At 48.0% G+C, this 72,089-nt stretch overlaps 2 protein-coding genes across 6 annotated transcripts; one reads left to right on the top strand and one right to left on the bottom strand.

The window, feature by feature from the left end:
- Window positions 1–38,096: 38,096 nt before the first annotated feature.
- Window positions 38,097–40,524, top strand: LOC123165043 (cytochrome P450 72A14). The gene is made up of 5 exons (XM_044582668.1): window positions 38,097–38,517; window positions 38,622–38,845; window positions 38,933–39,177; window positions 39,429–39,813; window positions 39,904–40,524. Exons 1-5 carry the CDS (start codon window positions 38,226–38,228, stop codon window positions 40,327–40,329), a joined length of 1,572 nt encoding a protein of 523 aa, XP_044438603.1. The 5' UTR covers window positions 38,097–38,225; the 3' UTR covers window positions 40,330–40,524.
- An 8,753-nt stretch (window positions 40,525–49,277) lies between these two features.
- LOC123166132 (folylpolyglutamate synthase) lies at window positions 49,278–52,836 on the bottom strand. 5 transcript variants are annotated; one of them, XR_006483368.1, is made up of 6 exons: window positions 52,557–52,836; window positions 52,309–52,433; window positions 52,102–52,219; window positions 50,601–50,679; window positions 49,863–49,963; window positions 49,278–49,375 (listed from the first exon to the last, which is right to left on the bottom strand). XR_006483368.1 is itself a non-coding variant. In XM_044583902.1 (4 exons), the coding sequence occupies exons 1-4, from the start codon at window positions 52,600–52,602 to the stop codon at window positions 50,666–50,668; spliced, it is 303 nt and encodes a 100-aa protein (XP_044439837.1). In that variant the 5' UTR covers window positions 52,603–52,836; the 3' UTR covers window positions 49,457–50,665. The 5 variants fall into 5 exon arrangements, 3 of the variants coding, with proteins under 3 accessions (XP_044439837.1, XP_044439836.1, XP_044439835.1); XR_006483367.1 differs by lacking the exon at window positions 50,601–50,679 and having other exon boundaries at window positions 49,308–49,375; XM_044583902.1 differs by lacking the exon at window positions 49,278–49,375 and having other exon boundaries at window positions 49,457–50,679.
- Between the last annotated feature and the right edge of the window lie 19,253 nt (window positions 52,837–72,089).

The raw sequence follows: 72,089 nt of genomic DNA, 5'->3' as shown, positions 1-72,089 counted from the left end.
AATGGGCCTTCTACGGGCCGTATCATCAATGGGCCTTATACGGGCCGTATGATCGATTGGCCAAACATGGGCCAATAACAGGCCGCATTATGGCCGTAAACGGGCTAGAGTTGGAATCGTCCGTTCATGGGCCGACCATAACGGGCCATCGTTAATAGGCCGTATTTGATGACGCTATGAAAACGGCCCAACGTATTAACGGACCACAAACGGGCCGACTGTAACCACGGGCTGAATTTGGCCCACAAGCAGAAAATGACAGTAACGGGCCGTAAGTAAACGAATGCTGGAAATGAGCCCAAGAATAAATGGGCTCTGAGAAGGCCGAAAGATAACATGGGCTGGAAACGGCCCAACGGAATAACGGGCCGTTAATGGGTATAAAGTGATACACTGTTCATTACGGGCCAGTTTCACCACGGGCCGTTAATGGGTGTAAAGTGATACACTGTTCATTACGGGCCAGTTTCACCACGGGCCGTTAATAGGCCAAGAGTTACATAGGGCCTCATATGGGCCGAAAGACGTCATGGGCCATACATGGGCCAGAAGTGAAAACGGGCTGGAATCATATTGGATGGCCCAGATGACGCTACTGGGCCTAATTCGGATAGGGCGTAACGGGCCTTGGGTTAGCGGGCTGTAAATGGGCTATATGCGAACAGGCCGTTAACAGGCTTTCCATGGGCCGGCCCGCCACCTTTTGACCAAGTCAAACGGGCCGGCCTTTTCACAGGAATGGGCCTCTGTTGGGCCGTGCCACGTGTCGACGTATCATAGGCGCCTTCTGTCCAATGAGTGGATGACATCTGTCCCAACGATGAGCCGACACGTGTTTCCTCCAGCCAATGATGATTTTACACGTGGAAAATCCCCATTGGTCGGGGCTGTTAACGGGTTATCGGATCCAAAACCCGACCCGATAGCTTAACCGCGTTCCGTTACGGTGGATGCCACGTGTCACCCTTGACGAAAGCACTTCTGTGACGCGCGATTTATCGTCATGGAAGTGGACACTTCCGTGATGATAATTTTGGTAATGTCATGGAACACTTCTACGACAGCACAGGTATGACTATCTTGATTCTGTCATAAATTTGTCATGGATGTACATGCATGACAAAAAACGCGACCTACTGTGACAAACACGTATCATCACGGAAGTGTATTTTTTTGTAGTGAGGGGAGAGGTAGAGCTCGGCGGCTAGGGCCGGTGTGGCCAGAGGCGAGGGAGGCCACCGGCTTATATAGCCGCGCCCGTGTGTACGCGTGCGCGGGAGGGGAGGCGTCGGCGCGCCGCCCCACGACGCGCCGCCCGTGAGGAATCAATGGCAAGGCTGACCGGTGGCGGCAGCGCGGCAGCCTTGGCATTGATTCCTGCGGGAACCAAGGCGATGAGGGCGACGAAGCGCCCGTCTCGCTGACTCGGCGGGCCCGCGGCTGCTTCACGCCAAAACAACTCGCCCCGGCGCCCCCGGACGTCCCCCAGCGCGCCGGGTTCGGCCTGGGTCCACCGGCGCTGATTTAGGCCCAGACCGACGAAAATCGGGCTCCTGGGGGCGCGACTCGACCTTTTTTCGGCGCCGGCGCGAAAAAATCGTCTGGAAAGGCCTTTCTGAGGGCGCGGCTGGAGATGCTCTAACTATACTTATGCAGTGGTTGCACAACTAGAACAGATCAAGATGGCTCGAGGTGGACAGACAGGCTAGCAAATCTCTGCTGCACCATCAGTGCTAATCATGAATTAGTCTGCAAGAATCAGTGTGTAAGTTACTACACTGTTTTAGTGAGTGTCATGAGCTTACCACATGTCACACCATGTGTGGATGAGGCAAAAATGACAAATCTGACATGTGGACGAAAGTATTTCACAAACTGAACCGTGTTTGAATTTTTTTTACGCAGCTCACCCTTTTGTCTAGCGTCCGACAGACAGGCGCCACAAACTGTGCAGCGCCTGACTCTCAGGCGCTACACATCTGGCCAGCGTGGAACAACTAGGCCAGGCCTGGGCCCACACCAAGCCGTGCAGCGCCTAACAGCTAGGCGTCACGCCTAGCAGTTAGGCGCTGCGCATTCTGTTAAGAGGGCCCGAGCTGCCCCCCTTCCCCAACCCCCACCACATCTCTCTCACCTGCGATTTCCCCTCTCTCCCACTCTCAAATCCTTCCCCAAATCTTGCAGATCTGAAGATTTTCTCCGTGGATTTCAAACCCAATCCCTCCCTCTAGGTAATCTCCTCCAATCCCCTCGTTTTCATCCAAAAAATGCTCACATTTACTCATTTCTTGCTAGTTTGGCCAAACCCTAGTTTTTCATGGATTTTGAAATTTGTATTGAAATGTGAGATGTTTGTTTGCCAGTTTGCTAGGGTTATGCTTCTTGTTATGTTAGGGTTGGGGTTATGGGTGTTGTTATGTTGGGGTTAGGGTTAGGGTTGTTAGTATGCTAGGGTTATGCTTATGGTTATTGTTAAGTGGGGTTAGGGTTATTGTTTCATATCTATGTTAGGGCTTTGTATTTTGTATTAATCTTCGGATGAGTACTTATGGAATATATGTTACGTTGTGTTGTTTTAATTCTTCTAGAGATGGGAAGAACATGTGTTTATGTTCATCATGTGGACAAAGACGCCTTTTTAAAAGGGAATATTGAACCGGACCCGGATAAGCTCGACATGGTGTTTGAGAGTAGTCCTAGCCATGCCGAGGTCTTAAAACAAGTGCGAAAAGATTTAAATTCGATGGACCCAAGTGATATCGTTGAGTTGGAGGGAAGTCATAATGTAGGTTTCTTATGCCATACATGCTAGAAAATATATGTCTTCCCATGACACCTAGGTCGTTGGATCTCCAATCCAATAGTCATTGTCGAAGTCCCTGATTCTGCGCCACATACTGGACTCCTGGGGGGTTTGGCAAATCTGCTGGCCTTCGACCATCACTATCGGATCTCCGATCCAATGGCTCAGGTACCACGGAAGGACGGGGGCATGCGACTCTCGGACGCACCTAATATGCACACCCGTACTCATGATACCCTTGAAATCTTTTTTTTTTCGGGTAATGATACCCTTGAAATCGAATATGCTAATTCATATTTCGTCTCTTCAAATAGCCAAGTACCAACTCCAAGACATATTATATTATTAGACCTAAAGAAGCTTACATTTTCGTACTTGTGTTTTGAGTCATATTTTGCACAGATAGCAAAATTATAGCGGTTTGCACATAGCTGGTCGACTCGGCCACGGTTTAATTAAGCCTGATGCATACATGTTAAGACGAAATAAGGTTTCCCCCGCTTTGTATTACAAAGCAACCATCACCAATACAACCAACGATAGGTGATGGGGCGGAAGCAACACAGGCACGCCCAGAAGAAACGAAGAGAAAAACAAAAGAAACAAATGTAGACAACGGCGGATCAACAAAAACGAAGAAATTTCGTGACCGCCAAGCCCACCGGGGAACCTCCACCAAGCTCCTATACCCCGAAGCGCCGGTACCAATCAACACATCCAGGAAGGGATGCGAAGATGATGATGCTGCTGCCAAGGGTTTCCCCGGTACTCGGGGAGGAGAGAGGAAGGGTAGCCCCCGACGCCCTCCAGGAAGGTCTAGCGGCACCCTCAGGCACCACCGCGTCGGAGTCGGCTCGGCCGACAGGGATTTTTCCCGATCCCAACCTTCACCTCGGGCGCTCCGGAGCACGCCACCAAACAAACCACTACCCTGCGCCAACACGATCTTGAAGTTTTCGCGCCGTCTCACCACGGCACCGCGAAAGGGGCCTGCTCAACGAAGAAGAGGAGCCAGGACTAGGGACAGCAACACCGTCGGCATGCGGGAGGGCCCAACCTCCACCGTCAACGATGGTAACCGACCGGACGCGACACCAGGAGCATACCACGCCCGTGGGCCCATAGGCCAGGCCGGGACATCAGATGCCCGTAAAGCTCCCGCCGTCACGCTTCAGAAGGCACACCGTTAGCGCCACACCTCCAGTCCGAGTTGTTCCTCCTCCGCGCCACACAGAAGACGTCGAAGCCGCGCCAATGGCCGGCCCGCTAGGAATCAGATGGGGCCCGCATGGGCCAGATCTGGGCCGGGGGCGTGCCGCCGGCCACCTCACGCCACCATGCCGCCCCGCCGCCAAGTGGCAGCACCGCCACCTCGCCCGCCGCCGGGTCGCCGGGCCACTGCCCAGCTGAGCAGCACCGCCGCCGTCCCCTGCCCCAAGAAGGGGACGCACGCGAGGGGACAGGAGATCCCGCCGACGACGGCAGCACCCAGGCCAGCGCCGGGGGCACCCGCTGACGACGGCAGGGAAGATCCAGCGGATGGGACGGCCGAGAGGGAGGGGAGGGAGTGCCCCGCCCACCTCCCAGGGAGGCGGCACAGGGGCGGAATCAGGAGGGGCGAAGAGGGGGCTGGACGGGCCAGGGCGCGCGCGGCGGCGGGGGTAACCGTAGCGGGAGGGTGCGGGTCGGGATCTCACAAACTCTACGTAACCTATATGATGCGTACATGTTATACAACTTTTGTTTATGATTGATTCCTTATAGTAGAACTAATACCTCAGTAACCAAATTATAGATGGGGGATTGGATGGACGAGCATATATAGGCCATGGCTAGAGAAGGGGAATGTCTGGTCGCTTTCTACTATGCATGTGCATTGAGGACAGGTCCACCTTTCATGTGGCTCCCCCATTGTATCGAACCACCCAACTGTATCACGTCTAAGTACAAGATTGACATACCAATTCAACTGAACGCATAGAAAGACGTAGGAAAATCCCAATAATAACACAGTAAAAAATGCATGCAACTCCCACTGTTTTTATTTACTCTGGATATTAGTTTTGTCCTATGTCAAACAATATAAACATTTACAATGACAAATATATATGGTGTGAACATATATTCGATAATGAATCCAACAGTATTGATTTGGTATTGTAGACTTCAATACATTTTTCTGTAAATTTGATCACTGTTTCTAAAGTTTGACTTCAGTCAAAAGTAAACAAAAACGGAGTGACTAAAAGAACCGCAAATAAAACGACTGCCCTGGAGCAGTCCCCCTGCAGGTCGATCAAGGTCAGAATTAAACACTGGTGGTTGGTAAAATAAGCATTGGGGCCCTTGAACATAAATGGATCATCCATGCAGCTAGTGTGCATCCTTCTCGCGTACAGTAGTCGGCAAGTGCAGAGCCCCGTTCCGGGTCCCTCGCCGATCATGAGGATACTAACACGTACGTCGTCTCATTACTATGCACTGTGCAGACACAGAGCAAAGCTAAGAGCATCTGCCCCTCGGGGGGCTTGAAAAATCGCCGCCGGCCGCCGCCCCTCCAGGCTTTTTAATTTTTTTGGAAAAGACATTCGGCTATATTTCGGCAAACGGGCATAAACTTCCGCGACTTAAACAATTTTTACATAGCAAACTTAAAATTTACTAAAAAAAACAAAGGCCGCGACTACAGGAAGAACTCGCTGAACTCGGCGAAGTCGCCGCCGCCGTCGTCGTCCTTCTCCTCCTTCACGCGGCCACCCCTGCTGGACCCCTACCCAGAGTCGCCCTGGCGGACCGGTGGCGGCGCGTCGTCATCGCTGTCGTAGAGAACGACGACGCCTCCCTCGTCGCAGCCACGGCGACGAGCGGCGATCTCCTCTAGGGCGCGGCGCTGGCGCTCCGGCCCCAGCCGCGCCCACTTCATGGCCGCCGCGTCGTCGAACCGCGCCTCCGTCTTCACGCCGGTGAGCCCTGGCTCCATCTTGACGGCGGCGAGCCCTGGCTCCGTCTAGACGGCGGCGAGCCCCGGCTCCCTCTTCGGCTGGACGAGACGGGGAGGAGCCGAGGAGGAGGCGCGCCCGCCCTTGTTGATGATGATGTCGGCGCTGCGGGTGCGCCGGCCGAGCGGCTTCTCCGCGGGCTCGGCCTTGACGCTATAGAGCGTCGGTGAGCCGGAGGAGTGGGAGGAGGAGTGAGAGGAGGAGGAAGAGGAGCCGGTCCTCCTCGCCATCCATTGGCCACCGCTCCGGCGCGAGGTCGGGGCGGCAGGATACGTGAATGGCGGCTCGTTGCCGCCCTCGAGGTGCTCGAGGATGGCGTGGAGCGTGCGGCCGGGCGCGCCCTACCACAGGTGGCGGCCGTCGCTGTTCTTAGTCCCCCGCATCACCGGTGCGTTGTTGGTGGAGGCCAGCCGCTCCGCCTGCCGGCGTTCGAAGTAGGCCGCCCATGCATGGTGGTTGCCGGCAGCGTACTCTGGGCGGGCCCGCTGCTCCTCCGTCAGCGACGCCCGCGCGCGCTCGACCTCGGTGTTGAAGTAGTCGGGGCGCATGACGTCGGGCAGCGGGGGCACGGGGACGCCCCCGGCGCTGAGCCTCCACCGCCCTGGCGCGCGCATGTCGGGAGGCGCCGGGATGTTCGCCTCGTGGAGGAGGTAGGCTTCCCACTCGTGCAGCGAGCGGCGGCCGAAGCCATTGGCCGTCTCGTCGCCGGGGAACCTCTCGCCCATCGTCTGCGGCGGCGAAAAGGGTTCGACGACGGCGGCTGTGCACGGGGGAGAGAGGGGGCCTGCGGGCGGGTGCGTCTCCGGCGAGGGAGGCGCTGCTTTATATAGCGGTCAGGGGGACGACGTTGTGTGTACGCGTAGCGGGAGGGGGCGCGTCGCCGCACCGCTCCGCCCGTGAGGAATCGATGGAAGGCTGACCGGCGGCAGCCTTGGCATTGATTCCTCGCAGGAAACGAGGTGTTGTGAGGACGACAAGGCGTGGGTCGCTGACTCGGCAGGCCCGCCGTTCGTTCGCGCCAAAACCGATTGCCCCGGTGCCCCCCAGCGCGCCGGGTTCGGCCTGGGTCCGCCGGCGCCAGTTTCGGCCAAAACGGCAAAAAAATAGACTCTTGAGGACGCGACTGGGCCGGTTTTTGAGCATCGGCGTCAAAAAAGTTCTTTGGGAGCGTGATTGGGGGCTCGGTTGGAGATGCTCTAATCCAGTAAGGTAGTCCCTCCGGCGAATGTGAAACGGAACGGGGTTGGAGAACGAATCTTGATGCATGCATGCATGCAGCCATGCAGCTTTTTGCCATTGCCGTCACGTCGACCCTCCTCTTGTCTTTGTACAGATGTGTGCGAGTGCGTGTAATCATGCCATGGCCCAGGGTGTAACATGCATCGTGTGTACGCTCGCTGTGTGTGTGTGTGTGAAGGCGGTACCATCGTTGGTGGTAGCTAGTGCGTGTCGTTGTTCTTGGCTACGAAAATGGTGCTAGTACGCTAGGTGTACATGTACTCCCTCCATCCTTAAACGTAAGTCTTTTTAAAGGTTTTAAATAGACTACAACATATAGATGTATATAGACATATTTTAGAATGTGGATTCACTCAATTTGCTCCGTATGTAGTCCCTTGTTAAATCTTTAAAAAGACTTACATTTAAGAACGGAGGGAGTACATGATTAAGACCCTGTTCGGCAACCCTCCACTCCCCCACTGCGGAGCGCCGTTCTTGCCACTCCCCAGATTATAGTTGCATGCCGCTCCGCTTCGGAGCGGAGTTGCAGAGGGGAGAGGGTCCGAACGGGCCCTAAGTTTGTTCGAGCCAGCCGAAGTTTGTTGCTTGTTCATATCGTCGTGCACCGCAGCCGACCGACAACGTACGTTAGGTCGTCCTCCAACAGCGTACGTATGTCCAGGACGCGAGGGTTGGCTAAGATGCCACGTAGGTCATGCCGTAATTTCGGCTGTCTGCGTGTAGACGATCAGTCAGCGTCACGATCGGTCGGGCAGAGTATCTATCCTGCATGCTAGGGGGACATGCAACCATCGGTACCTTTGTTAACAACCAAACAAGTAATTAAACACGTGGTGACTAGAGCATTACATGTGAAAATATGGCCACGTACAAACAAGCAAATTACATATGAGTCATACATATAGAGAACGAAGAAAAAACACACACACGCGTATCGGTTGGTCTACAAGGCATTGAGATTACACATATGAATGACAGTTACACGGTACCAGCTGATCGAGCTTACATGCGTTGGCATGTCAAGCTCGATCACCGCCTTTAATCGGTTGGCCTGGCCTGGCCCGGCCCGGCCGGCCTCGATCGGTCATGGTACAACAATACATGTCGTGGCTGCTTGTATATATGGCAGTTGCATCTGATGTATACAACTTTATTGCGACGACCGCGTGGCTGTGGGGTCCACTTGGCCGGGGATCTCATGTGCTATATGATGCGACACTGACAGTGGCTGATGCTTGCATCTGGCAGGCAGCTAAAAGGTTTAGTTTAGTGAGATAAAAGAGGTGGATTCCCTGTCCTTTGTGGGTGCGTTCAACGGATTCGGTGGGCTTGGAACATCTATCTAGCTAGGTAGGCAGGTGGTTATATTCATCTGGCCTGCCCTGGCTTTGGGATGTTTTGCTCCTGCTCAATTGTTAATTGTGTAGACAAGTGACCCTGTCACAAGGGGTAAAGATTCTTTGGTTGGACTGATTAGAGGCTAAAGTCCACCTTCTTTTTACAGTGGGATAGCATGAGTTGTTCTGTATAAATTTTCAGTTATGAGTAAGATATACTGAGGGTGAAGAACTAGAATATATAATTATTATGCGATGGGCAGATGGCTTGCGTTGCAAATATTTACATTTTATGTCTTGGTTATAGAGTGGATTACACATTTTTGATAGTGACCTTCTTTTGAGTTTGTTTAACAATCACTCAGTTCACTATTACAAGATGTTCTAAGTTTTTCTTAATCGGATGTATATATTTGCATTTTAGTGTGCTCATTCATTCATTTTAGTCGTGTGTAGACTATACTAAAATATTCAAAAATATCTTATATTCGTGAACGTTGCAGGTACTAAAATGCTCTTACGTCATATGACGTACACAATAAAATTAACCCACCTTCATGCATGTTTAGTCAGAGATCTCTGAGCAAAACACCATTAAATTACAACTGCAGAGACATGCATACGTAGATGCTACTCCCTCCATTCCAAAATACTCCCTCCGTTCCTAAATATAAGTCTTTGGAGAGATTTCATTACGGACTACATACGAAACAAAATGAATGAATCATACTCTAAAATGCATCTATATGCATCCATATGTGGTCTATGGTGGAATCTCTACAAAGACTTACATTTAGTAAACGGAGGGAGTACTTGACTTTCATTTGTTCAAAAATGGATATACCTATATACTAAAACATGTCTAGATACATCTATATTTTGACAAATGGAAGAGATGTATTATGGAACGGAGGGAGTACATGCCCCGTGGAAGAAAACAAGCAGTAGATGTAACTATATAAGCGTATGACGCAGGGTTACGTGGGCGGTAAATCTTCACATGCATGCATGAGCTGCTCGACCGATCTGCTGCTATCCGTACGCACGCAAAAGCCTAAGCTGGCTGGCCATGTTAATTTTACCTTTGGCTCCATGCGTACATGGTCGGTCGACTCACGTGACATCCATTTTTATCTCTTCTTCATAGGGAAACACTTGCCGTGTAATCAGGCAAGGGAATCGACAAACAAATTAAAGACGCCTTGCATGCATATGCAATTATGGGGGTGTTTGGTTCGGAAGTCTTAGGACTTTTTCTAGTCTCTGTAAAAAAGTCCCTCCCGTTTGGTTCCTAGAAATTTTTTAGGGACTTTTTCTAGTCTCTGGTACTATAAAATTCCTGAACCAAACACCCCCTGTATTAGCCCGTTGCATTTCCTGCCACGCACTCACTCACACTACCGGCCGACACTCAGGCGGTGCTTACGTACGTACGGCCATCAGTTGTCACCAGTAATTGAATTTGTTGTGTTCTACACATATTCATCTGATGGTTGATCATGTGAGCAAACCCAACCGGTCATGTGAAACTCTTATGGATCTAGCTGCGCCTTCTACTACTGGCCAGATGCATAGATGGACGGACTCTCCGCCGCATCTTGTGGATTTCACCGTGATCCCTCCCTGCAGGAAAATCCTTCTCGGCCATCATCACTACTAGGAAAAGGCCTGCTAATGACGTACCTGTTTTGCCTACTAATGGCGCACTAGAGGTGCGCCACTAGCATCACGCCATTAGATTTTATTATTAATGGCTAATGGCGCACCATGTAGTGCGTCATTAGTATACCATACGGTGCGTCATTAGAATGCCTCCCAGAGGGCCATATTTAACCATGTGCTCTGGCTTACTAATGGCGCACTTGTTGATGATGCGCCACTAGTGTGCATTTTGCAGTGCGCCACTAAAGTTCTGGGTGGTGCGCCACTAGTATGAATATTAGGGATTTTTTTCTTTTCTGATATTTGCACAGGTTACAAAACATATTACTGCACGGAATATAGACATCACAACATATAAACAGCAGAGTTATCGAATACAATAGAAGATTAGTCTTCGAATACAATTCATCATATTAGTCTCCGAATTCAAAAGACCGAACAAAGTTAGAACATTACAAGTCTCGAAACCGCGAGTAGCGAGTTTGTCTTCACATTACAAGTCGATATCGATCATCTAAACTACCATCACATAGAAGAGAGCTGCGGTCATCACGATTAGCATCATCGCGATGAAACTGGTCTTCATCCGGTTCCTCCTCCGCTCCCTCCTCTCTCCCGCTAGATAGCGCGCGTATCTAGCTTCCGCCTCCGCCCTAGTGGTGTACCTTTTGTAACTGTTACCGCTGAAACGGTGAACCTGTCTCCGACACTCCTCCCAGTCGTCGTAGACTCCGGGAACCTTACCCTTGTACACGACATATGATGGCATCTCTATGCACTAGCCAAACAAAACGTTCGTAGCAATTCACAGACAATACATAAGCAATATATAAGTATGCAACAAAAGGATCGGAAGAGAAAAGCAACACATTAATAGCACGATCATGGTCCTACTAATAAATAGCATCGATTACATATAAGTTGAACGACTGTCCAAACCAAAGAGACATACAACTTCATTAAAGTTTAATATTACAACTTGAGCCAATCGACATTTCAGAACTACATAGCATCACTACTTTCGACTCGACTCAGGGACCGGAGCGTGGATGAAGCCGCCGTCTTTCGTGATGGTCATGAAATCGCGGGCGTTGTCAGTCTGCATTTGTAGCGTTGTTTCTATCTCACTGTTGGACGGTTGATGTCTGAGATAGAACTGCCCCGAGGTACGAAGGACATCTTGATGGATGATTTCCGCAAACTCCGACTGGATGTGAAAGAATTCTTGTCTGATGTCCGCGTCCTGGATTGCCGACAAGCGTGCGGCCCAATCTTTGTGATTATTTTTGTAGCAGAAGGTGATTATGGTCCCGTACGATCGCCCGCATGTGATGGAGGGCGTAGTAGGCATCCTTCTGACCGCCAGGCGGCTGCTTGACGCAGGGGAACGTCGTATTGTGGCTGAAGATGTGCTTGCCGTACCTACGAACTGGCCTGCTGAAGGTGCCTCCAGATCTGGCGTAGCCGGGGAGAACATCATCAAGAACTTTCTTGATATTTGTGTAGTATTTCTTCGACTGACGGTCCGGGTCAAAATACGTGGCCATGGAATATTTCGGGCTTAAGAGGATGAGTGTGCAATGTGTGTCACTGCACAAAACACGGAATGTTAGAAAAAAAAGAACGATCGAAATCTAAGAAATCATATGTTACGGGGCGGTGAGGGGATGACTTACTCGGGAAAGTAAGGCACGAGGAAGTTATCCTTATCTAGGTTTGGCAGAATGACGCCTTCGAGGTATGAACTCGCGACTTGCCGGTCCCCAGCGCTGCCCAAGATCTTGGCACGCATGTAGAAGGGGTCGACTATCACGATGTCCGGGGTCTTGTCTCTAATGATCCGCATGTCCATACTCAGCGAAAATAGCCGAACGAAGGTGTAGTGCAGCGGATGAAGGTTAAACATAGCGAAGATGTCATCAAACCGCAGGACGATCGTACCCCCGATGGCGCTATCCACAAAGCCCTTGCCCTATAGCACCTTGGCCACGAAAACCGGGTATGCGACATCATTCTCGGAGAGACGCCGCTTCTCCAAAGAAAGAACACTGTCATGCAGACTCCGCATAGCACCGGTTGCAGCATTGAGCAGATTAGTCGGTAGCATCGGCCTACCCGCCACATGCACCCTCCTCGAGATATCCTTAGGTGAAGGTGGCCCATCCTGAGCACGGATCGTACTCGGTGCCGGCTGGCTCGCACCGCCCTTGTTATTCTTTCGTTTCCGTCCCTTCTTCCTCATCTCCTGTAATGGGATCGAGTTCTGCTCAGAGACCGCCTTCTTGAGTGTGTTGGGGCTGATAATATTCCGCACCTCGGCTATCTGAGGCTCGGTGAAGGCGGCAGCTGGAGGCGTCTCCTGAGAACTAAACGCCAGACGACGCCTGTTGCAATTGGGTTTCTCCGCGGTACCAGCTAGATCGCGGTCGTCTTTTTCAGGGTTGGGTTCTTGAGAAGGAGGCCCGAAGAATTCGTCACTGTACCCATGTTCGGCAAAGTACTTATCGACGTTGGTAAATGTACCGTCGTCGTTGTCGTCGTCGTCCGGATCCTGTGCCATATGCATGTCCGGATCCTGTGCCATAGGGATGTCTGGCATGTCCGGTAGCGTTGCGGCGGTCTTGCCATGGCTTGGCGCCGGCACGACTGGCGGTGTTGTCTGTGGGGTGGTGTCCCCCGCCCCCAAACGAATCTGGCTCTTCGGCCAAAGCAGGGGCCAGCTTACGCATGCGCTGAGGGTCATCACATCATCTTCGTCGGCCCCAGCGGGTCGAATCAGAGGTAACAACTCGTCGCAGCCTGGCAGCACCCGAACCAGTTCAACCCTATAGATGGTGGGTGGCATCGGATTACTGTGGAACACGGGGTTGTCCGGTTGAACGATTCTGCCCTTGGCGACATCGAAGTTGCAGGAAGCAGTCTCAGCTTAAACAAGATAACTCAAGGAACAAGAGTACAAGAGCTTGACAATTTCATGACCATATCTTGCCTTGATTACTGAAAGTTCAGTGTGATAAGCCCACACAAATGCTGGGTAACCAACTTACAGCTGACGCTTCACAAGACACAACAGCTAAGGCTATGATATCAAACATAGGATATGACTAGGTATGAGAACCTACTAGTGTCACTAACTAATTAGCTAACTTTGCTGTTTCCCTACTTTGATAGCATATAAAACGAACACATTCATCTCCTTCTCTTCTCCTTGTGTGAAGTACTGTACCATGCCTCTGAGGTAACTTTACTGATGCAGAAACAGACAACTTTTAACTCTATTCACTCTGTGGTTAGTACAACACAACATAATTTTTTTAATAGATGAAGATATCTTTATGTGTATAGAAGTAAATTAATCGCCTAGACACGCCAATCGTTCAGTGGACACTAGGTTATTTTGACTCTGGTAGGCGATGGAATCAACTCCGTCACTGGTTTTAAGGCCGAAACTGAACAGTAGGCTAGAGGGCTCGAATCGACCTCTTGCTAGAACGAACGAGCTGCATAATGCGTTACCTGGTGGAGGCGGCTCGCCGCAGCAGGGGCCTTGCGCCGGGGAGGGCCGGGCGGCCGGGCGGGGTGAGCCGGCACCTGCACGAATCAGCTCTGTCAAGTTCAGAAAGTTGAGATCAGATAGCTGGGGGCCGCACCGGCGAGGGTCGCTGGAAGAAGACTGGGGCTCGAAGGAGTAAGCGAGGGCCTCACCTCGAACGAGACGGAGATGGTGGGGGCGGAAGGGCTCGTCACCGCCGGTGAAGACTGAAGACTACGAAGCGCGAGGGTCGGAGCGGGGGAGGCGGCGGGGGCGCGGGGGCGGCGGCGGCGCAGTACGGGTCGGGGCAGTGGGCGGGTCGGGGCAGCTGTGGGCGGGTGAGAGAGATGGGGAAGATAGAAAGGACTGGGGGATTTTAGTGGGGGGGGAGGGTTAGCAATGGCGCACCCCCGAGCGGTGCGCCATTAGATTCTTTTTTGATAGTAATGGCGCATCCACACGCGGTGCGCCATTAGAAATCTTTTTTTTGTATAGCAACGGCGCATCCCAGAGAGGTGCGCCATTAGTAATCTTTTTTTCGAATAGCAATGGCGCACCCCAGAGAGGTGCGCCATTAGTAATCTTTTTTTGTATAGCAATGGCGCTCGGGGGGGGGAGGGGGAACCGAGCGAGGAGACATGGGAGGGTGCGGGGGGTCGTCGGCGGCGGTGGAGCGGGGAGGGTGCGGGGGGTCGGCGGCGGCGGTGGAGCGGGGAGGGTGCGGGGGGTCGGCAGCGGCGGTGGAGCGGGGGAGGGTGCGGTGGGTGCTCGGCGGCGGTGGAGCGGGGAAGGGTGCGGGGGGTCGGCGGCGGCGGTGGAGCGGGGAGGGTGGGGGGTGCTCGGCGGCGAGGGGGGTCTGGCGAGGGGGGATAGCGATCGAGATGGAGGGGGATCGAGATAAGCTTGTCCTCATGAATATTGAATATTTTTTCATATTGAATATGAAAAAATATCATCAAATTTGAAAAAATATTCATGAATTCAAATAGTGCCCATGAAATTTATAAATATTCATGAGTTCAAAAAATATTAACAAATTCAATACTTTTTGTGAGTTAGAAATTCAATACCATAATAAATATAAATAAATATTCATGAGGACACTAGAACAGAAGAAATATCATTTCAATATGTCGAAATACAATCGAGAAATGAAGGCTACAATCTAAATACAATCGATCTTAGCTAGCTATCTGTTCACAATCTTCTTGCCCATATTTTTCGTAAATGGAGTTCTTCTATTGAACGGACGTCCTTTAGGTAGGGTGGTCCTGCTTCTTCTTGTGGTGTATGCTGGTACTTCATCGTCGTCGTCATGTTCCATCTTCGGGTCACCGTACTTGTCGAAGTCTTGCTCATTGGCGACTCCGTCCATTCCGATGGTCTTCCTTTTGCCTCTCCTCACGACAACACGACTGGGCTTTGACGGGTCGGTAATGAAGAAGCATTGGTCCACTTGGGAAGCCAGTACCCATGGCACATTTTTCGCGGTGACGTTTGCGCCCGCGGTCTTGGATTTGGCTTTGGGTATAACCATGGTGGTGAAATGCCGGTCTTCTTTTAGGACGCTCTTGGCCCATCTGACACGGAACATCGGGACCTTCTCTCCAGCGTAGCTCAGCTCCCAGATCTCCTCGATCCTTCCGTAGTATCTGTCCTTGTCGTTACCGGTGTAGGATTCCATCGTTACCCCGGAGTTCTGATAACCATCGCTCTTCATGTCCTTTCCCTCAGTGTAGAATGTGTAGCCGTTGATATCGTACGCTTCATACGTCATCAGGTTGTGCTCGAGGCCCTGTGACAAGGCGAATATGAGTTGTTCTTCCACGGAAGAATCCTCATGTAAAGGGTACGACAAAAGCTTCTGCTTGAACCAACGCGTGAAACATGAGTTGTGCTCTTTGATTATATCTCCATCTGTCCTCTGTTGGCCTCGGTCATTGTACGTCTTCTCAATAAAGGTTTTGTGCTCTACCACCCAAGGATCGACCACGTCTATGTGTTGTAGCGCGACTAGGTTTGCTCTTTCAAAGTCGGCGAGTCGACCCTCGAAGTCGACATGCATTTTGCGGCGACCCTCACGGTGACCCCATCCAGCGAGCCTGCCGAGGTGCCTGTTGACGGGCAGATCAACGGGGTTCTCGATGCCTAGATAATTCGTGCAGTAGGAGATGCACTCTTCGGTCAGAAAGCCCCTGGCTATGCTTCCCTCTGGACGTGACATGTTGCGAACGTATCCTTTGATGACACCATTCATCCTTTCGAACGGCATCATGCTGTGCAGGAACGTCGGCCCGAGTTGGATGATGTCCTCCACGATATGGACCAGCAGATGCACCATAACGTCGAAGAATGCGGGCGGGAAGTACATCTCAAGCTCGCATAGTATCACCACGATCTCTTCCTGTAGCCTTCTGAGTTGCCTCACGCCAACCGACTTCCGAGAGATGACGTCGAAAAAGTTGCATAGGCCAAATAGCGTTTCACGGACGTGCGCGTCCATGATCCCACGGATTGCAACTGGAAGTATCTGCGTCATCAGCACGTGACAGTCGTGAGACTTCATCCCGCTGAACTTCTGCTTCGCTGAGTCTAGGTATCTGCTTATCTTCCCCGCGTAACCGTAAGGAAGTTTTACTCCTACGAGGCAGGTGAAAAACTGCTCGATCTCCTCCTGACTTAGAGTGAAGCACGCGGGAGGGAAGTCATTTCTGGTCTTCTTGGCCTTTTTGCCTTTGCGACGACTTTCCGTGTCCTGCTTCGCCTCATCATCATCATCATTAGCGTGAAGCTCCTCCCTGATGCCCATTGATTTCAAGTCTGCCCTTGCTTTCGGCCCATCTTTGGTCCTCTCTGGCATGTTGAACAGGGTACCAAGCAGACTCTCGCACACGTTCTTCGTGATATGCATGACATCAAGGCTGTGAGGCACACGGTAGATCTTCCAGTACGGCAAGTCCCAGAAAACAGACCTCGTTTTTCATACCTTCAGCAGCGGCTCTTGCTCCTTTCGCTTCTTTCCCGGCTCTCGCGCCTTTTGCTTCTTTCCCGGCAGTGGGCAATCTTTCCAATTTTTCAACAGCTCGTCTATTTCCTCGCCGCTCCTCGTACGCGGGCGTCTTCGGGTTTCGGTTTCACCATCGAACAGATCCTTGCGTTTCCTCCATGAGTCATCGTCGCGAAGCCACCTTCGATGTCCCATGAACACGGTTTTCGAAGACCCGGGATCTCTATCTAGCTGGCGATACGTTGTGTCATCCATGCACCTGACGCATCCAGAAAATCCGTGGACCACCTGCCCCGCGACATATCCGTAACCGAGATAGTCGTGCACCGTCGTGAGCAGTGCGGCTCTCATAGGGAAATATTATTTCTCTGCGGCGTCCCACGTATTGGCTGGCGTTTTCCACAGCGTGTCTAGCTCCTCTTTCAGCAGCCCCAGATACAGATTGATGTCGTTCCCTGATTGTTTCGGCCCTTCAATTAGCATACTCATGTGAATGTACTTCCTCTTCATGCACAACCAGGGGGGAAGGTTGTACATCCACACAAACACAGGCCAGGTGCTATGTGTGCTTCTCTGGCTGCCAAACGGATGGACTCCATCGGTGCTCACGCCCAGCACGATGTTCCTTGGATCGTTCCAAATTCTGGGTGTTCGAAGTTCAACGCTTGCCACTAGCTCCCATACTTAGGGTGACTCAGCATCTTGTCTTTTTTATTTATCTCCGGATCATTTGCGTCATCTTCTCGCTTCTTCTCCTCCCTATCCGCGTGCCAACGCAAGAGCTTTGCTACCTTAGGGTCCGCGAAATACCGCTGCAGACGAGGAGTGATCGGAAAGTACCACATCACTTTTCGAGGAGCTTTCTTCCTCTTCTTGTATCGAGTGACGCCGCACACCGGACATATGGTACACTCCGCGTGCTCGTACCGATGAATGATGCAATTGTTCATGCACACATGGTATTTCACGTGCGGTAAATCCAGAGGACACACGATTTTATTCGCCTCCTCGAAACTGGTCGGGCACTTGTTCCCCTTGGGAAGACGTTCGTGCCAGAATGACATGTTCTCGTCGAAGCATGCGTCGGTCATTTTGTGTTTTACCTTCATCTCCAGAGCCATGAGCGTTACTTTCAGGCGGGTATCCTCGGGCCTGCATCCTTCATACAATGGAGTAACCGCGTCTATCTCCAGTTGATCCAGCTTGGCTTTCTCTCGGGCGGCAGCTCTTGCGTTATCCGTCTGCTTGAGAAGCAGCTCTTGAATATGAGGGTCCTGGACCCAGCCCATCGATGGTCCATCGTCGTCTGCTCCGGCATCTTCATCTTTATGATCATGCCCTTCGTGTGCTCCGGCATCTTCCTCATCATCATGTCCGGCATCTTCTACATGATGACTGTGTACTGCATCTACTTCGTGATCATGTCCTGGAGATTCTTCGTCTTCTCGCCCGCCCTCGCCGCGGTTGTCTTGCTGCCCTTCCTCATTTCTTGCCGGCCGGCCCCCATGGATGACTTCATAATCATCTTCATCACCTTGCCACCGATAGCCATCCATGAAACCACGCAAGAGCAGGTGGTCCCGCACCTGTACGGAATCCGGGTCCATAAGGCTCCTCAGCTTGCATCTTCGACACGGACATCTTATCTCCGTCTCGTTCTTTTGAAGCATCTCGGCCTTCGCGGAGCTCAAAAACCTATTCATGATGCCTTCGGTCATCGTGCGGACCATGGTCGCCTGCGGGGTAGAGCAAGACGATATTTTAGAACCAAGAAAAAATTTGGCATGCCTTTGCCTAAAAATAGGACAAAAAAGAATGCATAGTGCCAAAATTCTCGCCAAAACGGAAATGAATCAACATTCCGGCAAAATATTGGCAACTATCGCATTTCAAATACCGGTACCTGCAAACACAAACATATATGCAACACCACAAACATATGCAACACCACAAACTTACATAGATCTAGCTAGGCCATAAAAAGTGCTTGTGCACGTTGTTGGAGGGAGAAAAAAGTAGATCTATAACATAAAAAAAACTTTCCCCTTACTTACCTATCAAAAAAAGATAATTTAACCACTTAATCTGGATGAATCTATGGTGCAAATGAGGTGAGGAGGAGGAGGCAGCCGAGACAAGTTTGGAGGAGGAGGTGGAGAGAATGAAGTGGGGAAAGTGAGTGTGTAGGAGGCTGTCCAAAATATCTAGGTGGTCCCAGGTTAGTAATGGCGCACCATCCACAAATGCGCCATTAGTAACCCTGGTTACTAATGGCGCACTAGCTGGCGGTGCGCCATTAGTAGTTTTGAAGAAAAAAAATTATAGTAGTGACGCACGGGGTGACTGGTGCGCCATTAGTATTTTTGAAAAAAAAGGTTAGTAGTGGCGCACGGGGTGACTGGTGCGCCATTACTTGTTAAAACTAGTAATGGCGCACTGTGCCCTGGTGCGCCATTAGTAGTTTTGGAAAAAAGAAAGAAAATTTGTTAGTAGCGGCACACCATGACTGCGGTGCACTAATGGCGCACCAACACACGGTGCGCCAATGCTATATAGTAGTGGCGCACCGCATGTCTGGTGCGCCATTAGTGTTCATATTATTTATAGCCTTTTTCCTAGTAGTGCATGGTGGAGTGCACCATGTGCATGCGCGTGGTCCTCCTGGTTTGGGTTTGGCAAGGATCGGAGGATTTGTGGGCGCGTGGACTCCATCCTGTACTCATCTGCCAGGCCATGCCATGCCAATTGCCATGCACCATGAATTCGTACATGGCGTAGTAGGTGGAGCAGTGGCCTCCAGCTCCCCTGCAGCGCAACGGGTGTCAGTCCTTCTGGGCACCATCCGGTACGACTCCGGTCTGAACACATTTAGTTTCGTGTACCACGGCAGATAAAATCATAAATGTGCCCATGCACGTACGTTTGTGTGCAGTAGATATCCATGGACCCAAACTAAATGCATGTATATAAAACCTGATCGGGGTCAAATGTAAAATTTAGTGTGATGTTTTTCCCCGGCGACTGCGGTGGCCCTCCTAGTCGATGAACTCATGGCGGCGGCAACAGGATTGCCAAAAAGAATCTCACGGCTGCGCCAGCTAGATGTGTCGATTCTAGCGCCGGTGGCGCTGGCGAATGAATCGATGTGGGGGTGGGAGGTGGGCGGGGGGCTGGAGGGTGCTGGTGGTGTGCGTGGCGGCTGCCGGAGGCAAGGAGGGAAGCGCTGGCATGGAGGCGGCCGAGCGGGGGAGAGAGTCGGCCACGTGAAGGGGAAGGCATCTTTTGTTGAGAACTCATTTCGATTGCTTATTTGAGAGGCGGCTGGCGCTTCTCCTAAAAATTTGAGCGGCTAAACCTTTTGAATGTTCGACTAGGTGAGGTTTAACTTCTCAAGGCAATCTTTTGACAAGTTAAGCTCTGGTGATGCTTCGGTAAGAGAAGGCCATCCCTCTACCCCCCCCCCCCCCCCCCCCCCCCCCCCCCTCTCCCCAACCTTCGGTTCTTGGTCGCTGGTAGGCCCCCTCAGCTTCACCACGCGCATCCAAACCGTCAAACTCCCTTCATCGCCTCCGCCTGGGACGCCATAGTTTTCCGCCACTTACAACGCCTTTCCCATCTCCAATGAGGTCATGTCTCAGCCTTGCCAGGGTCGACGCTCGTCCCCATCTTCGGCCTCGGTGGAATTGACTGACACGCGCGAAATATTCAAGCACATGATATTTAGCAAGCACATAGAAAAAGATATAACAAAATGTCTGTACTTGAACAGTCCCCCAGCAGCCCGAAACTTTGGTACCGGAAGTAAAATATGAATAGGGCCCCGAGGAATAAATGGATCATCATCCAGTACATGCAATTACTGGCAGTTCTTTCTTCTCGCGTCAATGATAGAGCTCGAGCCGGCAAGTGCAGAGGCCCCGGCCGGCCCCTCGCCGCTAAGAAGAGGAGGGACACGTTGGTCACATTACCGTGCGAACACACAGCTAGCAGACCTAGTAGGGTATATGTGAAAGAGGACCAGAGAAAGTACTTGCTGGCTAGAGAACGGATCCTGATCACCCAAGTTTGCCATTGCTATCCATTTCGATGAGCAGTGATGTGAAGTGAACGCACGTCCTGTTGTACGCATGTGTGTGAGTTAATCATGCACCGGCCCAGGGTGTAACATGGTGTGTACGCTTGATATTGGGCGGCTACGTGTGTATGTGTTGAGCCAGTAGTGTGGCAACTAGCAACTAGTGCGTCTTGTTTTCAGCTAGCTAGCTAGCTAGGGATACAGTACATATGATTAAGTTTGTTCAAGCCAGCCCAAGTTTGTTGCTTATTCAACGTCATGGAGTGGAGAGTGGATCGACAACGTACGTTAGGTCGTCCGTGCATGATTGATCCATTTTGAAGTACCTACGTACGTCGACCACGTATGCTAGGAGTACGGTGCTAACTGTATACGTCACAATCATGTCGTTGGATGTCTGCTTGTCAACAATTAGTCAAGATCGTTATCAAGCATAGTATCCTACTGGTGTGGTGTGGGACATGTCGCCGTTGGTTTTCAGAACAGCCAAACAACTTACTTATTAAATACGTGTGTGTACTTGGTATCCACTGCTAGTACGTATATATACATGTGGCCACTTTGCCAAGTCGTTTCTTTTCTTGTAAGAGTTGTCATGCAAGCTGGAGTGGAATACATATATGTGAGGTTACCCGCCAAAAAAGGCACTTTATATAGTATCGATTGCAGCCCTTCTTTTCTCAGAATAAACAGATGCAGCATCCTATTTAGTGCGAAAAATGGTTAAAATAAAATACATCCAGAAAGTTGCTACAAAATAAAATTAAAACGCACAAACTAACTAAAGCTAGGAGATCACAACGTATGCATAATTAAGATAGGGGGCAGTTTGCCGTTGGCAAGGCGGAGACGTACGTTGGCATGTCAAGCTCGATCGATCGATCATGAATGGCCGGTACGTGCTGAGTCGCTGACCCAGCTTACATTTGGCAGTTGCATGTGATGTATCCAACTTTATCGTGACGACCACGTGGCTCCCAAGCCCAGATGCATGGAGATCTCATGTCATGACCCAAGATGCGATGGTAGCATGCGCTGATGTTAGCATCTGTCAGTTCGAGGTTAGTGGTAAGATAAAAGAAGCGGATTCTCGTATATCAAGTAGCACTGTCCTTTGTGACTCTATTCAACGGATTAGGTAGATTTGGAACATCAAGCTAGGCATAGGCGGGGGTTTAGGCATCTCAAAGGCGGGCATCCATTCCGGCCCCAAGTGTCTGCTCTGTCCGGCCCCAGCATTTTTAGGGCAGCTCCAACAGAGATTATCAAATCGATCATAAATGTTTGGATCGAATTGCCGAACTTTTTCATCCAATTTCGGTCATCAAATTTGTTTGATCGCACACCCCTCGATGAGTACCAGAATTGGAATCCAAAAATACACTCCATTGCGTGGGATATCAAGCATGTCTACGTGCAGATTCTATGCCAGAAGGATTGAGAGACCTCCTCCTCGCAGCTCATTCAGGCCATCACGTGCTGCAGATCAGACGATGACGGCTCGTACGGCTGTGCGGATGGCGAGGAGGTGCTTGTAGCCTCGGAGACCACCCCTACGTCCAACTAGTTAGGATTAGTTTAAATTTTGGTTGAACTTATTTAATTTTGTCTGTTTGATTGCAATATATCGAAGTTTATTTAAAATTTGATCGCTTGTTCGGGTGGTCTGTTTCAAATGGCCCAGAAAATTGCTGCCTACGCTTGGATGGTCGGCGCTCCGCCCACTGTCCGTGGACATGTACAGCCGTGTCTGCACATATTTGATGTTGTCTGTTTGGTGATGCAGGCACCCATTTTTGGGCGGATAGTCCAAAATCCTCAAGTCTCGTCCCAAATCAAGGGCGGAGTAGTGGATTTTGAACTGTCCATCACGATCTACTAAACAACTGCGTCGACGCCCATGAATTAAGAGTCTGGCTACTGCAGAACCATGGTGGTTGCCGAGAAGCCGCCACATGACTGTGATGCAACGTCCCAAGACAGATGCTACGACGGCTGGGGCGGCACCAGCAGCTAGAGTGACAACGACAGTGATCATCGCAACAGCCTCGGGGGACATGCGTTCGAGATCATCGTCTGATTTGTCTAGTAGATTTAGGTTTGGTTTAAATAATTTCATCCAAGCCATTTATGATATAACCGAATCACGTTAAATTTTCATTTTTGAAATGATTAAAATGAGAAGTTTCTGGATATTGCCATTAGGTGGTTGGACGTCGATCGGATGTCCGCGGACACGTTCAACCTACGAGGTCGTCCCTCTGGGTTTTTTTGCCTTGGAGACGCCCATATGCTCGTTCTTCGACCTTTGCCCTGCTTTGCGGATGGAAGTTAATTTGTTCGTAATGAGGTGTTAATTATTGGTTTCTGAAGGTTGGAGACGCAGTTCCTACAATGTCACAGTACGTACGCGCGCACTGATAAATTAACCCACCGTCATGTCCAGAGATCTGGGCATCTTTTTAAAAGGCACGCAGATCGATGCGAGTACACTCGGTGGAAGAAGACAAGTCAGCAGACCAAACTCGTCAGTCGTAACCGTATATAGGACGCAAGATTACGACGGGTTAATTCACATGAGCTACACCCGTACACGAACAAGTCTATATGCGCTGACCATCTTGGTTTTACCTTTGTCTCCACGCTTACATGCATGGTCGGTCGGCCCACGGACGCTTTTGCACTCGCTCGTTCACACGAGCGGTGCCGCAGTGCCACTTGCCACGCGATTAAAGCAAAGCAAAGCCAAGCTGCTCGACGAAAATCAAAGCGAAGTCACCGTGCATGCATGGATATGCATACATACATACAGTAGATAAAGGTAACACACGTGCACGTAAGAACTTAGCCGTTTCTTTCTTCCCGGAGGAGGTTAGGTACGTGCGAACCACCGTAAATCGCGGTTGGAATTGGGTCATGTGAACCCCCGCGGATTTATGCTGCGCTGCTACTGCTGGCGTACGTGCGACCTCTACAGCTTGGCGACTACCTGGATGGAAGGCGCTAGTCACGGCCAACAAGCATCCCTGTAGAAACCATGCACCTCTAGTCCCTCTACAGCTTGGCGACTACCTGCATGTATGAAAGATGGACCGAGGTCGATCTCGAGGGGAGTTTCACGGTAGTAGAAGAAACCGGGCCGGGTTAATTGCACAGGTACTGCAGCTGGTGTATACTATGCTCGGTGCTGGTAATTATTCAATGGATAGACACAAACAATGTTTACCCTCGTCGCCGGCAGGTAGGAATTTTCTTCTCCCCGTGCATGCATGGACCATCCATATGCGCGTGGCTGCTTTGATTTAGCAAGGAGGATTTGTCGGTGCGTGGACTCAATGTACTGTCACTGGTAGAAAAAGGGTAGTACCGTAGCATGGATCCAGCCAGGAGTAGTAGGTAGGTGTAGTGTAGTGGACTCCAGCTCGCAACGGCTTACGTGTAACTACACGTACATGCCAGTTTATGGCGCGTACGTGCCCCTGCCATGCATGCATATCTGGTGGAGTCGAGTAGCATGGCAAATCGCCATGAATGCGCGTATGCACGCACACTAGTACAACTGCCCCCGCGACCCCAAACTAAATGCCTGTAAAACCTCATCAAGGAATGGTCAAAACTCACATGTACTACTACCTATAGTAAATCAGTGGCCGTAATATAGGTTTTACCATTCCTGGCCAGCTGTATGTGCGCTCCTCTCTTGAACGTCCCTGCCGACAGGCATCTTTGCACCAAGCCGACCTGACGAGACAAGAAAAAGTATACTCCTAATAGCATCTCCAATAGATGGTCCAAATTTTGACGGTTCAAAACTGAAGATGTAAAATATGGACCGCCAAAAAATGCGTTTTGGAGCTTTGAAAAATGCTCAACTCCAATAAATGGTCCAAATTGAAGATGTAAAAGAGCAACTCCAACAAATGATCCAAAACGAAGATGTAAAATCGCCTTGATCGTCTTCTTCAACCTCGGGACGTCGGCCGCCTTCGTCAAATCCGTCGCCATCAAGCTCTCCCCAACCTCCCCGAGCGCGCCATCCTCCCCGTGATGAGCTCCTCTCCCAATCCCCCTATTTTTCCCCTTCGATCGGTGTCGTTTGCCACCACTCCCGTGCTCGTCCGTGGTCGCCATGGCCGGAGCCCGACCTCCCCTGTACGTGCTCCTTTGCCGGCCAGCAGCGACGGAGGCGGGCAGCAGCCGACGCGAACACCACGAGCAGCGGCACAGGCACGCTACACGGGCCAGCAGCGATGGCAGCTCGGCTGGACAGGGTCAGTGCGGGGCGGCGGCGGGGCCGGGAGGCGGTGGCAACGGGGCGGGCCAGCGAGCAGCGGCGGGCGGCGACCTAAGGACCCGGCGGAGGCCTACATGGGCAGCCAGACCGCCGGAGGCGCCGAATCCACCGCGGCTGCCTCCCGATTCGGCGGCGCCCTTTTCAAACATATTTTTTTGGTGTCAACTTTTTTTCATACACATTTTATATTTTTTGTATAAATAAGGAACATTTTTTATACACACATTTAACAAATTTTAAATACATGCTTAACACTTTTTAAAACATATTTTTTAGGTCAAGTTTTTTGCATATATATTGTACATTTTTTGTATACATCAGGAACATTTTTTTATACACGTTTAACATTTTTTAATTACATAATTAATATTTTTTAAACATATTTTTTATGCCTATTTTTTTGCAAAAACAATTAGCCCACAGCGAGCTAATTAGCTTCAGTCGGCCTACAGCTGGCCGACAGGACCCAATCAGCCCACAGTGGGCCGACAGGGGCCAATCGGCCAGCTATAGGCCGACTGGAGTCCAATCGGCCTGCTGTGGGCCGACTAGGCCGCGGGCCGACTAGGCCGCGGGCCAACGGTGTATTATTTTTGAAATTTTTTATCCAGCGTAATATTTATGAAAATTAATAAAAAAATGTATTATTTAAAAAAAATAGCGAACTGATCATGGTTCTGAGCTTCCTTCTTTCCTAGGACTAGTTGGCTGCCGATCTACATTTATTCCAGCACATGCCGTTTACTCTTGTTTATAGCCACCCAGTTGTTGTTGTTTTGGAGCAAGATATTCCCCGTGCTGCACAGATCTGCTCCGGGAACAGGAAATGTTTTGCTATGCATAAATAGATTGTAAAACATATATATGCAGATCTGTCCGTGGTTTAGGAACGTTTGTTGCATTACACTAAATCCAGAACAGTTGGGAAATGAATCACTTACGGTGGCTGCTCTAGATCCGAGTGGTGTGGTTTCTTGCTTGGCGCCCATGGCGGCAATGATCGGAGTTGGGTTGCCGCTGTGTTTTGGTAGTCAGTTTTATCCGGCGTGTTCGATGGGCCATCGTACCTCACCGTGAAGTCGGAACTACCGAGGAGGGTCCTTAGCGGCGACGAGAACACGAGATGGGTGCTCTGTTTTGCTGCTTGCTTGGTGCAGGCTAACGCTTTTCTCTTTCGATGCTCGTCGACGAAGTTGGAGCTGACTGGTCGGTGACACTGGTGCTTGATTGTTTGGCATAGGCCGCCATGGGTCTTGACACATGTTACGACAAGGTCTTCGGTTGTGGTCATCCATGGTGGGCTCGAAGTGTCTGTCTCACAGAGGTGTGATGATGATCATACCACCAAATGACAACCTCGACAACGCTTTTCTTCTCGACGGTGTGTGCGCGCGCGCGTGTGCGTGTTTGTGTGTGCGTGTATAGCCAGGTCGGTAGGGGTGCTCTATCTTTTTTTCGACAACAGGGTGCCTTATCTTGTGAGCATGTTCTAATGATCTTCGCCCAATTCACTAATTAATACGGAAACTTTCTTCTTCCTTTTATAATGAATCAAGATCCTCCCAAACTAACTTTAAAAAAGGAATTAGCGGAATGGTTTTCATCTAAAAAACGGGTGTATTTTTTGCGACGAAGCTTTAGGGATGCAAATAAACTGTGCGTCAATACAACAAGTGTTCTTCTGCTCCCGAGCTCAAATGCACCTGCCATCAGTAGTAAAATAAATAATATAGTAAAACATATCAAATATTTGATTTCTTTGGCAACAAACATTTTTTAAATGTTCTACCTACATGCAAAATTTCATGAATCGAAAACCTAGCTAATACACTTAGCGAGAAAAACGAAATCAGTGCTCAAAATAGTTTTTAAAAAATAGTCTTTTCGGAGAATCAATTTTCCTTTTCATTTGCTAGAAGGTAAACGAACCAAGTGCATGGCAGACCTGGCCAGATTCAGACATCCGATTTTGCCATAATTTCGTAGACAGATTCAGACATGCAGACTAGACAGATTTTGTCATATGTACTAACTCAGCACCACCAAAGATCTAGCCAGATTTGATTTGCTATCACCCTACAAGCTAGCTAGGGCTCTGCTATCATGAACAAGGGGAAAAGCAATCCAGAAATAGTACTATGTGTGAAGTTGGCAGGCATAGCATCAACCTCATCATTAATCAATCTTCGATGCAATAATTTAACACAAGGCCCCAATAATGGCACTAAGGTTACCAACTAGTAGTGGCCAAGGTTAGATTAGGCCTACTGTCTTCTTCTTTGCACTAGTTCATCTACAGAGAGGACAATGTTGTGGAGTGATAATGTCAAAGCTGGCTTGACACCTTGGCCACCACCCATGGCATTGCTCTCTTGTTCTATGCAGCTGCGCATGCAGAGTATCCTTGGTATCCTACTGTAGTCCTGTGCGAGCAGAGCACGCGTGCAACTGCAATCACAGATCATAAGATTCAGAATGCAGCTGTAAGAAAACGAGTGAACAGAGCACCGCTGAGAAAAAGCCGGCCTTCGTGATGATTGACAGCCCAGTTAGTAGCACTAGTGAATTCACATACACTCATACTAAAAGATCTGAACTGTTTGGCAGCTGCTTTTTTCTTCCCCTAGGTTTGTGCACAGCTGGCCTCTGAGATCTGCTACTTTGTGTCTCCCACTATGGATAGAAGAGATCCATGACTGCAACCAAGTTAGTGTAAGTTCCAGCAGGTCACTGAGTGAGTGAGTGGAGCAAGTACTATCAAACACAGACAAGAACGGGTGCAGAGGAAATGAACTCTAGTTTCTTTTTCTATTTTCTTCTTATTTTCTGAGTGGAAGAAATGTAGTATAGCGGGGGACAATCAGGTGATGCAATGGTACATCATAGGCAAGAAAAGGGAAGCATCTTAAGCCTATGACTCATAGAGCAACATACGCATAGAATAGAGCATGTTACTTTGCTGCCTGTGAACTTCCTGGCAAATCAAGCACCAGTAGACACATGGAGTAATGTCCAAATCCAGTCTCACTACGCTTTGGATCACCGACACATCCAGACAAGTGAAATGTTTTCTCTGCGGGGAGGAGCACTAGAGGACATGAAAGTTGGCATCGTAAAAAGTGAAGAGCAAAGTACTCCCTCCGTAAATTAATATAAGAGCGTTTAGATCACTAAAATAGTGATCTAAATACTCTTATATTAGTTTACAGAGGGAGTACTACATTAATGTGCAATCATCATCATCAATGCACTTCGTCAAAGAAAAAAAACCTGGAAGTTTAGCACTACTATCAGCATTACCTTTTTAGAGCGAAGCTCAGGGTCCTCCGCGGGCACTAACGAACATATTTCTCCTCTTGAACTGAATGAAGATGGCAATGATTAACTAGTGATGACAAGTCCTACGTGATCAAGCATAGTATATCCTACTGTACTAGTGAGACATGTAACCATCGGGTTTTCAGAACAAGCAAACTAATTCAGCAATTACTTAACATCATCTTGATCAAGCTCGGGGATTAATCTAGCACGCAGTCTGGCGATGGGAATGTGTCAACTCTGATGTCAAGCTCCATCGATCCACCATCGACGCCTTTAATCGGGTGGCCCTCGACTCGATGGATCTATCGATCTTGCATGGTGTGGCAGGTATTTGGCAGTTCATGTGGTCTACTACGCGACTTAGTTACCCAAGTAAATTGGCAGCTTGGTACGTGCTGTGCATGTACATCCATGCGTGCATGAAAGATGGATCCGTGTGTCACGCCGTACAATATATGCATGTTCCCAAGCAGACGAGGCGTGCGGCTTCTGTATTTCACCGGTGCTACAGTTGTCCTCAGCAGCAGCTGCTTGGACCATGCATGCGCGTGGCCTTCAGGTTTGGCAAGGAGCATTTGTCGGTGCCATGTCCATTTCAATGCCATGGACCCATGGTAGACTTCCCTGACGTTTCCTTTTAGCCTGCATATAAAATTTGATCAAAGTCAAACTTTATAAAGTTTGACTAACTTTGTAAGGAAGAATATCAACATTTATAATACTACAACTATATGTTATGAAAATTAATTTCATGTGCATCAAATAATATTTATTTGCTGTTGTGAATGCTAATATTTTTCTATAAAATTAGTCAAACTTGATCAAATTTTATATGCAGGCTAAAAATAAACTGAGGTAGTATACTGTAGGCGTAGGAGTAATGTACTCCAGCTCGTTCGCAAGGGTGTGTAACTGCGCGTACAGACGACTTTATGGAGTCAATTGGCCTGTATCTGCGTGTCACTCCATTTGGGCACATCCCGGCGGTACTCTGCTGTGGTCTCAACATCGGTGTGGTACCATACAACATGCGAGCATGCATTACACGCACAGTACAACATGCCCGTGAGCCCAAACTAAATGCTGATCGATGGCTGCTCACAAGTGATGGCTCTATATTAGTTTTACCATTCCAGGCCAGATGTATGTATGCCTGCTTGTCTGTCTGAAGTCTCGGCAACTTGGCATCAAGCCGACCTGACGAAGAAAGGTTGACTTTATCGCAAAAAAAAGACGAGAAAAAGGTTAACCCCCAAAGAACCCAATTAGTGTTGTACTAGCTTTTTTTTAGAAAAGGAGGATGACCCCGGCCTCTGCCTCAGAAAGGTATATCCAATCATATATTATTAATAATGCAAAATCTAGCCGTCGAACAACCTCGACCTGGAAATAAAGTGGAAAACAAACCCTGAGCCCGTATACCTCGCTACAGTAACTCCCCAGATAGCCACTAACCCTATGTTACAAGACACACCAGATAGCTCGCTACAGTTCGCCAGAAGGTTGAACTCCGGATTCTCATCCCCAAAGCAAAGCTTTAGTCCACCACTTTCAACAAGGACACGACGCAGGCGCGCGTCGACATAGCCCGATCAGAGATCTTGTGTTTCCACCGGAGTGCATAAACTCGTCGTTGGAGCTGTCTATACCATCCGCCCTTATCTGTCATCGACGCCTTGATAGCCGGATACCTCTGGAGAAGACAACGAAAGACAAAGTCGTCCCATACCACCTGCCTCCGGCTATCGTCGCACGACCTTCGATCCAACAACAACAGAGTAAACATGACACCTCCTCCAGAGCCACCGTGCATCACCTGCCGGTACCAAGCATGACTAGACGTCTCTGAATAAGGCGTCTCTGAATAATACCGGTGACAGGCACTACCCGACGACTCCGAAAAAGGCACATGTGTCACCTGCCGAGCCGCATCGAACCCGATCTGCTGATAAAGGGGACGTCCCATACCGCCACCAGCCTCAAATAAGCCGTCGCTACCTCGAGATCCAGATTTCGAGTCGCCCACACGATCTCGGAGTCCGCCGGTATTGATGAAGAGGGGCCGCCATCCCAATTTCGGGCACTACAAGGAGCACCCACCGTCTTGCCCGCCGTTGTTGTCCCCCATACAACTGCAGCTGCCACCGCAATCCCGCATCAAGCGTCCTCAACGCCGGAGTAAGCTTCGGCCGCCACACGCATCCTGTGACGCCCCCGGGTGCATGATCCCAATATCCACGGCCACCGGCGCCGCCACAAGGACCCATCACCTGGCCCATCATCCCTGGTGGAGGGGACACTGCCACCGCCATGTCCGGATCCGAGCCGAAGTCGCCGCCGCCACCGTCATGACCGGATCCGGGACTCCGACGCCGCCGTCGCCACAGTCCAGGCCCAGCCCCACCACCATCCTCTGGCCATCTCAACCCGGACCACCACAGACGCCTCCACCAGGAGCCACCGTGCCGCCGTGGACTGAGGAAGATGACCGCACCTCCGCCGAACTAGCGCCCTCGCCGCCTTACAGCCCAAGAAGGAGGAGCAGCCCTCCGCCGCCACCGTCGAACGCAGGGGCTCTGCCGGGCGCTGTCCCCCGGCGACGACGAAGGGGAAGGAGGGATGGGATCGGGGCGGCTACCAGTACTGTACTAGCTATCTGCGGATAATGCAGAATAACATGTGCTGCTACCGTGCTACGTACCTTTTCTTCACGCGGCATCTCATGCAAGCACCACCTTTTTATCCCTTGACGAGGATCCAAACGAATCACAACAAAACCCCAGCAAAGCAATGCAAAGCAAAGCTGAGCCACTCACTTTTGCTCCAACCCTCGCCTTTCCGCATGCATGGTCTCATGTCATGTGTGTGTGTGTGCGCGCGCGCCGGGAACCTGCACAGCCAAAGCTTATGGTCAACTGACAGTATTGTCAATTAGTATCAAATTATTATGCCTTCCTGCTGGAAAGTGGATGGTTACGCATGATGAGTTGATGGCGGTGAGCTTCCTTCTTTCCTAGGACTACTTGGCTGATGATCTACATTGATTCCACCACATGCGGTTTAACAGCTGTTGTTGTTTTAGCAATATATATTCACAGCTGCACAGATCTGGTCTGGCCTCGGAAACTGTTTTTCTGTGCATAAATAATTGCAAAACATGTCCAGATCTGAGCCGTGCTCGGGAGATGTTTTCTTGTGCTCAGGAAATGTTTGTGCTATTACATGGCACTGCAGAGCAGTAAGAAATGAATCGACTAATTATTGGAGTTCTGTTCGTCTGAAAAAACAAGTTCAGTGTTTGCCAGGAGATTCAGGGGTGCAACTAAGCTTGCGTAGCTGCAATTTTTCTCTCTGTTTGCAGGGAGGCAGTGCTGCTCCAGTTTGGCATGCTATTTGCAGTCTCAAAAAAGATGGAATATCAAGCAGAGGAAACCAGTGACTACTAGTTCAAGTGTTACTCCAAAGTCCAAACCAAGAAAAAAACTGTTGACATATTATTAGAATACTGATCTACTATTTCATTAGGCATAAGGTAAAGTAACCAAGTACATGGCCGACCTGGCGAGATTCAGACACGCAGATTAGACAGATTTTGCCATAATTTTGTAGGCAGATTCAGACATCCAGACTAGACAAATTTTGTCATATGTACTAATTCAGCACCACCAAAGATCTATCCAGATTTGATTTGCTATCACCCTACAAGCCAGCAGCTCTGCTATCATGAACAAGGCAAATAACAATTTATAAATATATGTGATCTAGGTAGGCATAGCATCAACCTCATCATTAATCAAGCTTCTCTGCAATAATTTAGCACACGGCCCCATCATGGCACTAAGGCCTAATCTTTTTTCTGCACCAATTCTTCTGTAGATAGCACAACATATGCTGTGCAGTGCTAATGCCAAACTTGGCTTGACATTTTGACCACCCTGCATGGCATTGCTCTCTTGTTCTATGCAGCTCTACTTGCAGAGTCTTCACATCCTCCTTTCTGAGACAGAGCACGCGTGCAATCACAGATCAGGTTCAGACAGCATCTGCGGGAAAACAAGTGAGAGCACCACTGAGAAAAAGCTAGCCAATATGATGATTGACAGACCAGTTAGTACTCCGAGAGTACTGTCTAGTTTCACACATTGATACTAAAAGATCTAAACTGTTTGGAGCCCTCCGAGATGGAAAGTGCATGGATGAACCGGGTACATATGAACCCACTTTAAAAAACACATTTCTGAATGTTAAAAAGTCTGAAAAAGGTTGCACCGGTACGTCTTCATATTCTATGTGTGTCCATAAAGTTTCACAGTAAAATAACTCTTTTTGTGGCCTGTGCAAACAAGACAAAAAATTGTGTCGTAAAACACTATTTAGAAACACTGAAATTTGTCTTTTTTACGGATACAAAGCAAAAAGACATTTTTTTCAGAAAACTTTGTGCCGTACACACACATTTGCGAACATTTATGCGTGAAATTTTCTTTTAAATTTTTAGATATTTTAGAACATACTTAAGTACATTTTTTAAAAAGTATGTGCATATGCCCATGCGTGTAGGAGGTGCTCTCTCCCTCTGAGATCTGCTACTTTGTGCCTCCCACTATGGACAGCTGAGAGATGCTATCGAGCTTCCATGACTGCAACCAAGTTAGTGTAAGTTCCAGCAGGTCACTGAGTGAGTGAGTGAGCGCGCGCTATCAAACACAGACAAGAACTGGTGCAGAGGAAATGCAGTCTAGTTTTTTCGGTTTTCTTTTTTCTCATCTTCTGAGTGGCAGAAATGTAGTCTAGTGGGAGGTAATCATGCGATGCAATGGCTCATCATGGGCAAGAAAAGGAAGCATCTTGCGCTTCTGAGTCATAGAGCAACATACGTTCAGAGCAGCTGCCTGTAAACTTCCTAGCAAATCAACCACTAGTAGACACATGATGCCATGAAGTAATATCCAAATCCAGTGTCACCATGGTTTGGATCACCGACACATGCAGACAAGTGAAATGTTTTCTCTTTTCTGGGAGGAGCACTAGAGGACATGAAAGTTGGCATCACAAAAAGTGAAGAGCAAAGTGCATTAATGTGTAATTATCATCATCAAGCTTGGAAGCTTCTCCCTTAATATAATGATTAATGAAAGCAGCGGTGCTGGTCTTCGTGACTTTTGTTGGGAAAAAAACGCTTGGAAGTTTAACACAGCTCAGGCTCTTCCAGGCACTAATGAACATATTTCTGTTGTTTACTGAATGAGGATGGGGATGATTAAGTACTGATCTTCTCGTCCGAAAAAAAAAGTCTTTCCTTGCCCTTGTAATAATAAGAACTACTCCCTCCGTAATGAAATATAAGAGCGTTTAGACCACTAGCTAAAATAACTCCTAAGTATCATTAACCATTTGCCTTTTTTGCGCGTGCTAGCTTCATACTTAACTCAAATTAAAAGGATTCATTAGCACAGTAGTACAACAGTACCCAAGCACCGGCAGTTTTGTTATTCAACGTCATCGAGCGGAGAGTGGACCGACGACGTACCTACATGATTGTTCCAACATGAAGTACCTACGCACGTCGATGAAAGGAGTAGATGCTTTTTTCGATAAAGGGTGTTTTTATTGACTCATAATATAGCATCGAAGGATACAATTACAGTAAGTACACACCCGTCCTCTGCATAATTAGGATGCACATATCCAACGCTAACACACGCATATGAAAAATCACGTCGGCAAAAAGCAAAATCATCAAGACCAAAGCTATGCCTAGGCAAAAGAAAAAGAAAAGAAAATAAAAACCCCGAAAGAGATAAAAACAATGATTGACAGCATACAACTGTGACCATCGGCACCAAACCATCTCTTGACAACACAATGACTACAAGGAAAGTTTTTCAAAAGCGACGCCTCCAGAAAGAGAACGACGTGCAAGCGCCGCCGTCGCCCGACCAAACCATCGAAGGTTAGATCGTGGGCTTTCACCCTGAAGATCAAATCCGAGTAAACTCCGAGCAATGCCTTCATCAAGGACGTAGAGAGCACCACCGTTGCCATGTATAATCAAATGGTCAGGCCTAGGGTTTTCACCTCGAAGCTTGAGACTAGGTACCCAAAAAATATCGCCTAATCCAAGTCATCCTATGTTGTCTCCTCCACTTGCCTCGATCCTAGCAGCGCAATACGCGTACCGTCCTGGCGATAGGCTAATGAGCCATGGCGAGGGTCGCTCGACACAACATGGCGAAGTCTTTGTGGGGAGATAGGAGACCGGCACCGCCAAATCCAAGTTCGGGATGATCCGAAGGCCCGCCGTGCTCGCAAGCAGCAACAGATGGCTGATCTTTATAAGACAACAGCACCACGCGTTGACACTATCTCCTCCATCCTCGACGCAGTCCGTGAATAGGAACTCGCTGTTGTCGTTGGATCGGAAGTTTAAACCTCCTCAGACGACGCCGTCCGGCCACTGCCACAACCAATAAGGTCTAGGGCAGTGCAAACCAGCATCATACTAGCCAGGTCCATGGTGCCTTCGGCCTTTTGCCGGAGTGGACGACCACCATGGCCACCACCTTCGAAGGCACAGCGTGGGCGACAGGCACGACATCCGTCGCTTGGCCTACACCGTAGCACGCCGCGCCCTTGCGCCAAAGAGACACCCCAGGAGCATCGCCGATATGGCATGAGAGTGCTCCATAGGTTGGTTCATGGACCTCATGCCCGCCTGCACCCCTGCCACTTGATGCTCCTGACTGCTAGGGAAGGGAAGGAAAGACGTGCACCCGTTGCTGCGAGGCCGCCACCCAACCAAAATCCCTCGTCGTCGCTGCAATTTCCACCTTCATGGCGTCCAATCGTTGCTCGTACGCCGCCAAATACTGCCTAAACGCCACGGGTATGGAGCCCCGCCGCCGCCGTCGACCACACGGGCAAGCCCGACGGCGCTGACCGGCGGCGGCGAGGAGAGGACGCACGAGAAGGATGGGTGGGAAAAGGGGATCAGATCGCCGCCCGAGTCGCCCAGAGGACGACGCAAGGAGTAGATGCTACATAGGTCATACTAGCAAACATGCTCGTGACTGCGTTGCGCGAGTCGGGAGTGTTTTGGTGAGAGCGGAGGCCGCTCTCGCCAAACTTGAGGTGGTGCCGGATGTGTCTTCGCTGCTTGAGCTTCAGATTGGGGTTGCCCCTGATTTGTCCCCGTCCCCTGAGATCCTGGTTGGTTCTGCCGATGGGGAAGTAGGCATGTATGGAGATCTCTCCCCTCGTGCTACATCTTGTCAGTTGCCGTTGCCCATTGTGTCGATTGCTTCTGGGAGTGAAGCGGTCGTCGAGGTCGTGGTTCCGGTGTTGCAGATTATGCCTGAGCTGCAGAAGCTTTGTGGGGAGCCCACTTCGCCTATTTCGATGGTGCTTCCTAAGGAGATGGGGTCGCTTGGAGGGGACTTGGCGATGCCGACTGCGACCTCACTGTTGTCGTTGGAGCCCAGTCAGCCACTCGTCTATGTGGAGGATGGAGGTTAGGACGTTGCTATTGCTCTCTCACCTGAGGTTGTTGCCCAGGTGGCATCCGTGGGTGCCGAGGTTGATGACATAGGTGCTTTGGCAGCTACTTCTGAGGCGCTGAAGCCCATTCGGTCGCCCATCTTTGACCGTGACGCTATGTTGGCACGTATTGACGAGGTGGTCTTTGTGAAAAAGCTTGACCGTTTGCTCGCCTCCTTGGAGGCAACTTGTCCTGGGTCTCGCAATGTGATTGCTTGCCTCCTAGTGGATGAGGTTTCTACAGGCAAAATAAAGAAGTTGAAGAAGGCTCACAGGAGCATAGGCAAGAAGAGTGGCGCCATTGATATGGTGTCTGCGGCTGCTTAATGGAGGATACTCAGTCTCTTCGTTCTCCATCTCCGAGTGGCTCGTCTCCGTGGATTTCTTGGCGTCTGATGTATTCAACATTGATTTTGTTGAGGGTTTCTTTGCGACATAGAAGTGCCAGGGTTTGTGGTTGTTGCGTGTTATGTATGTTTGTCGGGTTGACCGTGAGGTCATGGAGTTTCTTTCTTAGCGAGTAGTCCGCATGTGATCTATATGTATCAGTTTACGCCCGGTTTTCCGTTAATTAACCGGGCAATTCTCTTCTTCTTAATTAATCGATGAGGCAAATCTTTTGCCTCCGTTTCGAAAATAATAATTCAAAAGAAGCGAATTTAATGAGGTTTTCAAACAGACAAGGTCAAATTTAACGAGGTTTATTTAGGTCGATCCTAAAAGTTTAAGAATACTCTAAACATGAATGCTTCTGCCCCCAAATATGGAACGAGGCGCCAAAAGAGCCTCTCGTCACCCGAAACCGCGCGATACCAATGTTTGGTGGAAGGAAATTACTGTCCAAACTCTGACCCATGAAACCTATCGGCCCAATGTCCAGAGGTCTAAACCGGGGTAGGTTTGTAACTTCATCGAGACGCCAGACAACCGCCTCTGAAAAATATTCATACACCATGGACGCCTAAACAACCATGCGCTGGCCGAAATCGCTCCCACCCACAATTTGGGACACCTAAGATTACCGTCCTATTTATCCGTCTCACCACTCTCCCCCCTTCCCCCTCTCCAAAACCTAGCCGCCCGCACACCCGCTGCCGTCGCGCCGCCGTCGTCGCTAGAGTTCGCCCTAACCCCCATCCTCGACCTCACATCGCCCATTGTTTCCTCCCCACCCCCTTGGCACTCGGTAGGACGAGCGCTGGAAGCTCGCGGGTCGCCTCCCTTCTCCTCCTCCCCATCGGGACCGGGCAAGAGGATGAGCGCCCACCCTCGCGACGGCCTCAACGGGAGAAGGGTTGTCGCCGTCACTGCCGACGAGGACATCTACTGCCCTGTTATTGCCACTGCATGTTGCTCGTATATAGGCAAGGTCTCTACAGCACGGTACAAGACCCGACTGCACGGCAAGGTCTCTACAACACGGTTCATTTTAAAAAAAGGCAACCCCTAACATGATGGGGCGGCCTAAATACAAAGAATATGGCACACAGGAAGTCATGCAAGAAGCCCTAGAATATATATATTTTTCTACTTTTATTTTTGATTTTTCAAATTCACAAATATCTATTGAATCACGAACGTATTTATATATGCGCTAATATTTTCTTAAATCGGTGAACACTTTGCAAACATTTTTTGAATTTTATGAACATTTTAAAATTGATGAACAGTTTTTGGATTTTATGAACATTTTTAGGATTTGGAAACATTTTATAAAATCATGGAAGCTTTGTGAACATTTTGTCAAATTCGCAATTATTTTTTGACCCACGAGCATTTTTTCAGTTGTGCGGATACATTTTCGAATTTCATGAATGTTTTCTAAATCCGTGATCGATTTTTGAAATTCATGAACACTTTTGACTTCATTCAATTATTTTAAAATTCATGATTTTTTTTTTTGATTTTCAGCACGCCATTTTGGAAGCCTCCGTAGGGAGGAAACGTGCTTTGCCTATGCCGCGCCGTCTGACAACGAAAAGGGCCGAATAAGCGATGGAAATCGGCGCAGCCGTTGAACGGACTTTTAGCCTCGAGCGCACGTGTACGATGGCGGGCGGATCCCGAGAGTTCACGGCGGCGTGCGTGCGTGCACTGCACGTGGACTTCCACGTCGTGCTCATGGCCTTTGGCTCCGTCCGCCGTGCCCGGGCGGCGCGATGAGAGAGACACCATCAATCAAATCAGCCGACGGCTCCGGCTAAGATAAGGTTGATCCATTCCAGCATACTTTTGCCCGACAACTTGTCCACCTGCAGCTAGCAGGCCCAGAAAAATCAACCCGCCACCCAAGTCTCATCTTAGTCTTCTCACCTGCCGTGTCCCGCCGGTGCACAGACACCATTTTTGGAGCTGCCCATATACAAAGACTGAGCGAGAGAGACGGGTTCATTCATCGCACTCTCACAACACACAACATGGACACTCTTGGCTCACCACCATGGAGCTTGCTCTGCGCTCTCGGTGCCCTGCTGGCCGCGCTGTGGTGCGCCGGCCGGGCGCTGACCGGCGCCTGGCTCCGCCCGCGGAGGCTGGCCCGGGCCCTGCGGTCCCAGGGCGTCAGCGGCACGCAGTACCGCTTCCCCTCCGGCGACATGAAGGAGTACGTGCGGCTCATCGCGGCGGCGTGCTCCCAGCCCATGCCGCTGTCCTTGCACGCCGTCGCCGCCCGCGCGGTGCCGTTCGACCATGCCATCATCAAGCAACACGGTAATTGACTAGCATCCCCTCTCAATTAGGCTCCTGTACGCCATGCGGTGATTGATCACCGTAATTTTGGCAAAGTACATGAGAGATCGCCGGGATTTTTGCAGGCAAAGTTGCTCTGACATGGTTCGGCCCGGAGCCGAGGGTGGTGGTGAGCGATCCTCAGCTGTTCCGGGAGATCCTGTCGAACAAGCAGGGCCAGTTCGGGAAGCAGAGGTCTATCCTTCGGATCGAGCGGCTCTTGGCCAACGGCCTGACGACCCACCAGGGCGACAAGTGGGTCGCCCACCGGAGGATCATCAACCACGCCTTCCATCTCGAGAAGCTCAAGGTGCATGCCAACCATGTCTCCCACCTGACTGAACTCATCAACCCACACGCATATACTTTGCAGGCTAATTGGGATTGAATTTTGCAGAGGATGTTACCGGCTTTCGCAGAGTGTTCTAGTGAACTTGTGCGAAGATGGGGAGACTCCATGGGGCAAAGTGATGTGCAGGAGATAGATGTGTGGCCAGAGTTTCAGAACCTCACAGGGGACGTCATCTCCCGAGTAGCGTTCGGGAGCAGCTTCGGTGAAGGGAGAAAGATCTTCCAGTTGCAGTCAGAGCAGGCGCAAAATGCTGTCAAGATGGCAAACGTGATGTACATCCCCGGTTACAGGTGAGCTCATACTTCCAGCCAATGCAATTACGCTTGTGCATCTCCATATTAATTTCTAGCATCGCGCATCAGAACAATATGCTCACAACCAGTAGTCCGGTACAGATATCTGAAATAGATACATATTGTTTGTGTTGTTCAGGCCTCTGCAAATAAATAGATATCCACTCAGTCCAGTCCACAGAATAGAGAGGATGCTGGCCTGAATCACAAAACATAGTGGCCTGCAATTTGATAACATTCCTATGCAGGTTCCTGCCAACAAAGCTCAATACAAGGATGAAGGCAAATGCCCGGGAGGTCGAACTACTCCTGAAAGGCGTAATCACGAAGAGGGAGAGGGCGATGAAGGATGGCCATGCCGACAACGACGATCTACTAGGCGTGATGATGGAGTCCAACATAGAAGAAAGCCAGGAAGCCGGAAGCTCCATGCCGACGATGACCACCGACGACATAGTAGGGGAGCTGAAGCTCTTCTATTTCGCGGGCATGGAGACAACCGCGGTGCTGCTCACGTGGGCAATGGTCCTGCTAAGCATGCATCCCGAGTGGCAGGACCGCGCGAGGGAGGAGGTTCTCCGCGTCTTTGGAAAGAACCAGCCGGATTCCGAGGGCATAAACCGGCTGAAAGTCGTGAGTAAATTAATTACAGGAGAGCCATTGATATACAATTTCTCATCCGAGAGGTTGCTCTGATCATGTCCATCTTCTCTGTCGGTGCAGGTGACGATGATACTATATGAGGTTCTTAGGCTATACCCACCGATTCTGCTACTTGGTCGGGAGGCGTATAAAGAAACAGAGCTGGGAGGCGTCACATATCCAGCCGGCGTAACATTTGCGCTGCCAATTGTGTGCATTCACCATGATCCAGATGTGTGGGGAGAAGATGTCGTTGAATTCAAGCCGGAGAGGTTTGCAGAGGGCATCGCCGGCGCATCCAAGAACTCGCCGGCGTTCTTTCCGTTTGGCTGGGGACCGCGGATTTGTGTCGGGCAGAACTTTGCATTGCTTGAGGCCAAGATGGGATTGAGCGTGATTCTGCAACACTTCATGTTTGAGCTCTCACCATCTTACACGCATTCGCCTTGCCCGGTCTCCACTCTACAACCCCAACACGGTTCGCAGATTAAGCTCACCAAACTCTAAGAATTAGCAGCTGTTACTAATTAGCATCCGGACTCCGGACAACCATGGACATTGAGAATAGTCAGGGATTAGGGTGGTGATCCTGGGAGAGATGTATGTAGTATTATGGATCCTGATGTTTACATCGAAGGCGACATGCACCTATCTCATAAATATATATTTTCAATAAAGTGTAATATGTCAATGTCAAACTCATCACTGGTGGAGCTACATCAGTACCGGGGCTGGAACAAAAATGAAAATTACTAGAGTATGTGGGAAGATCACATGAACGATCCCAAATTAATCATATAAGAATAGCTAAAAAAAGCGCCAATATATGTGCCGATGCTACCACTCCAACCTGCTGTTGTTACTTGACTCAAAATCAGTTATACTTGCTGTTGCACGTAGCTTAATAATTTGTTGGTTGTACGTGCTATTTGCCAACCTGCTATTGCAATACCCGTTGATTGGTGAACAACTTACAATTTCCTCATCAACTTTCAAAAGAAATCATGGTTTGATCAAGTTTGGGTCGGGAAAACCAGGTGGGCGGCCATGCACGGCCTTGTGTCAGGACCGAACTATAATTCAGATCACAGACTAGGGATTTGAGGGAAGAAATGGGGAAAACTCGCCCAGATCTGGGAGGTGTTTGTATTAGCTGTATGTTTACTTAGCCATCACGGCAAATTCAATGGAAGATTCGATACTTTGGCCAGCCACAACCCGGCTGCCTTTATAGGTGGCAAGCGCTCCCGGCAATAGGTGGAAAGTAACAGTAACTAACTAAAACGGTACAGTAGACATCTAACGGTCGACGACGAACGGTAAAGTGAGGCGCGATCTCAACCCTCCATCTACTGAATCGTTATCTGTTATAACAGCTAGCACTAACTGAAGAAGTAACACCATACGCTGCAGTCCTGGCATTGCTCCCTCCTTGAGTGTCGACGTGTCCTCACGGCGTTGCCGCTGCTGCTCGCCATGCACGAGTAGTGGTGCTGAAGAACTCCGGGAACATGTATTTGATGAAGTCCACATCTTCCCAGGTTGCATCTTCAGGAGGCAGGTTTATCCACCGTATAAGCCACTGTACAACTGGCAGGTTCTGTCGTGGAACTTGACGAACCTCCAGCACTTCCTCAGGACCTGTTTTGATTGTCCCATCCGGATTGACCAGTGGTAAGTTAGGGTCAGGTATAGATTTGTCCCCAATGTGTTTCTTCAACTGGCTCACATGAAACACTGGGTGGATTTGCACATCTCGTGGTAACTGCAACTTGTAAGCAGCTTTGCCCACTTTCTGAAGCACCAAAAATGGTCCATAGAATCTGTTTTGAAGTTTCAGTGCTCCTCTGAACCCAAACACAGCCAATCTATAAGGAGCCATCTTTAGATAAACTGGATCTCCCACTTGAAAGCTCCTTTCCACCCTCTTTAGTATCTGCATATTTCTTCATCCTGTTTTGTGCCACCACCAAGTTATCTTTGAGTTGTTGCAATATCTGTTGCTTGGCAGTTAAGAAATCTTGTGCTTCTTCATCATCAGGCCCAAGTATTGCTAGCTCTGAGATGAGGGGTGGGGGAAATCCATAGAGAGCTTGAAATGGGGACATCTTAATGGCTGTATGGTAAGTTGAATTATACCAGAATTCTGCTAGAGATAGCCATGATAGCTACTTGGTTGGAGCAGATGTAGTCATGCATCGTAAATAAGTCTCCAAACACTGATTTACATGTTCTGTTTGGCCATCTGTTTGTGGGTGATAAGCAGTACTGTACCTTAATTCCACATTAAGCGCAGAGAAAATATTTTTCCAAAGTTGACTGGTGAATATTCTGTCCCTGTCAGAGATAATCAGTTTTGGGGGGCCATGCAACTTAATGATGTTATCCACAAAAGACTGAGCTACACTGAGCACTGAATAGGGATGAGACACTGGTATGAAGTGGGAGTACTTAGTAAACCTGTCCACAACTACCATGATCACATCTTTTCCTTGAGATTTAGGTAATCCTTCAATGAAGTCCATGGATATATGCTGCCAAGCCATATCAGCCACTGGAAGAGGTTCTAGCAGACTAGGTTGCAAGCAAGTTTCATGTTTTGCTCTTTGACATATAGGGAAAGCAGCAATGAAATCTTCTACAACTGTTTTCATACCAGGCCAATAAAAGATGCTTTTGATCTTGTGATATGTTGCTCTTCTTCCTGAGTGACCACCCACAGGGGAACTGTGCAGGGCTACAAGCAGTTTATGCCTTAATTCAGGGGTGTTACCCACATAAATTTTCCCTTTGTATCTTATAATTCCAGATGTTAAGGAGTAGTCTGACATTGTTTTATCCTTGTTTAGAAGCAGTTTTTCCAACAATTGCAAACTACTAGGGTCTTGCTGGTAACTGTTCACTAGATCTTCTGCCCAAACAGGAGTAGCTGCAGAGATAGCCATACATTTAGGAAGAACTCTTGACAGAGCATCAGCCACCTTGTTTTGAATACCCTTTTTTGTACTGAATGGTGAAATTAAATTCCACCAACTTCATCATGAGTTTGTGTTGAACTCCTTCAGTGATTCTTTGATCAGTGATGAATTTCAGTGATTGCTGATCTGTTTTAATTATCAACTCCTTTCCTAGCAGGTAGCGTCTCCATCTTTTTAGTGCTTCCAATGTTGCTAGGGCCTCTTTTTCATAAGTAGACATAGCAGCATTTCTGGGGCATAGGGATGAACTGTAGAAAGATATTGGTCTGCCTTGCTGCTTTAGGACAGCCCCAATTCCCTATCTTGATGCATCGGTTTCCAAAATGAATGGTTTGGAAAAATCTGGCAGAGCCAAAACAGGAGCAGAAGTTAATGCTTGTTTCAGTTGTTGGAAAGCTTTGGTATGTTCAGGTGACCAGTGGAAATTCCCCTTTTTGAGCAAATCATGCAGTGGTCTGCATATTACACCATAGCCTTTAATAAATCTTCTGTAATATCCTGCCAGACCCAAAAAACTTCTAAGCTTAGTGATGTTCTCAGGAACAGGTCACTCAGCTATGGCAGAGATCTTTTGTGGATCAGTAGCTACACCATCTGCAGAAATCACATGCCCCAAATATTCAACTTTCTGAGCTGCAAACACACACTTGGACATTTTGGAAAAGAGCTGGTGCTCTCCTAAAAGATCCAAAACCAACTTGATATGTTCCAAGTGCTCTATGAGATTTCTACTGAAGATCAATATATCATCAAAGAAAACCAACACAAATTTCCTCAAATAGGGACCAAATATAGTATTCATTAGTTCCTGAAATGTGCCAGGGGCATTGGACAGGCCAAATGGCATTACCAGAAATTCAAAATGACCCAAGAATGTTCTAAATGCAGTTTTATGGATATCTTCAGGTGACATTCTGATTTGGTGATAGCCATACCTTAAATCCAATTTGGTGAAATACCTTGCTCCATGCAATTCATCCAAAAGATCTTCTATAACAGGTATAGGGAATTTGTTTTTGATTGTAAGAGCATTCAACTTTCTGAAGTCTGTGCACAGTCTCATTGACCCATCCTTCTTTTTAACTAACAGCACAGGTGCGGCAAATGGACTCTGGCTGTGTCTGATGAGATGTGCAGCTAGCAATTTTTTTATCTGCTCTTCCATCTCTTTCTTTTGATTTTGGGGCACCCTATAAGGTCTGACTTGTGGTGGAGCTGCACCTTCTACCGGAGGAATTTTGTGGTCCAAGGCTCTATGAGGTGGCAGTGTTTTAGGTTCCTCAAACAAATCAGCCTACTGCAACAGTAACTTCTGTATTTGTGGTGGAGTTTTAAAATCCTCTGGTGCATCCATGAGTATGTTGTGGATTTGACACAAGAACACTTCAGGTCCTTTGTCCAAAAATTTATCCACTTTCTTAGCAGGCACTTCCTTCACACTAGCTGGAGTGGTGAACATTGCTGTTGATACAGTTTGCTTGCCCTCATGTGTGAAGCTGAATTGCTGAGCTGGAATATCAAATGAAACAGGGCTCACATCAGTAAACCAGTCATACCCCAGAATTGCATCATGGCTTGGGAGTGACAATGTTCTGAAACTATGGGAGAGTGTCATTTTGGAAATCTGAAACTGGCAGTGAGGAACAACTGCAGTAGATGTTAGTATGCCCCCTCCAGCCACTGAAATTTTCCTAGGTTTGACAGGCAGCATGTTGCAGTTTGCCTTAACTGCAAAGTCTTGATTTATGAAGGATGTAGTGCTACCAGAATCCAACAAAGCTACAGCTCTCTTCCCATTGATATGAATGATCACTGTAGGAGTTGGAACTGCCAATTGTTGTCCCATAGCAAAAGCAGAAATGAACATAGCCTGATCTTCTTCAGTCACTTGCTCTGCCTGATCTTCCAACTGTTGTTCTTCAATATCATAAGTGACTTGCTCCTCTGGTTCTTGTTGCATGGCTTGAACATTTGGGATTAACTTACATTTGTGACCATGCACCTACTTATCACCACACCTCCAGCACTCTCCTATTTTCCTGATTTTCTATGCATTATTAACAGGAGTTTCAGTGTGTCTGACAGGAATTTGTTGCTGGACAGGAGGAACAACATGTTGTTTTTGGATAAACCCTCCAGTATTTTTCTGATAGTAATTGTTATAGGGAACTGATGTCCTTTTTGTGTTTGCCACTACAGGAGGATGACAAGGCTCTACATCTTTAGCTAACCAGTATGCATCAGTGAGAGTTTGTAGTCTCAATGGTCTAATTTGGAATTTAATTCCTTCTCTAAGGCCATTGACATAGCATCTTACAAACCATAACTCTCCTAATTCTGGATTTTCCTACTGCACATCAGCCATAAGATCTTCAAATATTTTTGTATATTCTGCCACAGTGCTATTGGACTGTTTAATTGAATTGAACTTTTCAGTTAAGTCATAAGAGCCTTGTGCAGAGAATCTTTTAGTGATTTCTGTGCAGAATTCTTTCCAAGTCACCTTCTTCTTTAGTAGTCCTGATCTTCTCAGCCATACATCTGCTTCACCAATTATGTATAATTGGGCCAGGGAAACTTTATACTCTTCTGGTGCACCTGACATCTGAAAATACTTGTTGCACTGCCTGATCCAGCCCACTGGATCTTCACCTTCAAACCTAGGAAAATCCATTTTAGGTCCTTTTGTCAGAGATTTCATGAACTGGCACTGCATATCTTGTTCATAAGTTCTTGCATATCCCTGCCACAACTGCCTGTCTCTGTTTGGTTGAAATTGTTGCTGAAAAGCAGGGGTGTAAGTGGGCTGTCTGGCTGTAACTGGAGTGCCCAATGGACTTGACTGCTCATGTCTTCCTTGCTATGCATACCCTGGAGGAACAGCTGGTTTGCTGGTTCTGATGGGAGGCAAGTTCTGCTGCTGCAATTCTTCTAATTGCCTGGTCTTTTCCTTCTCAACTTCCAGCTGTTTCCTAAGTTGCTCTGTTCTCAGTATTTGATTTTGCATTTGTTCCTGCGATATTGTGGGTGATTTAGGCCTCTGTTGAGAGCTTGAAGGAACATCAGTTGTTCTTGCAATTACTGGCGCCTTCACTGACGCTTACAACACTGAATTGATCGTGGAAAGCTGTTTATCCAAGTCCAACACCACTTGCTCTACATTGCCCATCTGCACAGAAATATCTCCTTGTTTTGAACTGATGGAATGAACATCATCATGCAGTTTCGCCATATCTGCCTGCATCTGCGCCTGGTCCTTCTGCAGGATTCCAAAATCCTCTCTGAGAGACAACATTTCCTGCAGGTCCGCCTCAACGATTGTCTTGGCGCGCCACATCACCTTGATCTGAAGAAGAGGCAAGGAATTTTACCACTGGATGAACCAGCAACCCGTGCTCTACTCCAGATCCTTCCGCCGCCACGATCCACGCCCCCAAGGTGCACGGATCAGCACTCAGACGCGGGATTTTACCAGCTAAGCAAGGTGCTCAACCAACCGCTCTGGTTCGACTGATCTGCACCCGAACAACTCACCGCCGCCAGCGCCGCCGTCAATCGCCGCCTCTAGAACAAGGGTGGGAATTGGGTGGGAAATCGCGAGGAGAGAAGATTGTTGCCCACCAGAAGTTATTTCCGCCGAGGAATTGCTGGGCTCTGATACCAATTTGTCAGGACCGAACTATAATTCAGATCACAGACTAGGGATTTGAGGGAAGAAATGGGGAAAACTCGCCCAGATCTGGGAGGTGTTTGTATTAGCTGTATGTTTACATAGCCATCACGACAAATTCAATGAAAGATTCGATACTCTGGCCAGCCACAACCCGGCTGCCTTTATAGGTGGCAAGCGCTCCCGGCAACAGGTGAAAAGTAACAGTAACTAACTGAAACGATACAGTAGACATCTAACGGTCGACGACGAACGGTAAAGTGAGCCGCGATCTCAACCCTCCATCTACTGAATCGTTATCTATTATAACAGCTAGCGCTAACTGAAGAAGTAACACCATACGTTGCAGTCCTGACACCTTGCCATGCGGCTGTCGTCTCCAACGGCAACGGGGCCACCTCCCCGTCCTTCATGCTGTACACGCCGGAGTGGAGCTCCTCGCTGGCGTCGTTGTTCGACTTGTCACGCTACTGATGAAGTAGATGTGGTCCTCTCGAGCTCCGACCAGCTGACCGACGGGAAGCAACAACTCCGAGCAGCCTTTGCTGAGGAACAGAGCACACCCATTCAGCGTCTGGAGTTTGCTCCACCGTCCATGGCCCCTGCTCAGCTCCCCCGTCGCCTCGTAGACCTCGAACTTCACCGGCGTGGAGGCGTGTTCCATCGCCATCAGAAGCCGATCGCCGGACGCGACCAGGTAGTAGGAGGAGGAGAGGCGGGCCAGGTCGTAGTACTGCTCCACCTCCATGGCGTTGAGACTGTCGTCGAGGACGTGGAGCTCCACTGCAGGCCGGCATGGATCAGTGTGTACCCTGGTGAGCACGATGTCGACGACGATGGAGCCGTAGCGGGCAGGCGGCGGGCCCCACGCCATCGTCGCCATGTACCGGCGTACTCTTGGCCCTCGGAAAGAGACGACAACGTTCTTGAACGCGAAGCCGATCACGACGCCTGTCCGGACGGCCACAAGGTGGTCCGCCACCACGACCTTGCAGATGCTGCCAGCGAAGGGGGGAGCCGCCGCTGTCTCCCTCTTGGACTTGGACCTCGAGGGCCATAGGCAGTCAGGGCTGATCTGCTAAGGGGTGATCGCCCGGGAGAGAGAGAGGGTCCATGAGGGAGCACCGGCCGTTGCGGTGCACGAGAAAGAGCATGCCACTGGTGGAGACGCTCTGGATGACGTCGCCGGGAGCAGGCACGGGGGCGCGGTGGACATCATGCCTTGCAAAGTTGCTTGCAAGGCGATGGACGACGCATCACGCTTGTCGTCGACCTTGAAGTTGGTTCTGCCCCTCGGCCTCTTGAACAAATCACCATCTTGATCCATGGCCGCCTTGCCTCCTTTCTTCTTAAGAGCAGCATATTGATCTTTGAACTTGGAACAATCTTTGATGAGTGTCCAACAATGCATGAGAGTGAAAGGCTTGTTCTTACGCCGGGCCTTGAAGGCTTCTCAAGATTGGAATGCCTACACAATGAAAGAGGAGGCCAAAAATGTAACAACGAAGGACACAAGATGTAAACAAACATGAACCTGGCAAGATGTAAACAAACATGATCATAACAATGAAAAAGAGGGGGTCCACGAGGGAGCACCGGCCGTCGCGGTGCACGAGAAAGAGCATTGCCACCGGTGAAGACGCTCTGGATGACGTCGCCCGGAGCAGGCACGGGGACGCGGTGCACGGTGCCTTCGGGGAGGCTCAGGACGCACGCGGCGTTACAGAGGGCCAGCAGCGGGAGCAGAGGATCAGGCGGCGCGCCACGGGCGGCAGACGGCGCGGAAGCGGACGCGGGCGACGTGGGACGACACGCGCAGGAAGACGAGGTCCAACAGCTCCGGCGCGAGGTCCTGCCATGGGCAGCGACCGCCGAGCCTCATCGATCAATCTAACTGGATTTTAGATCCTCTGCTTGTCTCTGCTGGCTAGCGATTATGTACGTAGCCGCACGTACGTATCCGAATCCAAGTATTACACTAATTAAGAGTCTACGTTACTATCTTCATAATGGGTAGTGTCATATATATGGTAATATAGATGCCTTCATTTATTACTTTATAGACTCATTTTGCATTGGGAAGCGCTATGTGATGATAACATGACTACTAGAAAAAAGGCTGTTAGTGGCGCACCAGTTTTTTTATTAATGGGTGCGCCACTATTAACACGCCACTAGTAATTGTTAGTAATGGCACACCTTTGATGCGCCATTGGTAATCCAAATACCAATGGCGCACCACATGGTGCGCCACTACTAACCCTTAGGTGCTCCACTGGTATTCCCTCCAGGTGCGCCACTAATAGCCTTATAGGTGCGCCACTAGTAATAAAGGAAGGTGCGCCACTAATTAGAGCTTAAGGGCATGTCCAATGCCTGGCCGCTTGCACGAGTGCTTAGGAAAATAAAAGAAAAGTTAAATCACGTAGCAGCGGCTGTAGCATCCAATCCTCCAACGCTAATGACAAGGCTAGGCGCTTAATATGGCACACTTCCAGTCCTAGCGCAGAAGGAAAAGAGGTCTAGCGCCCGGCGCGAGAAGTTGCGTCGACGCAAGCGTGAATCCTGGGCTTAGCTGGGAACAGAAAAAAAGGGCTAGGATTTAGGGCATAACGGCTGGGGATTTGACCCTAGCGCCCGGGCTAAGCGCCTCCATTGTAGGTGCCCTAAATGCGCCACTAGTAATGTATTTGGAAAACAAAAAAAAAATCCAAATTTACAGAAAACAACCTATAAGAAAAAATAATTTAAAAACAAAAAATGAAATAGAATCATAATTTTTATTATAGTAAAAATATTACAATGTCTTTACAAGTATCCAATAAAAGGAAAATTGCAAGGAAATAAAAGAAAATCCTAAAACTAATCTTCTAGTAATCTTTTCTTCTTTTTCTTCACTTTATCCCTGCAAAATGTAACAAAATAAACAGAAAGACAAACAAACTATTTATAACATGTCAATACTGTCATTTTTTATGCAAACTAGATATGAGCATATATTTCCAGAATTACATGGTGTGAATATTGTATGAGTAAGATTATAATGGAAATGAATTTTGATAGGAGCCCACTTTCGACGAGTATTTATCTGACAGAGCTAAATAATCAGGGCATTTACCTTTTGATAATATTATTATACTATACTACCAGTATACTACTCCACTTGGATTTTTTAGATGAGCAGATCTGAGATAGACATCTGTTCAAGTGGCTATAGGTAGGCTTGAAGAATTCTCATCGGTTCAAGTGGCTACAGGTAGTCGCACAGCTGGAATATAGACTACTAGTACTATTTGAAAAGAAAACAAGAGCAAATCTGAACGTACTAGTCAGATCCGATCACATTGAGCTAGAAAGAAAATTCATCAGGAAACAGATGGCCGGCGACTTACTTCCAGACGTTGAGGATCTCGTTGTGCCCGGCGAAGACGCTGCGGAGCGCGTCGCGGACGGACTGCTCACAGCGATAGCTGCCGCAGATGAACTCGTTGTCCTGCAGGTAGTCCAGCAGCCAGGAATTAAAGATAGGAGGGCTAGAACTGAAAGAACTAACATCTTAGAAAGCAACAGGAGATAATTCATATATGCAAAATACATATGAAGTGGTCTTCACCAAATTTGTTGAAACATGAACGAAATGTTTTAGCAGTACCAATGATACATGTCAAATTAATTGTTCCTGTCATGACAATGTAAAAGTAGTACTTGCATGCCAATGAAGACTTGCTAGTGTCAGATTCTATGAGGTTCAGGACATGTGTAATTGTGCCAAGTTGACTTGTAATGCCATTATTCATGATCTGAACTTTATCCTCCACAAAATAAAATAACAGTTGATCCATGCGAATGATACTTAATTTTGAAGCTACTGTTAATTTATAAACTGAATATAAAGTGAGTTTATAAATTCAGAAACAGAAAATTCAGTTAGGCTACTGTTAACTGAATTTTGGAGTGTATACTTAACAAAGGCTTCATTTGACTGTACAGTCAAATTAAAAAAAAATGTGTTCATGGGGCAGCAGCACTAAGAACTGAAAGAAAAAGGTGCAGACAAAAGCTACTGAAAAACAATATCAGAAGTAGTGCAGACGCTGTTGAGGCGCTGACTGAACCATTGATAGTACTACCACTCTTCTTTTTTGCGTCCATTAGCGTGACAGTGAGATTACAACCCTGCCATCGACGACGACGACTAGGTTGCTGCTGCTGCAGGACAAAAATGTGGAAAATGTTATACATGTAGTTACCAATCCAAGATGCGGAACATGAAAAACGGTCCTCTGACAACTCGAGAGACAAGTGACTGGTTCATTGCCGGTATCAAATTCAACGCAGGGCACAGATGTGAAAATAATGTTACTACATGTGGGCACCACTTGAAAATACAGTATGTACGATTTCGAACTGGGCATTACGGGGACAGTTTGAAGATGTAGAGATTTGTGTTATACCACAATCTGAGTCCCCTCTGGTGCTTATACAGTCTGGCATTCAGTAGCTTTGCGGCTATTGATGATTTCTGCCACAGCAAGAAGGAAAAATAGGGGTTACCGGGAGTAGCTTCCCCATCTGAACCAGATACTGCCTGTACATCACAAGACGGCCTACTGAGGCATCCTTTGGCCATACAAAGCACTCTAGCAAGCACTAGAACATCGGGCCTGAACAATCACACCTGTCTCTCTCAAAAGGCCTGTCTACCTGGTGCTGGGACTTGCCAGGGAGTGACAATGATGTACTGATCCCAGAAACAGAGACAGAGGGAGATCCATTCAAGCTAAAACCGTTGGAAATAAGAAGACTGCTGTTGCAAAACTATTCTCTACAGATATGTGTGAGATATCTCAGGTAATTTTTTAAGAAACAAACGCAACAGTGTAGACCCTGCTTAACTCCGTTGTTTATTTGTTTTGCCTGAGCTGCGTGCAGGAAAGAGAGCTCCCTTTCAATGCAACACATGTAGCTTGAAACGGAAAAACCTATATGCATCGCTCCGCACAAGTATTTCAAAGACACACAACGCAATTCATTTATCGTGGCAGTGCTTACTGGAAGTCTGATGCAGCCGACGTACTAAAACTAAGCTGCACTATCCAGAGGTTACAAGATTTGGTGTATATATAGTCATAATAGCACATGGAATTCTTCCGTGGCTGCTTAGTGTCTGCACTCTGTGCAGAACAGGACCAGATTCTTGGACTGAATTTCATGGATTTTATATTATTCACATCTGCCAAAATGAAACCTGGTAGTGGTAGATACACGATTTCAGGTGCTGGACTCAGTTGAATTTACTTCCCCCTTCCCTGCTATGGAGTGCGAGCTACATAGGATGAGGATCATCAATTAACTGTCTACGGCACTTGTTGCAATTGGATCATAAGACCAGAAATAAATCATCTATCAACTGAAACCTTCATCCCCCCCTTCAAAAATACCAAGCGACCAACCGTGGAGCTCGGCTACGGCAGACGGGCAGAGGGATTTCTACGCCATCCACGGGATCGGGACTGGGGGTGCGGAAGGATCCACGGGCAAGAGCCCTGGTTCTGCCTTGAGCTCCCTTGCTCCTAGGGCATCGTCGTACTGATGCAAGGGGTGAATCGGGGCGGAGCGGAGAGGGCGTACCTGACTGGTGGGCAGACGAATCGGAGCTTCCCGATCGGGCCGCGCGACATGGATGACCTTTGGTGCCGGCGACATGGATGACCTTCATCCGCGCGATGGGCTCCTCCAGCTCCAGAATCTGAAGAACCAAATCCGCCCTCTAGATCAGACAACACATCCCCACCCACATCGCGGTTGAGGAGGAGGATGAAGGAGGGGACGGAGTACCTGGAGGTAGCGGCCCATGAGGTCCCACTGGTTGCCGCGGTTGCCGGTGTCCGCGCGCACCTTCTGCGTGATGAGCGAGGAGAGCCGGGCCAGCACCTCCTCGTACTCCCCCGCCGCCGCGCCACCTGCACATCAATCCCCACCCCGCCGCACGAACGCGGCAGCCATCAGTACAGTACCCAGCCCAACACGCACCACTAGTGTCACTCCACGAAGCTAGCAAGCCCCGATCGGGTCGCGTCGCTCACCTGCGTGCTCCGCAGCGGCGGCGGCGGTGGAGGAGGAGGACTCCATGGCGCGGGGGAGGAAGCAGCGGGTGCGGGAGGAGGCGAGCGGCGAGGAGAGGAGTAGGCGGCAGCGGAGGCTGGCGGCGGCGACGAGAGGGGGGGTGAGGCATGGGCGGCGGGGGAATATGCGGCCGGGGCTTCCCGATCTAGATCGAAGTCGAGGGAGGTGGGTGGGTGTGTCAGGAGGAAGGAGAGGGGAGAGAACGTGACTAGGGGAAGGGGATAAGGGGTGATAGCAATGGCGCACTGGTAGGGGGTGCGCCATACGTACAGATAGCAATGACGCATTTTTTACTGGTGCTCCATTACTAGTTAAAGCTAATAATGGCGCACTTTCCCCTGGTACGCCACTGCTAAGTCTGGGGAGGGGTGGGGGCCCAGGACAAAACTAGTAATGGCGTACCACACATCAGGTGCGTCATTAGTAATATGGCCACTAATGGCGCACCCATATCTGGTGCATGGTGCGCCATTAATGCCCATATTAGGTATAGCCGTTTTTGTAGTAGTGCATATTACTCCCTCCGTCCGGTGAAAAGTGTACATATAGAAATTTTAGAACAAATTATGGAGTGAAGTACAAAATGCATTGGAAAGGTACAAGCCACCATCTTTCTTCTCTTTAATTACCAACCTCAATGAGCTAAGTGCATATAGAAATCAAGGAGACCATGCGTAGAATGTTATTGGTCTTGATTACCGTGTGATGAGAGAGAAACATTTTTTCCTACTTTAAAGTGCATTGGAAAGATAGAAGTACACTATTTTATGGACAAATTTCAAAGCCAAATGTACACTTTTCATCGGACGGAGGAAGTATGTTACTCAATTTGCCTTTCTCCTTATTAACTACTTGCCACCTCATCATTTTTGCTTATGTGGCATCTATGTTACTACCCATGTTACTTCCAATATGACCAGCCTAACTAAATCTCTCTCCCCCTGATTTTCATGGGATGGGCCCTTCACCCACTAATCCTCCAATCCTAACTGTCCACGTTTCAATTTACGTTAAACCCGTAGCTAACCTTACATAAGTCTAGCATCACCGACTAATCCAGATTCCTTGGTTGCAAAAGTACTTAAAGCTAAATACTACCCCAATGGAACTCTTTTGGATGCTATCCCAAAGAATGGGTCATCATTTACATGGCAACGTATTTTAAAGGGCCTTGATACATTCAAGAGGATTGGTACCGGTGAGGAGGTAAATATATGGAGGGATCCTTGGATACCTTCAAACTCGGATATGATGGTAATTACACCGAGAGGCCAATCAATTATTACAAGAGTTTGTGAACTCATTGATCCGGTGACCGGGGAGTGGGATGAACAGCTATTACAGAGTCTTTTCTACCCTGTGGATGTTAGAAGAATACCTCAGATCCCGCTCAACACACACGCATTTGAGGATTTCATTGCCTGGCAACCTAATTGCATCGGAATTTTTTCAGTGAAAACTGCGTACCATTTGCAATGGATGCACACTTATAGAGCACATGCAAATACGATGGAGAGGGCCGGTGGTTCAGCGCCTTTGGCAGTGTGGAATACACTTTGGAAAGTGCAAGTCCCATGTAGAATTCAGATTTTTTTGGGTGGAGGGTTCTGCGAGGAATCGTTCCGCTAAAAGCAATCCTGACAAACAGACACATTGGTTCTAATGGGGCGTGCCCGATATGCCATCAAGGTGCTGAGGATATTAGGCATCTTTTATTTCTATGTGTGCATGCAAAGGAAGTGTGGAGGCGCCTTGGGATGTTGCAACTGGTGGAAGATGCTGTACCAGTGGATAGGTCGGGCTCGAGTAGATTCGAACATCTTTTAACCCTTCTGGATGATCTACCGATGGTACATTCTAATGTCAACTTCAAACAAGCACTAATGGTGGGAGCATGGTACTTGTGGTGGATACATAGGCAAATGACACATGATGAGCCGGTGCCACTTTCTTGGAGATGGCCCATATCCATTCTATCGATTGCTTCAAATTTCCAGAATTCATTGACAAGATCACATGTAATGCCAGAGACTAAATGGTGTAAGCCGGACCCAGGATACACAAAACTAAATGTTGATGCAACCTTTTTTCCAGATGAAGGGAGTGGGGCAACTGCGGCTGTTATCAGGGATATTCATGGAAACTTCATTGCCGTGCAATGCAATTTTGTACCGGTGGCGGCGGATGCGATTACAGGCGATGGCCATGAGGGATGGGCTATTCTTTGCCAACTCTCTAGGACTAAACCAGATTGAAGCGAAATCAGATTCTCCTTAGGTAATTAACTTCTGCAATGGCCAAGAAAGATGGTGGGATGAAGCTGCGGCTCTCTTCGCCGAATGCGTTGATATTAGTACGTCAATTGAGAAGGTCATTTTAAGCATTGTATTCGTTCTTGTAATCAAGGGGCGCATGTGTTAGCTAACTTCTCTTTTTGTAATAAGTCGAATCTCAGTTGGTTAAACGAGCCACCTGATGCCATTGCCAGTAAGCTCGCGGACGATATAAGTGTTCTATAATTCAATAAAGCCTGCCATGATGGCCTTCCCTAAAAAAAAGTGTCTAGCATCACCGATATACTACTAAAAGGGGATGGCGCGCTCCTCCGCGCCCGGCTATAGGCGCACTATCCATAGGTGATTTTTTATGTCCTACTTTTAATTTTAATAGGGATGGCCAAGATAAGCATCATACTGTGGTGAGTTTGGATGTGGGCGGCGGTCTGGTATGGATACATTTGGTCAGATGAGAGCGTGTGGCCGTTTACGTGACGTGCGCATATTGGTACTGGGGCCATCCCGACCAATCTCATGTATTGGTCCATGTAAGTTGATTATGGGTAAAAAGATATCCATAGTATGGAAATTTCATGCATAAACTAAAAACAAAGGATTCAAGAAAGGAAAAGGGATTAGTTTTTTTTTTGATAAAAGTTGTGTGGTTAGAAGTTATATATTTATATCATGAAAATCTTGTTTGATTTAAGAAAGGAACTCCAACAAGTAGTAGTTATTTGTTTTTATTTATAGTTAGTAAAGAATTATTAATGTTTTGTAAAAAGAAAAAAATACTAATCAATAATCTTCATGAATTCAAAGATTTTTTTGTTCGTTTATATTGCTTTCGAATGAATTCCTAATTGTTTAATTGTGACTCCACGGACAACGAAGAGGCACGTCCTCGGACGATCGCAAACATTGTGGTTTTTCTCTAACTTGGACAGTTTTATTGGGTAATGCAGGATTCTATCTACTAGTTTACTTCCCAGGTCTTCTCTTTGTTCTTTTATTTTTTTTGAATTCATGGACTTTTTTGATAAATATAATGAATATTTTAAATTTGTCAACATTTTTTTAGTTTGCAACTGTTTTGAATTTAAGAATACTTTTAAAATTATTGAAATTCGTGAGCATATTATCAGCTCGGGAACATTTTTAAAATATGTGAATATTTTAGAAATCCGGACATGTTCTTGCAATAATATATTGTTTAAAGTCAAAATCCGGTAGTCAGTTCTCTGAAACAGGGAGTTGCCGAGTTTTCTTCGACTAGTATTTTTTGGACAGAACATTAGCTTTTTTTTTTGACCAGCAAGCCTGGGACCTTTTTATTCCTTATCAAATATTGTTACATCGTTTATAAGTGTATGCATAAGAAATGGCTGTTTACTCCAGCGGCACTTATGGGCCGGCTCAGCAGAGAGTTGTAGCTAGCTCCCTGTCTATGCAAGCAAGTAATAGTCGCTAATCAAACGGCAAAATTCGACTAAAAAAATCAAACGGCAAAGTACGCATGCAAGGCTGCACCCCACGGGAGGCCCACACTCGAGCCACCGTGAAGCTCCTGATGGCCTGAGCGCTGGCCTAGCCAGCCACGCATAAACTAAGAGAAGATATGAAGCCCAGCCCACAACAATGGACCAGTTTCCAATTTGGTAGCACTGTTTTACTCCCTGGCCCGCCCAACTTGGTTTTTAGCTCCGCCACTGCTAAGTGCATGCTGAGCAGTCATGTCAGTAACTTCAATTATAAATTAAACTGAATAATCAAATGCTTTTATCTCGTTCTCGCTGTTGCGCGTGTTGTATTTATTTAGACCTTTAAGGAGGCTAGCTAACTTGCTCCCACGTCGAGCCTCTGATTTCATGCATTTCTGGCTGTTGGATCATGGTCAATCCGGTCTTTGGGCTCGATTCGGCCATTGGATCGGTGGCGTTCGTTTTGACCAAGTTGTTGTTTTCTAAGGTCTAATGACTGGTGGGCTCGTGGCAGGCAGATGTTGGCTGGGTGAGGTGTTTCGAGGTGTGGGGTAGGCCTCTCCTTGTGTGCCGCGTGCCCTCCGCGCGTTTGGTACCCCAGGTGAGCGTTGCTTCACATGAGTCGCCACTTCAAAAAAAACCCAGCCCTATTTCCCCTCGACCCCATAGCACAGCACCCCTCCCTCGTCTTCCTCCTCTTCCGTACGCTCTCACCTGCTTTGCCCGTCATCTCCTCCGCCTTCAACTCCTCCTTGTGCCTCCTGCCGTTGCCTCATGGCGCCACCCTCCCCCACGAAGCTCCGCGCCGCGGCAATGGTCATCCTCGGCAGGCTCCTCTCCCGACGCTCTCCTCCACAGGGGTCAGACTGCGGTCGATGACGATGGCCTGCTCCCAGGCTAAGGTAGAGGTTTCTCCGGTGATTGCCAACTCATGAAGAGGCGTCTGTTCAACGAGCCGCCCATCCCAGCCACCTATGTACAAGGTATGCAACTGTTTTATTTTGTTTTCTTCTGTTGATTCTTTGATGGGATTCAAACATTAACTTTTATAGATGGGAAGGCCTACATATGAAGAGCATGGAGAACACCTTGGCCTCTTTCCCTCATGATGAGAACTTCTGCCCGTACATCTCAAATGAAATTTACAGGTGAACGATCCACGGAGACTGGCATGTTTTTTCAAATTGATTGAAGTTTAATTAGGACTTTACATACGGCTATCTATTTAGTATCATAATACCTGAGCTTCTACTAATTTTCTAGAATGTTATTTGTGAAAGATTTGGTATAAGCGTTCCTACTCCTCGAGGGAGCCGCGTCGTGTATATTTATATGGGGCAAACAATGCCTTGCCGTGGCGTACAAGAGAGACCAGAGAGAACTCCAATCTGGTTCGGTATAAGAGATAGAGAGAGATACGAGAGAGAGAGATAGAGATAGGTTAAGATTACATGAAGTAAACTACTCAAACTCTAACACCCTCCCTTAATCTAAACTATCCTATGTTGAGATTTCTCTTGAACTCTTCAAAAGACTTGGCCGGCAAAGCTTTGGTGAATCCATCAGCTACTTGATCCTTAGATGGAATGAACCGTATATCCAACTTCTTCTCTGCAACCCTTTCACGCACAAAATGAAAATCAATCTCAATGTGTTTGGTTCTACCATGAAACACTGGATTAGCAGAAAGGTAGGTTGCTCCCAAGTTATCACACCATAGACAAGATATACGAAGTTGCTTGATTCCTAACTCATGAAGCAAAGATTCCACCCAAATAATTTCAGCAGTTGCATTTGCTAGTGATTTGTATTCAGCCTCTGTACTTGACCTTGACACAGTGGCTTGTTTTCTGGCACTCCAAGAAATAAGGTTTGAACCAAAAAATACTGCAAATCCTCCAGTTGACTTTCTGTCATCAACACATCCTGCCCAATCAGCATCAGAGAAAGCACTGACAAGTGTGGAACTAGAACGTCTGAACTGAAGTCCGTTTAATGTATCGTACAATCCTTTTGACAGACGTCCAATGAGTGGAGGTAGGAGCATGTAAATATTGACAAACCTTGTTTACAGCAAATGATATGTCTGGTCGTGTCAAAGTTAAGTATTGTAGGGCTCCAACAACACTTCTATATTTTGTGCTCTCCTCTTCATTAAGAGGTTCTCCTTGATATGCTGAAAGTTGTTCTGAAGAAGACAATGGTGTAGGTGAGGGTTTGCAATCCTTCATTCCCATACGAGTTAGAAGTTCAGTGGCATATTTTTCTTGATTCAACACTATGCCATCTTGAGTCTTCTTAACTTCAATGCCTAAGAAGAAATGTAAATCACCAAGATCCTTCAAAGCAAATTCTGAACTCAAATCACGCAGGAGAGCATTAGTGGCATCTTGTGAAGAGCTTGCAACTATAATATCATCCACATATATGAGCACAAAAATCATTGTGTTTGCCTTATTATAAATGAAGAGAGATGTATCTGCCTTGGATGGAATAAACCCAAGATGCTTCAACTGTGAACTTAGCCTTGAGAACCATGCTCTAGGTGACTGTTTCAGACCATAAAGGGCTTTGTCAATCTTGCAAACATAATTAATGAGGTGTTTGTTTGTTTTCATATCCTGGTGGTTGCCTCATATAGACCTCCTCTTCCAGAACACCATGCAGAAACGCGTTCTGAACATCTAGCTGTCGAAGACTCCATCCCCTGGAAACAGCAATGGCTAGCACAAGTCTTATAGTAGCAGCTTTTACAACTGGACTAAAGGTATCCTCATAATCAATACCATACCGTTGCTTAAATCCTTTTGCAACTAGACGTGCTTTATACCTATCAATGGAGCCATCTGCTTTTCTTTTAATTCTATAGACCCACTTGCAGTCAATAATATTTTTACCTCTCTGACTTGGCACCAAGTGCCATGTTTTATTCTTCATGAGTGCATCATATTCTTCATCCATAGCCTTTCTCCATTTAGGATCTCCAAGTGCATCATTCAACCTTGCTGGTTCACCTGAAACACATAACATACCATATGGTATAGTGCCATCTCTTCTTATTTTGGGGTTTCTAATACCTTTTTGTAGCCGGGTCATGATCCTTGAAGTAGTAGCAGGCTGTTCTTGCTGTTGCACAGGAGATTGCAAAGACTGGCTGGTGGCAGAAGATCCTGGCGACCCATCCATGTGTGCAGACCGGGCTGGTGTACCGGATCCAGTAGACCCCGGTGTGGCTTGACCCGAACTAGCGATGGCCGAGTCCACAGAGTAATCCGGAGCAGAGAATCCCGAGCCTGGCGCTCCTGTTCCCTGCATGTGCGCGCCGGACGAGGGAGATCCCGTGTCCTCTCCTGTCCCTTGCATGCGCGCTGACGTGGCAGATGCGGAGCGGGCCGGGGACGGCTGATCCCCTGTCGGCTGACAGGCGCGTGATCCCGCGCAGATCTCCGCCCGTGATCCAAGGCGGATCGGCGCGCAGGCGTGGCAGGCGCCGCCGCATCCTCCTCGTGCTCCACGCCTGCTGCTTCTTCCTCATACACATCAAATATAGCATCAATTTGTACCGGATTTTGATCATCTTGACCGTTTTGAACGCCGTTTTCTTCATGCACCTGCACAGGCATAGTACCAGGAGTAGAACTAGAAGAAATATTAGCACATTGGTTAGCACAATTGTTATCACCCCCTTGATCAAACTCCGTAAGTAGAAGAATTTCTTTTCGAAGAAGGGCACCGGCGTTTGGATGAAGTGACTTGAAAGGAAATACAGATTCATCAAAGACAACATCCCTAGATATATAGACTCTGCCAGTAGAGACATCAAGACATTTGACCCCTTTGTGTATAGGACTATAACCCAAGAAAACACATTGTTTGGAACGAAACGCAAGTTTGCGTGTGTTGTATGGTCGAAGATTCGGCCAACATGCACAACCAAATATGCGTAGGGATGTATAATCAGGAGTAATACCAAAAAGACGAGTGATAGGATTTTCAAATTTGATGACTTTACTGGGGCGAATATTGATAAGGTATGTTGCGGCGAGAAAGGCCTCATCCCAGAATTTGAGAGGCATAGATGCATGAGCTAGCAATGCTAGTCCTACTTCAACAATGTGGCGATGCTTTCGTTCAGCAGAACCATTCTGTTGGTGAGCATGGGGACAGGATACATGGTGAGAAATTCCAATCTTTTGAAAAAAAGAATTAAGTTTCTCATACTCACCTCCCCAGTCTGTTTGCATGGCAAGAATTTTAGAGTTCAGTTGACGTTCAACAAGACTTTGAAAGTTGCTAAAAACTTGAAAGACATCGGATCGCTTCTTTAGCAAATAAATCCAAGTAAACTTGCTATAGTCATCAATAAAGCTTACATAATAAGAAAATCTACCGACTGAAGTGGGGGCTGGTCCCCAAACATCTGAAAAGATAAGTTGTAACGGAGCAGTAGATACACTAGTAGAGATGGGATATGGTAATTGATGACTTTTTGCTTGTTGACACGCATCACAAACTGACTCGATACTAGACACAAAAGGAAGTTTATTTTTGCTAATGACATGCTGAACTATAACTGAAGATGGATGACCCAAGCGTCGATGCCACTTTTCTGAAGATGGTTTGGTGACACTCCAAGCTTGTTTATTTGACTCTGACGTAGAAGAAGATGATGTGATTGGATAGAGACCTCCCTCGCATCTTCCTCTAAGGATGACTCTCCTCGTTGCCAAATCCTTAATCACAAAAGAGTAAGGGTAGAATATGATGAGAACATTATTGTCACGTGTAAAACGATGAACAGAGACAAGATTTTTTGATGCATGAGGGATATGTAAGACATTGTTGAGACGAAAAATTTTCTGAGGGGTTTTAACAATTGAGTTATCAATATGAGTAATATCCATACCAGCTCCGCTTGCCGTGTGAACTTGGTCACCTCCATGGTATTTCTCCCGCATCGTCAACTTATCAAGCTCTCCTGTGATATGCTCGGTAGCACCCGAATCTGCATACCAGTTAGTGTCGATGCCATACGAGTTGGTGACGAGGTTAACCTTCTTCCTTTCCTGATGATCTTCCTTGTACCGATCCCAGCAGTCCCTAGCGCCGCCAGCATGGTATTTGTAACATATCTGGCACTCGGGGTAATCACCCTCATGCTGCTGCTGATACTGATGTGGTGGTGGCTGGCGTTGACGCTGCTGGTAGCCGCTGTTCCCACCGGTGCGAACAGGAGGAGAGGGAGCACGGTCAGAGCGACCACGCCCTCTTCGTCCGCGGCCTCCTCTGCCCCGAGACTGGCCACGCCCCCTGTACATGGCATTGGCTGAAGAACGAAAGCCTGGTCCATCGCCAAGCATCTCCATCCTCTGATCGAAAGCGGAAATCTGCGAGAAAAGATCATCAACAGAGATGGAATTCTTGATGGCGCCAACTGCTGCAACGACGGGATCGTAATCCCGATCGAGTCCGGCGAGGATGTAGTCCACCATCTCTCCATCTGTCACCGGACGACCTGCTGCCGCAAGCTCGTCTCCGAGGCTTTTCATCTTGGTGATGAAAGCATTGCTGGACATGTTGCCCTTCTTGGTGTTGGAGATGGCGATCCTCAGGTTTGTTATTCGTGATTGCGACTGCGCAGCAAATATCGTGGTAAGGGCGGTCCATAGATCAAGGGTACTTTCCTTACCGATAACTTGCGCGAGGATTTCTGGAGTGAGCGAATTCAGCAGATAACTTAGGACCTGCTGATCTTTGGCAATCCATGGACCATACAGTGGATTCGGCTCGATGGCCGTGGTCTTGTCCGCCTTGGCGATCTCCACTGTTTTCGGCGGCGCTGCATCGCTGCCGTCGAGAAGACCGGTCACCTGCGCGCCTCGCAGAGCCGGCAGAACTTGCGCCTTCCATAGGAGGTAGTTCCCCCTCGCGAGCTTCTCTGTTGGTGGAGCGCCGAGGTTGAGGCCGACGGCGCTGGAGCTCATGATGATGGTGATGGAAGGGCGCTAGGGTTCTGGTTTTTTTTGTGTTGCTAGATGATAGGGAAGAGGCTAGCTCTGTATACCATGAAAGATTTGGTATAAGCGTTCCTACTCCTCGAGGGAGCCGCGTCGTGTATATTTATATGGGGCAAACAATGCCTTGCCGTGGCGTACAAGAGAGACCAGAGAGAACTCCAATCTGGTTCGGTATAAGAGATAGAGAGAGATACGAGAGAGAGAGAGAGAGATAGAGATAGGTTAAGATTACATGAAGTAAACTACTCAAACTCTAACAATTTGTTACTCCTTTCAGTTATGAAGTGTTCGTCTTTTATGTGTTGGTATTAGAAAACCTGCAGTTTCAGTTTGCTTCTACACTTTATCAAAGTTAATGCTTTCCGTTATTGGTCATGCAACTTTTGAAGCACATACATCTTAGCCTGGGAGGAGGCCATCGTCATCGACCTGAATTATCTGCTTTAGTTTCTATACTGGATTATTGAACATCAATACATGTCCGATAATTCAACTTGGATTATCTGCTTCTTTTTTAAGCACATACATCAATACATGTCTATAATGCTTATAATTTTGAAGCACATATCTAGCAGTTTTTAACATAGAGGAATGACGCATTATATATATTCTTTGGTTGTCGTCATTATTCAGCCGCACGGAGTTATCAAGTGTGATTCATATAAAACTTGATATATTTATGTCTTTGTGATGCCGGTTATGCCCATGTATTGCTCAACAGCAATACTAGCATTTAGGTAGAATTGGCCCTTTTCATTCTTGACTATGCGATGTGAGTTGATAAACAAGTGTACATGGGACCTATATCAACATGGTCTTTCATTCGCCATGTGTGACACCACTGAATACTTTAAATAAGCTAGTTGTAGTCATGTTACATTTTACATGGTTGTGCAAGTTAAAGGTTCTAATACAGTTTATATTTAGAGATGTGTTGTGTCATACTGCCAGGTCTCATTGAATAATAAGCAATCAATGCAGGATATTATTTGTGAATAATTAGGTGTTATTGCTCATAGGTGTGGCGCGTCGAGGAGGCGAGCGTGGCTGATGTCAACACGTCAAGGTGAATTTCACCCAATGCTACTTCACTCATCCCTCCCCTTCTCTCACTCCCTCTAACTCTGTAACTCTGCAAGCTTGTGCAATGTGCTTCGCCTGTCTCACCACTACTGTTCAGATTTGATTCCTATCTGAAGGACATGGCTGGATCACCCATTTATGTTATCATGTACGCGGATGTGTTCGGACGTGATCTGCGGACCCTTTTAGATGATAGCATTGGAGATGCCCTTATCAGCCAGCGAAAACAAAGCATTTTCCATACAAAACGCAATTTGATCATACGCCTTGTGGATGTGCCACGCGAGGCCCAGTAGTGGCTCCCATCCTTTTCTTTTTTGCCGCCAGTCCGCCCCGCTTTCTCTCATATATCTAAACTTTGATTCAGCCTAGCTCTTCATATATCTAAACTGAAACCTGAATGGTGGTACTAGTTGCCTTAATTTGTTAGATCAGCGCAGTTTAGGATACTGAAAATGTTTTTCTAGACAAGAGAACATCTAGAGACTGACTCTGTTACTGAAACTGATGTGCCTGTACCAGTGACCTAGGCAATGCACTAAATTATTCCTGTGATACATGGACTTCAAAATACTTTTCAGTAATGATGTCTATGATGTTCCGTTGGCAATGCCAAGTGCTGTAAATTTATTTCTATACACACCATTTGTTGTCGGTTATGCCCGTTGTGGGCAACGCTCAGTTGCGTGCTGTTAATTAGTTGATTACAGAAATTAGTGAACTATAACATGATTATAAGTAGCATAAAAGGTCAAAGAACAGATGGGTTACCAAATCTGCTCCGAAGAACACCTGTGCGATATGGCCCTTGTCCTGACCACCTAAAGGCTGCCAGATACTATGACTCCTACATGCTAGAAACCATTACCTGTGAGCCTGCAACACTGCCCCTATATATATACGCAATATGGTGAAACGAAAATATTATGGGCAACCAAAAGCAGTAAGATTCCAATATGTCTTGTTAGTTGTTGCTCAATCATATATGTGCATTCATGCTTGCAGGTCTGATGCAACCAGACATAAAGAATTTGTACGCATGTGTGTGTTGCTGCGTATCACTAACGACCACACACAGGAAATTGCTACGAAAAGCAGAGAAGCCGAATTTCGTCGGTAGCCCAAAGGAGCAAGTAAATATTGGAAACACCAAAAGAAGTTGGTCCATGCCATGGAGGAAGTACATATTGCTGATCACAAGAAACTAGTCGGCCTGTGCCTGCATACAACAACGGATGGATACTGACCAGCCACCACCATGAGCAGTAGTGGAGCTTGATGAAGATTGTTGAGGGGGCTAATCAAAGTTGAGAGGGCGAAGAAGACAAGTTATGCAAAGACTCTGAGAAACCTTGAATATTCAAGCCAATATTTAGGGGTACAATGAAGAGTTTATTTTTTTGGGGGGGGGGGGGGGGGTCTTTGCCAAATTACCCGAAGCTTATGCTATTTTCAATCCAATCATGGATATTATGCCTGGAGAAAGAACAGAATAGACTATATTATGGAATTTTCAAAGTATATATGCATTAAGGAGAGTGGAGTCAGGCTAAATTTCGAGTGAGTAGGATAAGGAGGAGGAGTCGGAGGATCTGAGAAGGGAATTAGAGAAAAAAGAGCAGCAACTCAGTAATAACACCCAGTCTTTTGAATTAACTCTGTGATTTGGAAGACGGAGGAAATGAAAGTAGAAGAAGTTAACGAAACTCGGAGGCGCGGGGGGGGGGGGGGGGGTGGCAATGGCCCCTTAGGCATTAAGTTCACCACTTCACCTACTAGTTTCTTAACAAGTGCCTTCTCATTTTGAAATAACTCCATAATAAAATGAATGCCTCCAGACATGATACTACAGATTTGTAAAATCAGGCCGATTAGGGCCTTCATCTGCTTGCCCTCTGCATCCGTTATCCCTCCCAATACATGCATATACGGGTGGACCGAAAATGTCATGTCATGTATAATTTACTTCAGGGTCATTTTATATTAGCCATTACTAAAAGCCCTTTGATGGCTATTGTTTTGGTATCAATGTCATTTTTATGGACGCCTTTTGAGTTTAAACGAGGGACAACTCTGGAAGGAACTACTCCCTCCGTTTAGAAATACAAGATGTTTTGGATATTTCAATATGGACTACATACAGACTGAAATAAGTGAACAAACACACTAAAACATGTATATATACATCCGATTCAGAAAAAGTTAGAACATCTTATATTTGTGAACGAATGGAGTAATTATTTGTAAAAAAAATGATGATTGTAAGAAACTTGGAAGTAACTATATTTTTTTTACAATGCATAAAAACATTACCAAACCAAAAGGCAAAGCATGTGGTGGGATGTAAAAAGAACTTAAAAGTGCAAATTAGTTAAGAGCACTCACCACTGTTAAGATAGAGAACAATCAATCCTTTGAGCCTTGAGGGCTCGGAACTGATGCCTGGAGTTTTCACACAGAGTGTGAAGTAGACTCACTGCTTGGTAGATGTGTTGACCACGTCGAAGCTTGCTGGCCAAATCCCCGATAAACTCGCAATTTGTTTTGTTCAACATACCATAGCTGTTTCCAGGGCAGTCCATTGCCAACATCATGAGTGCTTCCCCTGCCTCAGCTCACAATGGTTTTGACGATTCATCTTCTCCAATAAATCCTTACACCAGCTTGCCAATAATAACTTGGACTATACCTTGTTTTCTTATGAGTGGCGATCTTGGCAATGATATGCATCACCAACCTCGATTGCTCCGGGTAGCTGGAGATGCCCTCAAACTCCAAGATCTCGGTGAGGTTGCTAATCAACATGAGATTCCTAGAAAGCTCTTTTGGAGTGTCATGCCAATTTCTCCCTTGATGCTTGCTAGCTTTTCGACTAATATCAAGGATGAAGTGGTCATCTCTCCCTGCTGTGTTGCTTTTTATCCAGGCATGCAGTTTATGAACCCTATGATCTTGGGGAGGAGCTCCTTTGCTCTATTGATTTCTTTGTAGTTGTGGAGATCATGAGCAAGGCCTTCAAGGATTTCCATGCCCAGTGCAGGGAGTGAGTCCTTGTCCTTTCAGTCCTCGTGTGGAATTGACTGTACATCCTTAAATACCGCTTGAATATACGCTTTCTCTCCATTAGAGGAAGAAAGAATTTACGAACCAAAGAGCAACCTTGCACTCCTGGTGCGGTCCCTTCCTCAGTGTCCAACAGTGAATTACTTGTACCAATTCTAGTTTGTTGTCTATCATCAACGTCCCTTCTGCTTCCATTCACAGTAGAACTTGCACCATGACTTATTTGTTGATCATCTACATTACCTTCAAAGTCATCTAGAATCTGGGCTGATATTTCCCGTCTCATTGGTTCAGCATGGCCATCAAGAAGTGAAATACCTTCTGCATGGCTCCAGGGAATCGAAGGTTGTGTAGATATGGAGAAATATGAGCGATGACCTTTGTAGCGAATAGCCTCGTATCAGCATCTTCAGTGACTGTCCATCCCAACATGTTGATTAATGTGGTCAGCGCTTTGGTGAGATTGTGATTAGAGAGATAAGCTATGTGTGGGTGCTGGACGTCTTGTGCTTCTGCAGAAAAGAGTCCAAGATTCTAAAAGCAGCATGCTTCTTTTCTCGTGAGGCTTCGAGGTTCAGGGATTCCACAGCAAAGGTCACAAGGCCCGTCTTCTTTGTAGTATCAAACAGATTTTCTTTCCAAGGGGGAGTCATATGCTTGTTCATAGTAGATACTGGCGGATTTCATCCCTGACTTATCTATGAGATCACAGTCAAGGGCTAGTGATCTCCGAAACAAGAAAGACAATGACTCCAGCATGCATCCCACCAAATATAGTATCCCTTGGCACATCATCCTTATGTACAAGAACTTAACTACTATCTTGATGTTTTCGTTTAGAGTGCCAACAACTTCAATCGGATTTAAGAAGACCCACACGGTCAGGAGCTGGATCCGTGCCAGAGCCATTGGAATTTGTAGGTTGCCTAGCCCCGATGATACAAAACATCATCAACAAGTGAATATACTGAAACCATTGTGCCATTCCATGAATTGCCGCAACAACACATGCGACATGCAATAGTCATGCTGCTACTTTAACTTTGCCATGAAATGGACAGTTCTCGGTTTTCTCCTGGCGATCCAAACCTTCCTAACATGTAGATGCTGAACCATAGAGGAATAAATGAGTAATCGACCTAGTCATATTGACCAACGAATCTTGTGTATTAGAGTAAAGCCCAGTTATTAGGAGAGTGCCCCAGGACAAAATTGCAATAGTGTGTGGCTTTCCTTGCTGCTCATGTATCCAATAAGTGTGTAAAACCCCAACTCGTGTATTATCACTAGTAAGACCAGTAAAATAAATATTTCAAAGTCTGGGAACCTGTCAAGTGTGATGACTACGTCAAGGATACTAATACCATGTGTTAAGCATACCGACGTTTTGAACAGAATAGGGCTGCAAGGTGAGCAAAAGAGTCATCTAGAACTGATGACTTGAACAAATGAGATAGAGTGGTGGGAGTTGACAGAGAAAACACATCTTGACTCAGGCCTCATACAAAGATCAACCAAAGACATACAATCATAGCATATAGCAAGACAACACCAAAAGTTAACGAGGTTGCTGAGCGAATCTACATCCCTTGGAGCTTTCACTGGACACCTTTGTTGGTATGTTAGCAAGATAACACCAAAAGTTACCATGTGCCATGTTAGCTTGATGGATGGGCTAAAAAACCAAGAGCGATGATTTGCCACGATTTCAACCACGATTGTGGTGGTTCTAGGATAATTACTCTATATAGCATGCATTGATCGCCCGTCCTTACTTGGAGATTTTTCTAGTTTTTTACGTTTGTTTGTTTGCAAGTGTTACGTAATGCTTTATTTGGTCTTTTCTTGTTTGAAAGTGTATCATGGTGTTTCCTTGTATACCAATAAAATAAGAATGCACTCGTTTTCGTTGGACTTTATCTAGTTTACGAAGTTCTACTTGTTTTAGAATGTATCTTAATGTTTCCTAACGTTTCATCGTATATCAGCAAAATTCGGATGCGCAAATCTTGAACACATTCAACAACGTACTCTAGGAAAACATTCTCCCATGAAGGAATTGGAAGGGAGCATACCTGAAACCCTCCATGAAGACGATCACAGTGAAGACCCATAAATCGTTGGCCAGGTATGTCAAGAAGTCTCCAAGCACCACCACCGTCCCCCATATGAACACCCGTGTGCCGATTCCGTTGCCCATCCTCTCTAGCAAGGCAATGAAGCGGACAAAGTCGTTGAGACATTTCTCAGTTCTCATCCTCGAACGTCTTCGCCGCTAGCTCCGGCACATACGTCTCCGAGCCTGCAGTGGTGGGTCTTACCGCAGCGTTTCCTCCGATGGTTAGCACATACTCTATTTATTAATTTTTTGAGCACATATCTAGGTTTTTTTTCTTCAGAACAGAGCACATATTCTCTTCCCTTATCCTCTTGGGCGCGGTAATGGGTTTCTGTTGACGAGTCGCTAGCACATCCTGGGCTGCTGGCAGCACACCTAGTGCTGCTGAGCTTTCACATGGGCTTCTCTAAAAGTGATAACGAGTGGTTTTTATTTTTGGGATAGCACATTCTCTTCCCACACCCAGGTCTGGTTTGGTTTTATCCAGTGGCGAAGGCAGGAATAATTTATAGGTGTGGCGGATTTCACGAGGGAAAGACCAATGTACAATATAACTATGTGCCGCTCGTGGCCGCTGCCTTGCCCGGCCCGGCACTTCCAACCTTACACGGTTGCTCTCTGATCGATGCCTTACTCGATCTTCTGGCACTTGCCCTAGGACCTAGCCGGCTAGGGACGGCAGGTCGGAACCAGGGAAGAATCACACGAAGCTATGCAGGCTCGCGAGTTTGGAGAGTAGCTGTGCGGAGTGCCACATTTAATGGGTATTCAAAGTCTAGAATGAAAATCGAAAACATAAAGGTTCACAAATCGTTCACTGCAAAACATAAACGTTTGTCGGTGTTGAATTAGTGTTCTTTGAAGCTTTCTTCAATTTTTTTTCTAAAATTGCTTATTAATCTCTCTAGTTACTACATAGTAGATTCCTTTTTTAACACAAGTTACTTCATAGATCAGAAAAACAAATTCACCGATCATAGATCACACAACAACTAATTGAATTCCCCTAAAAAACAACTAATCGAATTTATAAGAAAGAATTGATGTTTACTAGTGTATGGACTGAAAAAATGGACACATGAAGTACGAAATTTTAGAACCAATACGGCCAGGATCCTGACCTGACGTCATTGCTTCCGGCGTCGCTGTCGTTGGCACATAGAGGCATTAAGCTCGTCGCTTTTGGGTCTGCGCCGTGGGTGTGTCACTCGCTACCTAATCCGCTGCAGTGCCACCCACCGCCGCCGCGTTCACCGAGCATGGTCGCCGCCGGAATCCCCGTAACCGAGAGCTAGATCGTGCTCCTATTCCGTAATTGCGGCTGTGTCTCTGCGTGATTTCCGTCAGCGGGCTCAATTTGTAGCGTAACTGGACGACTAGAGGCTGGAGCTGGGCTACATGCAGCTAGGTGGGCTGCTGGGAGGATAATTGGGCCATGGGCAATTCGACGCGCCTCTGAGAGTGTTCTCCTCCTCCAAACTGACGAAACTCAACTCAGCTCAAATCTTCAGACAAGTATAGTATATATACGTAGTATTTTTGCCAAATTTTAGGTATGGCGCCTGCCAAACCTCGCCACATAGCTGGCTCCGCCCCTGGTTTTATCACATTCTCTTCCCACCCACACGGTTGCTACGACTCCTTTCTCCCCTCTATCAGAGGCCAATGAAGCTACATGCACATTCCAAACCGTTGTTTTTGATTGCGATATGGTGTAACGGCATCAATGCTGACAGTTTGAGTGGCAATGGCAGTTAGAATTGATCTCAGGTTATTATTGACCGAGAGAATAGGGGGAGTCTTTTCCCACTTTTGTGCTTTGATCAGGGCCACACCAAAACACCAAAACTAATGTTCAGTTTCGGTCCCTGGCACCTTAGCGCTATTCATGTATATAAGAGGAGGTATATGGGCTAGACCCCATACACTCCTAACCACCGAGCCACAAAAGAAGCGCTAAAGGGCTAGAAAGCCGTCTACCACTGCCGGCCACCACAACAGTGCCGGCGGCTTCCTCCTGCCCCCAGCGATGCTCCTGGACAAGCTACTGTATCTCCACCAATGGATGGCACGAGGGCCATGCCAGCGGTGCTCCCTGCTGCCATCTTTTTTTTAAAAAATGGAGGAGGACCCCCGGCCTCTGCATCTGGACGATGCATGCAGCCACTTTATTTATTATTCACACAAGACCTTACAAAGTCATACAACAGTAAGACTGAAGCCACCGTCTAGGCAACAAAAGTGTCGCTACTCCTATCCAAGTGATGAAGGGATGCTGATAGTCTGGGCCTAGTACCAAACATACCTCGCAGCCAAACCTAACATCTAAGACCTGAGGTCCCATCCAGGACGCTTGCCGGGTATGGGTCACCTACCAGTCCGGCGCACTCCTCAACCAGGACGCCTGCCGGGTCTGAGGCCGCCGCAGCCACCTGCCACCAATCCATCTTCAGAGCTGTACTGCTGCATCTACCTTGCCCGGTCTAGCTGCCGTCGATGCCACCACGACGCCAGACCGTGTCACCCTCCTGCGCGAGTCCATCTCCGCGCATCGGACGCAGAGTCACCACAGCGCCATGCCGCCGAGACCCGCCGCCATCAATGAGTGAGATGCCGCACTGCTCCACCAAAGAATCCGTCCTCTGGTCCTGCATCCAGCCGCTGCTCAAAAAAACGATGCCCCCATGAGGGAAAACGACGCCTCAAAAGCACCGCCATCGTCTGATCCGGAAACTCCGGATCAAGGTTTTCACCCAGAGCAGCGCAAGCAAGTCGACAGAAGCTGCAGAGGCGATGTCTTCAACAAGATAACGACGCGAAAAACGCTACCATCGCCCGCCATGACCCGAGTCATAGCATGGTTTTCACCGGCAGCCCCGTCTCCCCACTGTACGTCGAGACTGGATGCGAGAATCCACAACCATCTAGCCGATCACCTCCGGCGAAGAAGATGGCCACCACCTCCACGCCGAGGGCCGGAGCCCCCGACGTCCTCGTGTCGCGTGCCTAGTCCAGAGGCCGCTTGCCGCGCCGGAACAAAGGATGCGCATGACGGCTCGAGGAACCACCATCAAGATCCGAATGGGATCCAAATCGGACACCCTAGCCGCCGACGTGATCTCTTCGTCGCCGCCACCAGCACGACAACCTTGGTCGCCACCGGCCTGCGCCATCGCCCTTGGATCGGCCAAAGTGGGTCGCCGCCACCCAGATCCGATCACCGGCCGAGGAAGATTGCCGCCGCCGCCGCTGCGGCCCGCAGGCTTAGCCTGCGATGCCCTCGGCGGCGGCGGCGGGAGGAGAGGGAGGCCCGGTGGGGAGGAGAGGGAGGCCCGGCGGAGAGGCCCCGGTGCGGCGCGGCGCCGCCGCACGGGGGGAGGAGGTCACCTCCCTGCTGCCATCTACGTCACCTAGGTTGTGCTACCTTCTTCCCCGACCATGTCTTCACTGCTGG

Source organism: Triticum aestivum, chromosome 7D (genome assembly GCF_018294505.1).
Source record: "Triticum aestivum cultivar Chinese Spring chromosome 7D, IWGSC CS RefSeq v2.1, whole genome shotgun sequence".
Classification (NCBI taxonomy): Eukaryota; Viridiplantae; Streptophyta; class Magnoliopsida; order Poales; family Poaceae; genus Triticum; species Triticum aestivum.
The sequence above is the reverse complement of the archived record's forward strand: the minus strand, read 5'-3'. Positions and strand labels throughout refer to the sequence as shown.

Coding starts and splice junctions, on each gene's coding strand:
- LOC123165043 (XM_044582668.1), top strand. CDS start 38,226: ATGGACACTCTTGGCTCACCACCATGGAGCTTGCTCTGCGCTCTCGGT. Junction 38,518..38,621: donor TGCCATCATCAAGCAACACG/GTAATTGACTAG, acceptor GGATTTTTGCAG/GCAAAGTTGCTCTGACATGG. Junction 39,814..39,903: donor GCATAAACCGGCTGAAAGTC/GTGAGTAAATTA, acceptor CTGTCGGTGCAG/GTGACGATGATACTATATGA.
- LOC123166132 (XM_044583900.1), bottom strand. CDS start 52,602: ATGGAGTCCTCCTCCTCCACCGCCGCCGCCGCTGCGGAGCACGCAG. Junction 52,434..52,556: donor CGCCGCTGCGGAGCACGCAG/GTGAGCGACGCG, acceptor ATTGATGTGCAG/GTGGCGCGGCGGCGGGGGAG. Junction 52,220..52,308: donor TCATGGGCCGCTACCTCCAG/GTACTCCGTCCC, acceptor TTGGTTCTTCAG/ATTCTGGAGCTGGAGGAGCC.